General features: G+C 39.3%; 3 protein-coding genes across 18 annotated transcripts in view; all 3 read left to right on the top strand.

The window, feature by feature from the left end:
* Positions 1-6848, top strand: part of enox2 (ecto-NOX disulfide-thiol exchanger 2) — a 247092-nt gene extending 240244 nt beyond the window's left edge. For all 9 annotated transcript variants that reach the window (XM_060887123.1, XM_060887126.1, XM_060887130.1 and 6 more), the window contains 2 exons: positions 2026-2111; positions 6188-6848. In XM_060887123.1, coding sequence (XP_060743106.1) covers positions 2026-2111; positions 6188-6319 — 218 coding nt within the window. In that variant the 3' untranslated portion in view covers positions 6320-6848. The remainder of the gene's footprint in view (positions 1-2025; positions 2112-6187) is intronic.
* Positions 6849-27289: 20441 nt separating this feature from the next.
* wu:fb13g09 (ATP-binding cassette sub-family C member 5) lies at positions 27290-62374 on the top strand. 3 transcript variants are annotated; one of them, XM_060886148.1, is made up of 30 exons: positions 27290-27590; positions 28133-28165; positions 28981-29156; positions 29455-29610; positions 33347-33494; positions 36501-36734; positions 37520-37693; positions 38081-38228; positions 40424-40572; positions 40689-40796; positions 41237-41593; positions 42187-42258; positions 42497-42621; positions 42732-42804; positions 42963-43166; positions 46477-46602; positions 46853-46970; positions 47085-47269; positions 47620-47766; positions 50399-50528; positions 50614-50767; positions 52399-52527; positions 53131-53317; positions 53928-54017; positions 54804-54996; positions 55247-55406; positions 55511-55589; positions 58678-58791; positions 59556-59720; positions 60800-62374. In XM_060886148.1, the coding sequence occupies exons 3-30, from the start codon at positions 28990-28992 to the stop codon at positions 60902-60904; spliced, it is 4197 nt and encodes a 1398-aa protein (XP_060742131.1). In that variant the 5' UTR covers positions 27290-27590; positions 28133-28165; positions 28981-28989; the 3' UTR covers positions 60905-62374. The 3 variants fall into 3 exon arrangements, with proteins under 3 accessions (XP_060742131.1, XP_060742129.1, XP_060742130.1); XM_060886146.1 differs by having other exon boundaries at positions 59556-59726; XM_060886147.1 differs by lacking the exon at positions 28133-28165 and having other exon boundaries at positions 59556-59726.
* A 2622-nt stretch (positions 62375-64996) lies between these two features.
* Positions 64997-72089, top strand: part of med12 (mediator complex subunit 12) — a 38127-nt gene continuing 31034 nt past the window's right edge. For all 6 annotated transcript variants that reach the window (XM_060886986.1, XM_060886990.1, XM_060886988.1 and 3 more), the window contains exons 1-2: positions 64997-65184; positions 69041-69145. In XM_060886986.1, coding sequence (XP_060742969.1) covers positions 65086-65184; positions 69041-69145 — 204 coding nt within the window. In that variant the 5' untranslated portion in view covers positions 64997-65085. The remainder of the gene's footprint in view (positions 65185-69040; positions 69146-72089) is intronic.

Here is a 72089-nt window from a genome sequence, read left to right as displayed (position 1 = left end):
AGCTCGTATCCCAGGTCCGTTAAGCTTGCAAATGCTGGGCCCCTGAGCAAGGCCCCTAACTCTCAATTGCTCTTTTTTTAAATAAAAATTAGATAAAATTGTCAGTCGCTCTGGATTAGGACATCTGCCAAATGCCGTAAATATAAATTGCACTTTGTGACCATATAGTACACCATTATAGAAGGGGTAAAAAGGAAAATTTAAAATCACTCCGTCACCCAGATTGTCACCAATCAGACTCCTCAACAACCAGAACTGAACTGTACAGAACACACACACACTCCTGCTCAACTGGGTGAACTGTACCAAACTGTACCAAACTCAAAAGCACACCCAAACACTCATTCTATATACATCCATGTCTACAGCACCACCATATTAAACTGTTTGCATGCCTCATCCAACTGCTGCTTGTGTATATATGTTTACTTGAACTTTCTTTGTTCAGATTCCTATACTTTTGCACATTCTACTGTATAATATGGTTGGTGCTGTTTTGTATTTTGTGTATCTTTCCTGTAGTGTTTTGTATTGTCTGTCTGCACTGTCTTTTTCCTTGCACTGTTTAGACTGCACACAACGCACTATAGGTGATCAACTTCCTTTAAGTCTTAAAGCTCTGTGTTGTTTTATGTAGCACTGTGGTCCTGGAGAAACGTTGTTTTATTTCACTATGTACTGCGTCAGCTATATATGGTTAAAATGATAATATAAAGCTTCTTGACTTGACTTTACTTGAGAGGACGATGAGGTTCCCTTTTAAACTTGGATCCTCTCAAGCTTTTCCCCTCACATCGTTTCAGGACGTTTCCTTCCCATCGTCACCTCTGGCTTGCTCATTAGGGATCAATTCAAATTTAAAATGAAATACAAATTAATTCTTCTTGGGTAAATGTACAGGTACATTTGTACTGATATAATTGCACATGCACATGAACAACCTTGCTTTGGTTGTTCATATGCAATATCAATGTTCATATATATACAGTTAATACCCGATTTATATATTGTATGTCAAAATATATGTTTTCTTGAAGCTATTATCTATTTAGCTATTTAATTTTGTCACATCACCATTAGACACAAACTATAATTCAAAGCAAACGATCATGACTACCCCATACTACACTCCCCAAAACACACACACAACATACACACAAACACACACACACTCCCTGTTCGGTCACCCCGTTTCTGATTGAACACACCAGGGCCACATACACGGACTGTTTAAAATGACTTTGTGAAGTATTTGTTCAGTTTACACTGTGTATCTGACAACACCAAGCCTTTGTTCACTGTATTGATTGCCCAGTTTTGACCGTTGTTTTAGCCTCTCAGGCATTGCCTGTTGTACAGTTTACACATCCCCCCGACACTGTTTGACTTTGTCTTTTATAACACATTCTTTAAAATGGTTTTGTGATGGAAAACAAAAAATAGTTTTTAAATATATTTCTTTTCCATATGAGAACTGCTTGTAAATAGGGTCTTGTTTTTATCTGCAGGACAGGAAAAGAGATTAACTGCATTAAAAAAAAACAAAAAAAAACAAAAAAAAAACTGAAAATCTGTTTCATCGTTGCTCGGCTTCTCTTGTCTTACTCGTCTTCCTATAATTTCTGATATTCAAATAATCTCTTGAATAAGCCGGCTTTCGTTTTTCACTCTGTCCTTTTGGCAGCCATGTTGCGCCCCTTTATATAGTGTTAAACAACACGACATCAAACACCACCGCAGCTCAAATTTCACACATAGCTGCATTTTATTGCTCCAGCTTTGGATGTGACCCAGATGCTCGTTGTGTAGCGCGCTGCACGGCCTGTTGAATAAAGTGTTGTGTTCTCCCATGGTGGAGAAGTTCTCTGTGCTGTTCGAATGAATCACAGCGTGACACAACGACCAGATATTCGACATGGTTACTCATCTTTTCATTCGTATTCTTTTCAGTGAGATATATTCTGTGCATGAATGTCACAATGCATCGTTTTATCTGAGCTCAGCATGTTTGGTTTCTTTCTGCAGGAATCATCTCGACGTTCCTCCACGTGCATCCGTTCGGGGCCAGCATCGAGTACATCTGCTCCTATTTACAGCGTCTGGACACCAAGGTACTGCAATTAGCATCAACTGGTGGCTTTTGTTTTTAATCTTGTAAAAGAACACAAGACACAAGGAACACAAGACACTGGAGGATTTGTATTGGAGGCATCGATTTAAAAGGCAACTGTAAAAATGAATCAAGGCAACAATCATTAACTGATTTGATTCCTATTGATTAGGATTATTATTATTTTTTACATCATGACTGCACAACCTGTACACACAGCCACTTTAATTATGATTTTAATTATAATCACAGTACATTTATCTTACGCACACACACGCACTCGTTTCTCACATGCAGCCGATCTATAATATTTTACCTACAGTGAATCTATACAGAAATTTGTTTCACTTACATTTATGTAAATATATATTCATTACTTCTTACTTGTTGTATATTTGTGAGTCGTACCTGTTGCTCTCGTGTCGTGGCTGTTGTGACACCAAATTTCCCCTTGGGTGGAAATTTGAAAAAGGTGTGTAAAAAAATAATAATAATAAATCAGATTCTTTTTTTACCTGTTGTGTAAACAGGCTAGCAAGGTGATCTGCTCTGGTGATAAGCGTGATGCTTAAAATGATCCTTCTCTATATCATCATCATCATCATCATCAACAACCATTCATGATTAAACAGTAGGTTTAGGCAAGTTGTTACAAACCTAATCATAGAATTAAGAATTAAAATCATATCGTATTCTGTTTACACCACTACACATTGCATCGCTTTCCTTTTACACCAATCTTTAGCTGAATAAAGTGTTTTAACGGTTGTGTGACGGAGCTAAACAGCTGGATCTCATCATACATGGTGGTGTTTAAGTCGGTAACACAGTGATTTGTCAGGGTTGATGTTCAAATCATTAAAAGCTACTTGAAAGGTCAGAAGCTATGAGCAGATCCAGATTTCTGGTATTAGAAGGTAGATTTAGCTGGATGTGAATTGAATTAACATTAGATCGTAGTTTGTTATGGTTATGCTGAAATCGTCACTTGACTAAATTACCCATCAACCCCTGCATTACTCCACTTTCATTAATAAATCATTATCAAACATTATATAAAGCTCAACAGATCCTGAGGTAATACTGTATATACTCCAATAGCTAGAAATGAGATAAGGTTCTTGTTCACGTTTAATGAATTGACTGAAATTTAGAACGATTAACAGATTAATTCATTCATTCGCAAATTTATTAGTAAACATTAAAGCACTTTATCTTTGGGTTTGTGTTTCGGTTTCACTGTGTGTTTGTTCTGTTTACACTTTACACACTAAACTAAAGTCTGCACTTACAAACGCTGCTTCTGTGTTTAAGTGACGGAATACTTCACCGTAATATAGCTGCTTCACAATACACTCTCCAGAACACACACACATACACAAGCATGCACATATAAACACACACACACTCACACTGCACTGTTTTCAGTCACCAGGATTCACACACGCACACACACACACAAGCACACACACTCCACTGCTTTCAGTCACCAAGCTCTCTCAGACACACACACTGACACACACACACTTATACACACACACACTCCACTGCCTTCAGTCACCAAGTTCTCTCAAACACACACAAACACACACACTGACACATACACTGACACACACACACAAGCACACAAACTCCACTGCTTTCAGTCACCAAGTTCTCTCAAACACACACACACACACTTCACTGCTTTCAGTCACTAAGATTCTCTCAAACACACACACAAACACACACAAACACACACACTTCATTGCTTTCAGTCACTAAGATTCTCTCAAACAAACACACTGACACACACTCCACTGCTTTCAGTCACTAAAATTCTTTCAAACACACACACACACACACACACGTGCACACTATTGCTTTCAGTCATCAAGGTTCATTTCTTACAAAGCTTCCTCTCAGTATTGCGTTATAAGTCTGCTATCTTTGTGTGTTATCCTGCTGTGACCCTGCTGCTAGTTGACTGTTCACTTGTAGCCCTGACTCAGTCTGACTCATCGTCTGACTTTAGCCTGTTTGTGACTTTGAACTTCTCGTATTGGATTTATTTACCTTTGTCTCTGTAAAGCCTGTTTACCTGCAACTGCATCAGTCTTCACCCCCGTTACACGAGACGGTTTCTATAGTAACAACTAATTCACAGGGACTTGTATGGCAGATGCTCCACATAATCATTAAAAAAAACCTTTTTAAAATGATGTCGTTAGAAACATTGTTATTGTTTGTGTTCATGTTTCAGTGCTTGGTGAGGGTCAGTACTTTTTTTAACTGAACAGAAAGCTTTGTGAATTATTTTTTTTTTTTTGTGATATTTTGGTTATTTTTGTCTTATATAGTTATTTGAAATATATAGTTATTTGAAATATCTGTGGATTTGTGAAATACGCTCAGGAGGATTTAGCCATAGCGTACACACAGTATACCAGTGAAAGCCCGAGTCGTCCTTCAGGGTTTGGTTTTTGACTTGTACAGTGCCGGTGTTGAGTGAGCGTGCTGATTGCTGTACTGTCTGAGAGATGACTAAGAGACGGCAAGAAGCAGGAGATGTGAGTTTAAGCCAATGAGCTAGCCACTTCAAGAACCAATAAGATATCTCTCTACTCAGCACCTCAGTTACATTATATTCAAACTCCTTTTCAGAGCTCCAAGTGAGCGGAGTCGACACTATATACCTGCTTTCCACTCTTCCTACACACACTCTACACAGAGTGAATTGTTTATTGCTCATCTCCACTGCATCCTAATGCTCTGCAGCGTAAATAAGCGACCCACTAGACATATGGAGCACCTGGAGTGGGCAGAGCAATCATGCTGTGCTACACACACACACACACACACACACACACACACACACACACACAATTACATGAGATTTTTTTCTGCCTTTGTCTCTTTTCAGTTCTTCTCCTTTTTCAGTCAATGGCTGTCCTACTTATCGTAATGGAAGCAAAAGCTTTACAGAGTGTAGTGTCACTGTGGCTGTTGTCAAATCTCCCTGTCCCTTCTTCAACCTCTTTCACAGTTTTTCTCTCTCTCTCTCTCTCTCTCTCTCTCTCTCTCTCTCTCTCTCTCTCTCTCTCTCTCTCTCTCTCTCTCTCTATCCTGCTCTCTTTCTCTATTTTGCTCTCTCTCTCTCTCTCTCTCTCTCTCTCTCTCTCACACACACACACTCGCACGCACACACGCACACACACACGCACACACACACACACGCACACACACACACACACACGGCTATGTATCTTTACATCTATGTATCTATGAACATGTTTTGAGCAGAAACAGCTGCACTACTCCAGCAGGACATACACCAGTGATTTTTTGACCCTGCCCCCCAACCACCCCCTTTTATATTTACTGCATCTGTAGTGTACGTGAGACAGAAAGGCAAAATTCCATATGGCTTCATGTACTATAATAATAATATTAATAATAATAATAATAATTATTATTATTATTATTATTATTATAATACCACTAATAATAATAATAATAATAATAATAATAATAATAATAATAATAATAATAATAATAATAATATGTTTACTTGAAATGCAGTTTTAAGGGATGTTTGGCGCAGTTGTTGATTTCTTGATCTCAAAGTCAAGACAATGTGTGTTGTTAAAAGCATGATACAAAACACACTGAATTGAAAGGAATATCAAGGAAGTCATGCACACATGGATATGCTGTTTATACATATAAACGTTACGCGAGAGACGATCCATCCGTCTTTTACTCAAATCTGACTAATCCGTATTTTTGGTTTGCGACATCAATCTGTCGCAGATTTTCCCTCCGAAAAATGGGTCAAATCTCAGGATCCTTGTTTTAGAGCTCAATTTAAGCAAGCAACTGAAGAATACCTGAAAATATTTTGCAGTAATAGGACTTTTATTTGGCATGAATGAACACGTGCCCCAAGATCTGCATCATAACCACCTTTCTGCTCTTTACTCACTACTCAGAGAGTTTCATGTCTCTACAGTTTCTATAAGAGTCTGAGGTAAAAAAAAAACAACAAACTCTTTAATGCTTTAAGCTCTAAATATATGTTTGTTTTTTTAATTCCAGATCAGCACGACGGAGGTTGAGACGCTGCTGGGCCGACTTCCCTACACCTTTAAGCAGGAGCTGACGGGTGTGGGTGCCAGTCTGGAGAAGCGCTGGAAGTTCTGCGGATTTGAAGGCATCAAGACGGCGTAGAGTCTTGCTTCCTGCCTCCTGCCTCTGAACGTTTAAACCCCAAAGACTGGCACACCCAGGGCTTTTTTATTATTTATTTTTTTAAGGCCCACAGATAGGAGTGAGTCCTTCTGATTAGCTGCCATCGGGTCACTGAGGCTTGGACACTTTGATTCAGTTGGGACAGGAAGTGTGGAGTCCTGGGCTCTGGTGTGTGAATGTTCTACAGTGTTCAAGCACAGACTTGTTTGTGTGTGTGTGTGTGTGTGTTGCTAACATTCTGAAGGACTGGAGTGAGACACAGAGATAAAACAGCACCGACCTGCTGAGGGTTTATCGACAAGATGGACAAAATGATTTACATCAACTTTGTTTTTTTTCTTTTTGTTCGTTTTTTAAAGAAAAAGAGACATAGAGCAAATATCTTTCTTTCTTTCTTTCCTTCTTTTTTTTTCCTTCTGTATAGGTTGCTGACAGCAGTTTTTGTTCACATATCCTGTAAATGTTTGAATAACTTACTATTTTTAAATAAAAAAGAAGAACACAACAACTCAGAAGAATCCTCCAAGCTCTTTATGCAGATGAGGAGCGTTTCCTACTTTCTTGCTTTAAGGAGCGAGAAAGTTACACGCCTTCGCCCGTTTATTTGCCCTGCTTCATTTTCCTTGGCATATTAGGGCAGTTGTTATCTTTTCTAGCTCACACAGACTCACTGGTTGCAGAAGGTGTTATGTAATGTTGTGTGTTTTAATAAGCAGGCCACTATGAAGGCCAATTAACAATTCTGTAGTGCCTCTGTGTGTGTGTGTGTGTGTGTGTGTGTGTGTGTGTGTGTGTGTGTGTGTGTGTGTGTGTGTGTGTGTGTGTGTGTGTGTGCGCGCTTGTTAACAGGATCTGGTGTGAGCTGGGTCTTAAACCACCAGTGCCAGAATTCACCTGCAATGTGCAATTTATTTTTTTCCCTCCTCTCCTGAGGAAAGCGAGGCTGATTTGTCCTCATCAACCCCCTCCATCTGCTCAGGCCATGTGTACGGAGCAAACGCCTCTCCACTGTGAATTAATAAAAGGTAATGAGGTAACACACAAACACACACACACACACGCACACACCTCAAAACCTTTCCGTAGAAGATGCCACCACAAATAGTTTTTAACATACAGACTCTTTCCATGAAGGATGGAATATATACATAAGGCAGGAGAGCAGAAGACACTGAGAAACCCCTCAGGATAAAAGTCCTCCCCTCACCACCACCACCACCACAAGCAGCTTCCCCCTCCCTGGTGTTTTTGTTAAAGCGCTGGGATGGTGGGAGCTGCAGAGTTTGCAGCTTAACAGCGATGTGAGTCAGCCTTTGAGCAGTGCTTTGTTATCAGGGTAAGCTTTTCAGAGCACGTCCTAATCAGCACTTTCTGGAGCTGTGAAAGCTTGTGCTTATAGTATTGCTATTAACTAAACCTCCACATTGCACGGATCCTGATTCTTGAAGGATTCTGAAAAACGTTGATTGATGAAGAGAAGCGATGGCACTATACGTAAACTGACAGAGGTGAGGCTTTATTTTGGCTGATGTTCAGGAGAGAAAGAAGGACGTGGTTAGAATCTGTAAAGAAGATGCTTTATGGTCTGAAGTGACTTTCTGGAATGACTCCATGTTCTTTCAGTAAGAGGAACCCCCTTCTTTTTTTTCTTCTTTTTTTTTTTTTTTTGGTCCAGCTTCACTAGTCTTTTCGAACTCGCTCTGAGAGCTGGCGTTTAATAATAACTCTTCTGTCCTTGGCATCACACAAAGATATAAACACGGGACTAATTAGACCAAGCTTCTATCCCCTGGAGACAGAGTTTCCCATGTCTCCCATTTGGTGTTGAACGCTCAGTTCAGCAACACTGAGGCTCCCTCATTAATTCAGCTCAAAGTTCTGAACTAGCCGAGGACGTGTTAGCCATAGCGCTGAGTTTTGACATTGCAAGACCAGAAAAGCTTGCTCTTTGTTTCTCCTGAAATGTCTCAGAGGGATCCAGAGTGGGAGTAAAGAAAATGAATTAAATGTACCTGTGTCATGTCAGTAACACCTACAAACTTCTCCACGTCAATTTGGAGTTGCGTCGTGTTAAATAATTGTGTATGACAATAGAAATCGGGCTGTTTTTTGAATGTGTGTGACATTTCTAATTATTCCACCATTATGAAGAGCGGCTCGGTTGAGTGAATATGATCTGGTGCACTGATCGGTTACAGCTTTGTGTGTGTGTGTGTGTGTGTGTCACTCTTTCCCCTTTGAGCTAAAACATCCTCATTTTTGCTCAGACCCCGTGATGAAGAATACCTTTTTAAAGCCGAACCCACAGAGACTGAAGTCAGTCACCACTTCCATAATAATGCATCTTGCACAAAACACAAAGCGCTCAAATCTCTGCAGTGATTCAATAGCACCCCCTTTCTGAAGGAGACAGAAGTGCCAGTGCTGGAGCATCATATTCCTCTTCCCTTTCCTCTCGCAAACCTGACCGGCGGTGTTTCATCCTGGCAGTGCTTCTCTGTTGTGACTCTGATATTAAAAGCTTGCCTTGCTTTGCCCACAGGCTCATTCATTTATGGATGTGCAAAGATGTGTGAAATGCAGATTTAGTTTTGCACCTGGTGGCTAGCGCTGAGTAAGACTCCTGAAGGAAAGCCAGCTTTCACATCCCTGCAGTCAAACTCTGTGTTGGAGAAACCAAAAGCCCGTACCGAGCTGTGCAGGCCAGGTGCTTTTTATACAGCCTGGATCTTTCTAAATCGGTGGACCTGGAGAGCCACTTGAGACGTTTTCGGTTTGTTTTAAAGGTCAGGACCACATGGCGTGATCTCTAATAGTGTTGGATCCCACAGTCAGGACCCAGCGGAGACACTTTCTTTTATAAAGTGTGGCAATGCTGGTGTAAGACATAGATCAGTGCAAAGGTCCTTTCACTAATAATGACATCCCAAGTGGTGCAACATTTCTTTCAGTGGTTGTATGACTATTATTTTTCTTTTTATTTATTTATTTTTTTTTCTACAAATCGACCAGTGATTTTTTTATTTATTTTTTGGCAAGTTTTAATAGATTTAAGTCCATTTTAAGATTAGAAAAAGTTTCGGGAGAAAGTTTTGCTGATTTCAGGCTGTTTTATTTTAGAACAAATCAAACTGCACTTCAATTAACAGCCATAGACAGGCTGCAAATTACATTTCTAGCTTCAGTGCTTTTTAGTTTGCACTGTTAAATCTGAACATAAATAAAGCGGTCCAAAATAACAAACCTGTGTGTTATTACACTACTCGAGGACGTGTATATATATATTGAGCAGTGTAATATATATTTGTATATATACTGTAGACATTCTTACATATATTGTGTAATATATATTTGTATATATACATATTCATACACATACATGTGCTCGTGTGGACGAACTGGCAGTTAGGATGAAACCAAGAGCAAGAGAGAAAAATTCTTATAGCTCTAGACTAAAGCGGCGTCTGGGACGTTTTTCAGCTCCATCGACTTCAGAAGTGTCAGAAAAGGAATTTTGATCAGGCTCTTTTACACACTTCTACACACTTCTGATTTGACTCTTTTTTGATAGTGATGTGCAATCCGTGTCTCTGAGAGAACTCTTTGCCACAGTGATGTTCACACCAGAACTCACTTTGCAGCGATGCAGTGAATTTACTTACATTTTATTTCTCTTTATAGGACAAGCAACATAACTGCCAGAGGATTTCCTTCAGGAGTGGACGTGAGTGGGAGTGAAGAACCTTTTCACTTCATGAAATTAGCACCAAAGAGTCTTATTGATACCAATAGATTTAATAAAACAAATGACAATTTGAAAAAAAAAATGCTAGTTATTGGCTCCACCATCCATCCATCCATCCATCCATCCTCACAAGGTCATGAGGAACGTGCAGTCTATCCCAGGGGATTTAGGACAAGTTGGCGGACACACTAAACGGAGTGCCAACACATCATCACACTCATTAACAACTACTGACAACCTACAGTGCATTTCTTTGAACAATTTTCTTTTGAAACAAATCTCAGTAAGACTTATCCTTAAGACTCAAAGAGAACAACGTGTAAAGCGCGTTTGCTGTCTGGGGGGTGAGTCAAACATTCTTAACAAGACAATAAAAAAAAAAATACCAGAGTCATCAAACTGTCACACATGCAAAAGTGGAAAAGTCCCAAGATTTGGGTTAGAGGCCGGGATCAGTGTTTCACTCATATGAAAACACGTCACTCACACACTCACTCTGTCAGTTTGTTCCACTTTCTCACTTTCTGAGATCACTTATGAGATCAGGTTGAGACAGCAGTTGAGGTTGTTCCTCAGTAAGCTCGGCTGCACTGCGATTACACAAGCTGCATTTTGAAAGAGTGCGTTTGATTCACAGGGTTTTTCCAACCAGACTGGTATCTGTTGTGTAATAGAGGAAAATTACTGACTGAATAGAAACTGAGACTGAACAGTGATTCAAACGGAGAAAAGAAAGAGTCATAGATAGATACATAGATACATAGATAGATAGGACCTCCACTGAGATGAGGCCGACTCTGAGAATCCTGAGGCATCTAGAGAGCTACCAGCTCCAGCTGGACTCTGCAATACTATTGCGGTGATGTGAACTTCATGTGATCTTTTGCATCCCCCATATGAGGATGAGGTTCCCCTTTGAGTCTGGTTCCTCTCAAGGTTTCTTCCTTTAACAAATTAAGGGAGTTTTTCCTCACCACTGCTGCCTGTGTCACCTCAGACTTGCTCATTGGGGATAAATACATATACTTTTAAATATATCTAATATTAATCTTGAATTTTATTTCTATTAATTTTTATATTATTCTTTATATTAACCTTTTGTTCTATATTTTTGTTCTGTAAAGCTGTTTTGAGACAATGTCGACTATAAAAAGTGCTATACAAATAAACTTGAATTGGATAGATAGATAGATAGATAGATAGATAGATAGATAGATAGATAGATAGATAGATAGATAGATACTGTAGATAGATAGACATGTGAGCGAGAGAGAGAGAGAGAGAGAGAGATTAGATTAGATTAGATTATCTCTGGTACCTCTTCTGAAAACCTGCACTCAGCCTCTCTGTGATTCAGCACACAAGCTGCAATGCCTCATGGGTAAGAGAGCGTATCACCAGTCATTAAGGACTGTTGGCATGTCAGGTGCAGAAGAGTTTCTCGTCACATCCAGAATGTGTTGTTTTCTTGGTTGATTGGATGTAAGTCCTAAAAGCTCAAAAACAAACCTAAATGATCCCTCTGGTCATTGCTAACCAAGATGATGGACAAAAAATAATTTATGTAGCAAGAGATGTAGCAGAGAGCGAGACAGATGACTGTTGAGTGTTTTTTTTTTTTCAGTCACCAATCATCTGTCTTGTCGTGAGTGTCTCAATGGCACAACTGACACTGAAAGATATTGTGTGTGTGTATACGTGTGTATGCTTGTGTTTGTGTGTGTGTGTGCGCGTGTGTGCTTGTGTGTGTGCGTGTGTGTGCTTGTGTTTGCATGTGTGTGGGTGCGCATGTGTGTGCTTGTGTTTGTATGTGTGTGGGTGCGTGTGTGTGTGTGTGCCTGTGTGTGCACATGTGTGTGTGTGCGAGTGTGTGTGCGCGTGTGTGCGCACTGATAAACAACAATGTTAGGTCCTTGTGCAGGAATTAAAGAACAACACAATACCATGTTCTCCTCTTAGACTGGGTTATTTTCAGACAAAGGTTGCGACAACAGTCGTCTCTTTTATGCATCACTAGATTTTATTTTTTTTCTTTTCTTTTTTCAAAGAACTCGTTCTAAAGGACGGCTCTTCAAAGCACTGTTAGAGATGCATCAACAGTAAAAAGGTCTCTTTTTTCCGCTACTATCTCCGGTTGTGTGCTTGATGATGCAAGGATGTTTTTTTTTTATCTGGGTTACTACAAAGTGTAATCAGAGCTCCTGATTGGATTGAATCTGAAATGCCAGAGCTCCTGATGCCTATAGCTGCTTCTAATGAGTGACACTTGAACCATCTCGCAGCATTCATCATCTCCTTGACCTTTCCTGAGTGTGCTGAAGTATCAATCTTCATGCTGACGTTGATTATATCTGAATTGTCAAGAACTGTATTTTTAGAAAAGATGCTCGTGCTCATTTATGGCTTTGGAGTAGAGGTGTGTTTGAAATTAACTGCAGAATAAAGACATGTAAGGAAGTGAAAATATCTTGAATTCAGTCAAATGTATTTACTAAACCTGATTATACAATTACAACAAACCAAAGTGCGATAATCAACTAGATCATTGTACTCGCTTAAAATAATCCTGCTGTTCTCTAATGTTAAACATTTATTTCTGGAAAGAAACCAAAGTATCTTACAAAGGTAATGCTAAATGTGTAAAAAAAAAACAGCAACAACAACTTGTGAATAATCCTATTTCATTTGTAATAATCTCACAATTAATTAATTAATTAATTATTAGATAAACCTCAGATAAATTCATGCTTAAGATTTACAAAGATTTCAGATTTTGCACTGAGCTCTCTCTCTCTCTCTCTCTCTCTCTCTCTCTCTCTCTCTCTCTCTTTGTTTGTCTCTATCTCTCTATCTCTTTGTTTGTCTCTCTCTTTATCTCTTTTCTCTCTCTCTCTCTCTCTCTCTCTCTCTCTCTCTCTCTCTCTCTCTCTCTTTGTTTGTCTCTCTCTATCTCTTTTCTCTCTCTCTCTCTCTCTTTGTTTGTCTCTCTCTCTTTCTCTTTTCTCTCTCTCTCTCTCTCTCTCTCTCTCTCTCTCTCTCTCTCTCTCTCTCTCTCTCTCTCTTTGTTTGTCTCTCTCTATCTCTTTTCTCTCTCTCTCTCTCTCTCTCTCTCTCTCTCTCTCTCTCTCTCTCTCTCTCTCTCTCTCTCTCTCTCTCTCTTTTTGTCTCTCTCTATCTCTTTTCTCTCTCTCTCTCTCTCTCTCTCTTTGTGTGTCTCTCTCTATCTCTTTTCTCTCTCTCTCTCTCTCTCTCTCTCTCTCTCTCTCTCTCTCTTTGCTTGTCTCTCTCTCTGTCTCTGTTTTCTCTCTCTCTCTCTCTCTCTCTCTCTCTCTCTCTCTCTCTCTCTCTCTCTCTCTCTCTCTCTCTCTCTCTCTGTTTGTCTCTCTCTCCCTCTCTCTCTCTCTCTCTCTCTCTCTTTTTATGTTGAACTTTGCAGCTAAATCAGGCTTTTACTTCACATTTCAATGAATAAATGCATATTTTGTGTTTCAAAAATGAAGGTTTTAGACGCTCGAGCGTTTTTGACGAAGCAGACAAACGGATGCGAGTGTACATTATAAATTCTGTAAAGCGACTGCGCTCAGAGTCGTCCTTGTACACCAACTTGTGCCTGAACGGAGCTAAGCAGAGAGATGATGAGCGCGGGTGTGTTTCCCTTAATTCAGGTTCATTAAGCCTGCTGCTTTATCACAGCCTGTCTTTAATGAGTTGTGATCTATGACTGTGCCACCTAATAAAGATCTCCAGGATATGTGGAGACAGAATGCTACGTGACAGTGTGAAAGCTCTCGCCGCTCGCTCCACTGACCCCTCATTAAAACTGACTGATGGGCTCTCCGTCTGTCTGTCCTCACACTTTTTCTTTTCTGATGATGATCTGGATCTTCATGGCGAGTGAATCTCTATCAGAGTGAGACGATACTCCTGGGCATAAAGGACAGAGAATGAGACCCCTGGGCATAAAGGACAGAGAATGAGACCCCTGGGCAGAAAGGACAGAGAACGAGACGCCTGGGCAGAAAGGACAGAGAAGGCCAAGTCTACCTCTCTGTGTTCCTCTTGATTTTATGCCCCTCGAACTAATCTTCAGGAGAAATCTATTTGATATATGGTGTGCACCAGGGTTTATTGTGGCTTTCAGTGTGAATAACTGGATTAGCCGGGAACCTGAAGTGTGGAAGGGCACATAAGGGTGTGTGTCAGTGTGCACAGCTGGAACAGCTGGACCCATATGGATAGTGTTCTTTCTCTCTGATGGATGAGACAAACAGAGCAGATCCATCTTTCCCTCTTTCAGTCTCTCTTTCAGACAATTCAGATCAACCTTCTCGTTTCAGCTGACCTTTTTAATTGATACAGCTGAGCAGTGAAGGATAAAGTGTTAACCTAACAGTGGTGAAGGTTTAATGATGCTGGGACTTAAAGTGAAGGTTTTATGCAAACAAGACCAAATTTAAACCGTGAAATTTTTGCAACATAGCTTTGATGACTCAGCATTTTCGGTCATTTAAAATTTTCCTTGCACAGATTCAGCCTGAAGGTATTCAGCCTGAAGGATTGCTGTGGATAGTATCACTTAGAAACCAGAAAGATGGCTTTGGACTGCAACCGTTTTGCACTCGTGTCTCCATCCGTGAACAGTTGATAACTTCAACAAGACAGACTTCATGTTATAACTTGTATGAATTTCCTGCTTACACAATTGTACATTTTGTCCATACAGTACACGGTTCTAGAAGAGAAATGATACACACTCTTCAGTGTCTCCCATATGAGGATGGCTTCCCTTTCTGAGTCTTGTTCCTCTCAAACTTTCTTCCTCATATTGTCTCAGATAGATTTTCCTTCACACCCTCACCTCTGCCTTACTCACTAGGATTAAATTTACATTTTAAATTTATATTTTATATTCTGAATTTATATACTTACTTAAAGATCATTTGTGTCAATGTCTATATGTTAAAAGTGTTATACAAAAAAGTGAATTCAGTTGAATTTAACAGTTAATTTATTTAGATTAAGGAAATCATCTCCATTCATGCATCATATTTACCCATGGCTACATTACTGTTATTGGGAAAAAAGCACAATTGGGCAACATAATTAGTGTATTTCGACATATCCGTATCGTGAAATACATGAATCACAGAAAACATCAAGAAACACATGAAACCCGCGAAACAACATGGACATGTGAAACTCCATGAAACACAGTAAAACAGCAGAAAGACGCATTCTCCATGTTAATTACAGCATGCAACACACATACACGCAAGTCTCCTTCACTTTGCAATTCATAATAGCACCAAAATGTTGTTGTCCTTCAGCTGCTACCTGTTCAGGGTCATCCCACAGATCATCTGATCCGCATATTTGATTTGGCACAGGTTTAATGCTAGATGCCCTTCCTGACACAACCCTCCCATTTTATCCTGGACTGGCACTGAGAGTTAACCCCTCAGTGACTGGGTCGGTTCCCTGCCCAGGAATAGAGCCGGTGAGACGCAAGATCCTGCCACTGAACCAAAAGGATCTCAAAATAGCACCAAAATGTACAATGAGTTGTGTTGTCCAGTATTTTGGTGATGATGTAATATGAACACAAATGCAGCAGGGTTTAATAGAATCAAGTAAGTCTGTCACCAGATCAACACTGCAGGGATGCTGGGAATAAACACACTTCACAGAAAATATTGCCTTATACATCTCAGATAAAAAGTGTAGTTACAGTACTGTTACTAGCCTGAAGTGAAACAACAGCACGGTTCATCTTGTCATGGTGTTTGTAAACAAAGAGACATGGTTATAGCTAACCATAGGCTAGCACCCTGATGCTTCTTGTTAATAATGGTAATAATGTGACTAAAGATAAATTAGGAATCAGATTAACTTTACCTTAAAGTGAGGGCAACACACATGCAGTACTGAATGTAATCCGGTACATACTGTAGGCTCGAGTCAGCCAAGCTGGTGGCAGCTCGGTTGCTTTCTGTCTGATTCATTTCCAGGCCTTCTTGCCTCCCTTTCTATTTCTTCATCCCTCACCCCTCACCATGGTAACCCAACAGCATAGACATGATGGATCTTTGCAGCCCAATCATGGGACAGCGCACATCATGAATCTGCCCAGAAATTGATAGGGGAAATTTGGATGCAGTTCATCGATCGCCTACATTCAGCGAATTTCCCAGCTCAGTAAAGTGAGACCGCTTAAATGACTTCTCGGCGGTTTTTGCGTACCGCCCGAAGTAGCACTCCAGCATACCGTCAAAACCTTGAAAATATGCTCCCTCTACCAGATAAGACACACTGTGAGCTTTTTTGTTATCGAGCTGGAACCACTTTTCTTCCAGATGATGGTTTTAGTATTGCTTGTGCATGCAGTGCGTCTTTATAACACGTCAAAACCCTTCCTTGTGCGACTAATCATTCAAGTCGCTGAATTTTAGTTTGTGGGCCAATAAATGGTCAGTTGTGCAGAAAGAATAGCCTATAACAACACTAATGAAGAAATTTTCTGCCTCATAACAGCCACCAGCCTCTTTCTTGCTGGCAGTGTAATGTAGCGTTTAATCACTCGAGAGGCATTTATTAAGCGTCCTGTTCAACTCTGTCAGCCTGAAGTCTCTTTCATCACTGTTTTAATGGGGAGGATTATCAGAGTCACTCTTTTCAGTTTTTGGCTTCTGAATCTGAAACTAAGGCTCTTAGTATTGTACCTGTACATCATTGGAGCGACGTCTGAACTCGTTTAACCTCTGTGAATTTGAATAAATGTATTAACTTCACTGTTATAGAAACATCTCACAAGGGTCATCGCTGTTTAGTATTTTGTACATTCTCTCAGCTGCCTGGACACAAATCCCAACTCTGTGTGTGCATGTGTATGTGTGTGTGTGTGTGTGTGTGTGTGTGTGTGTATGTGAGCCATGTAGCTCAAGGGGTAAACAATGTAATGGAATATATAAGTATATTAATAACAGGAAGTTGGGCTGTCTGCTCCTTAGTGCTTTTAGGAGTTCATGTACAGAATCACAGAGCTGAAGGACTCTATTAATGATCAATGCAATTAGTTTAATAAATAATACATATATTATTAATATTTTATCGTATTAATATTTAATAATATTAAATAATGACTAAAGAAAATATTTGCAGCAATAAAAAAATCCACAATGGATGCCACCTTATTATTATTATTTTTTTTTTGTCAGTTTGTCAGTCTATCACAGCGCACCACAAACACTCACTTATTCACACTCATTCACTTACTGGTAATTTAGTATAGTCACCTGAACAGGAATAAATGGACAGATTGATGGACGATTAAATGGGTGGATGTTTGTATGGACATTTGGAAGGATGGCTGGATGGATGGACAGTTGGAGGAATAAAAGGATGACACTACCACTTCCTATACATTTCTAACATGGTATGTATAATGTTAGAGAGGTCAGTTTTCTTAATGAGCTATAGTGCCTTCTATAATTATTGGCACCCTTCATAAAAATGAGCAAACATTAATATATGAAAAGCATAACATATTCTAAAGCACTTAAGTCAGTAGTAATCAATACAAAATGTTACTGGGCACCAATGCAGTGTAGATAAGGAGTGATATGAATTTAGTTTGTTTATGCTACTGAATTTTGCTTGTTTATGCACCTACTGGAACATTCAGAGAGTAAGGAATTACAGTAATCCATCCTAGAGGTAAATAAAAAAACAGCATCATCTACTACTTCTCTCTCATTTAGTGACCTCATATTTCTTATCTTATCAATATTTCTGAGATAAAAGTACACTATCGTAAGAAATATTATCTGCATGAGCTTCAAATGAAAGACTGGAGTCAATAATCACATCAAGGTCTTTTAGTGCTGCACAAAAAGAAACAGGAAGGTCATCTGGAGTTACTGTATAATCAGAAAGCTTACTTCTGGCTGCTTGTGGTCTTAGTATGAGCACTTCTGTCTTGTAAGTATAAAGAAGTATGTAAGCCTCCACTCTCTGATGTTCTTTATACATTATTTAATCTTAATAAGCTGGTGCCTCTCGTTTGGATTTGATGAAACATATAGCAGTGTGTCATCAGTGTAACAGTGAAAGCTAATCCAAATGAGAGGCACCAGATTATTAAGATTAAATAATGTGTAAACATCAGACAGTGGATGCTTATACTGTAGAAACAGTGGTGTGAAAAAGTGTTTGCGTCCTTTCTGATTTTTAATTTTTTGCATGTTTGTCACACTGTAATATTTCTTATCATCAAACAGATTTAAATATTAGTCAAAGATAACAAAAGTAAACACAACATGCAGTTTTTAAATGAAGGTTTTTATTATTAAGAGAAAAACAAATCCAAACCTACATGGCCTTGTGTGAAAAAGTGTTTGCCCCTTAAACCTACTAACTGATTGGGCCACCTTTAACAGCAAGAACTGCAATCAAGCGTTTGCAATAACTTGCAATGAGTCTGTTACAGCGCTGTGGAGGAATTTTGGTCCACTCATCTTTTTGAATTGTTGTAATTCAGTCACACTGGAGGGTTTTTGAGCGTGAACCACCTTTTTAAGGTCATGCCACAGCATCTCAGTAGGATTCAGGAGAGGACTTTGACTAGGCCACGAGTGCAAAGTCTTCATTTTGTTTTTATTCAGCCATTCAGAAGTGGACTTGCTGGTGTGTGTTTTACACCACTGTATAGATGTGTGTCATTAGTGTAAGAGTGAAAGCTAATACTATGTTTACAAATAATTGTAACAAGAGGTAGCATATATGAGGAGAAAAGTAGTGGGCTTAAAAGAGAACCTTGTGGAACACCGAACATAACCATAGTATTAATGGAGAAGTCACCATTTAGATCTACAAACTAATAACAATCAGACAAATAAAACCTGAGCCAGAAGGAGGCTTTCCCTTTAACACCAACAACATTTTCCAGTCTAACTAGTAGAATAGATTGAGATCGTGCAACACAAGCAAGGAGACACAACTCTGATCAAGGGTCAGTAGTGGGTCTTTTACCACTTTAACCTTTGCTTTGTCTGTGCTATGATGAGGTCTAAATCTTTAATTATTGTGAAACTGTTGTGCTCTAACTATTTCTAGGAACTTGGGGATAAAGGGGAGGGTTATATTGGCCTATAGTTGGAAAGCTGACAGGGTTCAAAGTCAGGTTTGGTAATCAGGAGGTAACTGTTATTAATGAAGTCCCTGCCTCGTCTCCCGACCGCCACCATAGGGATCCTTCACCCGAGTTCTAGTGACTCCCGAACTACATCTCCCACAAACCACCGCTCCTGTCATTATTACACCACCAGCTGCTTTCAATCACCGGCATCCTATAAAGCAGGAACTTGAACTTCCTTTCTCTGCGAAGTCTCGATTTGCCTCTGCTATCGGTCTGAGCGTTTGTCTGTTTGTGTATTCTGATATTGTGATTTTGACCTACACCTGTTGTACCTCAAGCTTGTATTAAAAAGCGTGCACATGGATCCTCCGTCTCACGACCTGTCATTACAGAAGACTTCGCCACCATATGATCCAGCCGCTGCCTCACAGCTCGTTTCCCAGGTTCAGCCAGTCAGCGACCACTCCCGACAGCTGGCTCACCTCGCATCACTCACGGGAGAATTTGTCACAGCCCTGCAATGCTTGCAAAGTATCCCCACAGCCTCCAGCATGATCCCCACGACCGCTAATCCACGGCTCTCCTTCCCAGAGAAATTCGATGGAGACCCAGCGAGATGCAGGGGTTTCCTTATGCAGTGTTCGCTGTTTGTGACACAACAACCGGCCCTCTATCCCACTGACGCCAGCCGTATAGCCCTGGTTTGCACCTTGCTTACCGGAAGGGCTCTAGAGTGGGCCACCGCAGCGCAGCGGAGTATGTTTTAACGTTCCACACCCTCGCAGCTCAGGCAGGTTGGGAGGAGAGACCCCTCAAGCTCCTTTTCCGGAAAGGTCTGAGCCATGAACTGCAAGCCGAGCTCGCTTGTCATGATGAAGGGAGAAATCTAGCTGACTTTATGGATCTGTCCATCCGACTCGACAATCTGATCCGAGCCCGGCAATCATCCACACACTCCCCGTCTTCTGAATGTATTCAATCCACACACCATGCTTCCGCTCATCTCACTCCTGAGGAGAGAGCATGTCGCATACATCACCGGCTCTGTCTATACTGCGGTGCGACCGGACATCGTCTGCCCTCCTGTCCCGTCAGACCACACAACGAGCGGAGTAAGTTAGTGAGTGTGGCTAGTTTCATCTCGCGTACTCAGACTTGTGCCCGATTTGCCGTGCGCCTGAACATACCTGGCGGAAGTATTGAATTGGAGGCTCTCATTGATTCCGGCGCCGCTGGGAACTTCATTTCAGAGGAGTGTGTCAAAGCCAACGCCATCCCATTGACAGAGTGTGAGGCCCCCGCAGCAGTCAAAGCGATAGATGGTCAACCTGTCGGAGAGGGACGGATAAGATTCATCACCGAAGAGATCGAACTACTGGTAGGCCCACATAACAGCGAAATGATCCGGTTTCACGTCATTACCTCTCCTCGTCATCCTCTGATCCTGGGGTTACCCTGGCTAAAGCGCCACAATCCGATCATCTCCTGGAGAGAACCACGGATTATAGCCTGGGATAAGACCTGCGCTCCACATAACCAGCCCGCCGAAGCCCTGCTTCCGCTATACTTTGCGACCACCGCGCCGGCCATTCCCATCAACCCCGACCTCCCGGCTGAATATCACAACCTCATAGAGGCTTTTAGCAAGGTCAAGGCCACCAAGCTTCCTCCTCACCATTCCGGCGACTGCAGCATCGAGCTTCTTCCCAACGCCACGCCCCCAAAAGGCAGAATCTTCCCGCTGTCACAGCCGGAGACCAAGGCTATGAATGCTTATATCGAGGAGGAATTAAAGAAGAGGTTTATTCAGCATTCCGTGTCACCAGCATCATCCAGCTTCTTCTTCGTAAAGAAGAAAGACGGGGGGCTCCGCCCCTGCATAGACTATCAAGCTCTGAACGAGGTAACTGTCAAATTTCGCTACCCTCTTCCCCTGGTCCCCTCAGCCCTGGAACAGCTGTGCAGAGCCAGTTTCTTCACTAAACTGGATTTACGCAGTGCTTATAACCTGATCCACATCAGAGAGGGGGACGAATGGAAGACCGCCTTCTCCACACAGTCCGGCCATTACGAATACTTGGTCATGCCGTTCGGCCTAGCTAACAGTCCAGCTGTGTTCCAATCATTTATCAATGGCGTGTTCCGAGACATGCTGGATCGTTGGGTAATCATGTACATCGACGACATACTAATATATTCTGAAACCATGGAGGCTCATGTCCAGCACGTACAGATGCCTGTACTGGATGCGTCCACCTCTACTACAAACGGCCGAGTCGGATCAGGGTGGTGCAGGATGGGAGCAGTTGTGAAGCACTCCTTCAGCAAATGAAAAGCGCTGATAGCTTCAGGTGACCATGACAGACGGGACGAGGCTTTCTTCGTCATTGACGTGAGTGGCCCCGCGACCGTGCTGAACCCACGAAAGAAGCGGCAATAGAAATTCGCGAAGCCGAGAAAGTGTTGTAATTCCTTGACAGTCTGGGGCTGGGGCCACTTTAACACTGCCTCTACCTTGGACTCGTCCATGGCGACCCCTCCAGCGGAGATGACGTAACCCAGGAATGACATAGAGGTTCTGTGGAACTCACATTTCTCGGCTTTTGCATAGAGCTGATGTTGTATCAGTCTTTTCAGCACTGCACGTGCTGCATGAACTACATCTCCCACAAACCACCGCTCCTGTCATTATTACACCACCACCATCATCATCATCATCATCATCATGGATCGCAATCCAACTGGAGATGGTACAATTTCTAGGATCCTCACAGGTTTGGCCTCTTCTCACTGTATAAGAAAGAACCCTTTACTTAAGGTCAGTGTTCATAGGGTTACATAACACCTGCAGGATACCTTCATTCATTCATTCATCTTCTACCGCTTATCCGAACTTCCTCGGGTCACGGGGAGCCTGTGCCTATCTCAGGCGTCATTGGGCATCAAGGCAGGATACACCCTGGACGGAGTGCCAACCCATCGCAGGCAGGATACCTTAAGAAAGCTTATAGACATATATGCTTATAAATATGCAAACCCTTGCCAAGATGGCAGCATGATATTTACCACAAACACACAGAAACAGCATATAACAAAAATGTGAGTAATTAATAACAGGAACATTCATACAGTACTATTCAAGTTACAGATGTTTCTGTACACCATTTCATTGCCGTTTGTTTTTAAAACCTGACATCATTACCAGTCTTCTTGGAAAGAATCATAACGCAAGTTTATGTTTATAAAAACCCATGTCACATCTGTGTCTCAGGAATTAGATCACCATCACCAGGATACGTCTTTAAAAACCTTTGTGTTTTATTTGTTCTGAAGGGTTTGTGGGATGGGAATGTCATGCAATCTCATGAACACCATTTTTAATTAAAATTGTTTCATAACATCTCCTGAATGGCTCCTATTTTAAGTGTGGACATGTGGAAAAGTCACTGCTTTTCGTAACGTTAACATGTTTTATCGCTGCAAGTCTTTAGGCACTGTGCTATACAGTCACAACTAGACCTTCCGACTCCTTGTTGCCATAGCAATAACATTTCCCACTGGGAGGCACAGCTAGCATTCCAGTCGACAACAAATCAGATTTCTTGCCGCTAAAATCAAACGATATGGAAGGAGATTTGATGTGTGTGTATAAAACTCAGCAGTGTATATCTGATATCTGATAATTATAATCTGTGATGTTTGTCACAGATTATGTCGCTCTACTGTCTTCATTCCCATTGGTAGTAGTGCAGCAAGTTGCTCTTTATTTGCATACAGTTTTCTCAGAGTGTCTCCGGACACATCCACATCTTGTCTCCAATGCTTGCTGTCTATCATGTCACTGGAAGTCTCCAGCCCTCATTTATCACTAAATAAACTCCACTTGCTTTGTCACTGTACAGTAAGTTGTTGTATGCGTGAACACATTAGATATGACATACCAGGAACAAGGTTGTTTTTTTCCCCCTCACTGGAGTTTTATGTCTATTACACTCTTACAATATTAATTGGTCTTTTTAACATGTGCCCTGTTTTTCATGATGTAAATCTTTAAAGTGGTAACATGTGTTCATCACTTGTTAGAAGGAGTTTGTGTATCTGCCAGTGCACCATGTGGTTTAACTACACCTCTAAATGATTCATCACTTCAGCTTTCCAGCAAGTTTACATCTAACAAGCAGCACTTATAAAATACGACTGTTTTTGCATACGGTTTTGGCTCGGCACCTTTGTTGATCTTCCAGCTCTTATCCAAATATAGAGATCTGAAACCTCAGCTGTCTGCCCTTCTAAAGAGTGTGTCAAAGTATAGCACATAGCACTGGATTGTATTTCCTTTTATTTCTACATATTGACTTACAATGCAAATCAAAGTCAATTAGATGTCATTAAGTCAGATTTCATTAAGCGAACGAAAGTAGATGGACAAAAATGTATACATAAATGAAATCAAATAAAAAAATTAAATTCAATATTCAGTACTTCAATATATTCAGTACTTCAGTACTTCAGCTTCAATATTTTATACATATACAATCAACTCCTGAATCTTTCAAGCAAGATTTTTCCAAACTTGAAATTTAATTCTCATCTTTAAGGTCTAATTTTACTTTTAAAGAATTTGTGAATTATAGCAAGATTATGTTGATTTAAATTTGAACACAGAAGTATTTATTTAATCATTGTAGGTGTTAGTATTTTTGAACAAATTTTTTCAGTATCAGGATCTACAGAATGCAGATTTCAGCTGTGTAGAAATGATAATATAATACAACATAACATTCAGCTAATGATTAGAATCTTGTCTTGTGCATAAGTGTTTCTGCTCTTAGAGTTCCCTCAGTGTCGATCATACCGTATGAACTAATGAAATGATTCGTATATTAATTATGAAGTAAATCAGTTAGTATTATGAGAGACATAGAGCAATATACAATGAATGACAAGTCTATTCCAACTGCAATCAGTGTCATACAGCAAGCTCCATAAATCTGAGACGATTCTGAAAATCTGTTTTGTTTTGTTAATTAATTAATTAATTAATTAATTAATTAATTACTTTTGTTCGAATGGGAAATAAACAGCAGGTTTTAGTATTCTTAAATATTTAAAAGATCGAAATTTATCCAACAGTTCCTCCATGCTGTAATAAGTGTAAAATGTCATTAGGCACTCTGTTTCATTGTTTATGGTCATGTAGTAAAATTCAGCTGTTCTGGGAATGTACATTCAGATTTCTTATTAGGTTTCTCAGAACCTTATGTTGGACTTCTGGGAGCAGAAGATGCTCTCTGTAATGGATATCAAACACAGACCATCTTATTTTGTATGATACTTGCAAAAAGACTTATTATAAAGATGTGGAAAGCAGATGCCGTCCCACACACTGGAAGTGAAGTATTGAGATTTATATTAAAGGATAAATTACCCAAGATTTGGGAACAGATAAGGTTTTTTTTACAGAAAGAATGAAATGCTTGGAGGTCATTACACTTTTTTTTGCCTCTCCTTAAACAGGTTTTTATAATTATCTGCCTCAGATGTCTCTCTTTATTATATTGTCTGGTTGGACCTTTTTTAATTCCCATTGTTGCCGTACACCTCAATTTCAATTTCATGCAAAGATATCTGCTCTTGGGCTTTTTTGGCATCTGTAGCCTCCAGTCAGGTTCGTTGTGTTTCTGATTTCTGTGTGAATTGATAAGTTGTATAAACATTGCTCTGGAACACTGCAACCTTTGTAGGGACACTTTATTTTCTGATTTACACACTAATGTCTACTTTGGAAGTGATTTAAAAAAAATCTGCTTCTATACATGCTTCAGAAATTTCACCCTGCTGACAATTAAAGGTAAGTGGTGCTATTTTCCTATTTCTCTTTCGCATGGATTATTTTTGACAAAAGCACTTTTAAACTACTAATGGAGATAAATGTGTAGTGACGATCAGGGTGTTGAGATGGAAAAGATGCAGCTTTTTTGTCTCCTGTCTTGTCTATTGTCTTTGACTTAAAAAATACATACTTGTCCTCGTTTTCTTGTCTCATATCACTTGTAATATAAAACTATTGATGCCTAAGTCTGTACCCTAGTGAACCAGTGTTAATGTATCATTCGATAGAGACTTAAAAAGCCCTCTTGTACGTCACCCTGGATAAGGGCTTCTGCCAAATGCTGTAAATGTAAATGTATTAAAATTAAATATTAAATAATAAGTTAGAAATAACATGATAATGAAAATATAGTAATCTTATAATAATTCAAATGGTAACAATAGTCTTAACTTGGAAAAAAAAAGCTTATTGACTTGAAAATAGATCAAAACCAAAAAATAAAGGTTTCTGGCTTCACTTGAAAATACAAACATGCTGGAAGGTAGCTGAATGAGATCTAGCTCTCTCTGTAGCATGTTAATGCTAAAGAGCCAAGGTGGAAAAGTTCACATCACTAATTGGTCTTAGACAACGCTGCAATGGTCTTTCTCAATTAATCTCAATCATAACCTCACAAAATCATCTTGAACATAAGCCTTAATTTATGCCTATGTGGGTAAAGTTAAACCAGGAAACTCCAGTAATTAGTGTCACACTGTCTAAGATATTATTTATTAAAGAAACCGACCATTAAGATTTAAACAAACATTTTTCTGAAAAATATTTTGAATGTGAAAATCACATAATAATAATAATAATAATAATAATAATAATAATAATAATAATAATAATAATAATAATAATAGTAAATCAGAATTAAATAAAAACAATGGAATAGAAATGCGTTTTCAACCGGTTTTAAAATAAGGTAACAGGGGTTGCCTGTCTGATATACAGAGCTAAGTTGTTCCATAGCCTAGGAGCAGCAACAGAGAAAGCTCTCTGTCTCCTCTAAGCATCCTCTTTGACCTTTTGGTGTCCAGAAGCAATTGAACACTACGCAAACACTTACTTTCGGACTGTAGGGGTGAAGCAGTTCAGTAAGTTATGTCGGGGTCTGACCATTTAAAGATTTAAAAACAAATAAAAGCACTTTAAACTGAACCCTATAATACACCGGCAGCCAGTGAAGTGAAGCCAAAATTGGTGTTATATGATCATATTTCCCTGAACCAAAAAATAAGTTGCTTTACACATAAGAATTTTACTTAGCAATTTTAAAATTGTATAAGGGGGCCATGGTGGATTAGTGGTTTCAGGAGGGTATTGATTCCTGCATCCAACGTGCTTTCCCAGTCCAAATACAAGCACTGTAACTGATTGGCATCTCTAAATTGTCCATTGTGTGTATGTGTGTTTGTGTGTGTTTGTGTGTGTGTGTGTGTGTGTGTGTGTGTGTGTGTGTGTGAGAGAGAGAGAGAGAGAGAGCATGAGAGAGAGAGGGAGAGAGTGAGAGGGAGAGAGAGTGAGAGAGTGTGTGTGTGTGTGTGAGAGAGAGAGAGAGAGAGAGAGAGAGAGAGAGAGTGTGTGTGTGTGCGTGTGTGTGTGAGAGAGAGACAGAGAGAGAGAGAGAGATAGACAGACAGACAGTGTGTGTGTGTGTGTGTGTGTGTGTGTGTGTGTGAGAGAGAGAGAGAGAGAGAGAGAGAGAGAGAGAGAGAGAGAGAGGTGTGTGTGTGAGAGAGAGAGAGAGAGAGAGAGAGAGAGAGAGAGAGAGAGAGAGAGGTGTGTGAGAGAGAGAGAGAGAGAGAGAGAGAGAGAGAGAGAGAGAGAGAGAGAGATTGCCCTGTAATAAGATTACTCCCTGTCCCTGTCCATGGTGTCCCCTAACTTTGCCCTGAGATACAGCACTGTGGGGTAGTTTTATACTGTGGGGTAGTTGTATTAAAGGTACATATGAAAATAAATGAATTAATCTCAATCACACAGTAACATTGTACGGTCTCATTGAAACCTATCCTCATTTTGTTCCATATTAGTCCCTCGGTATCTATAAAGCTGAACACGTGACTGTTTTAATCACGACGAACAGCCCGTGCTGTTCTGCCCCTCTCGTTATCAAGGCGACGAAAGCAAAGCAACGCTGTGATTGGTCGACTCCGAATGACGTCACGCTGATATAGGGAATTCCGCCGGGCGCGTGTGTGAAAGGTCCCACAGCTGAAAGTGCGACTCTGCTGCTGGGAACTTTTCTGTGTCTCCTTGTGCTTTTGTTTTATTTCATTTATTTCTGTACTCACTCTATAGGGTTGTGTTTGTTTTCTGTAAGGAGATGTGACATGTTGAGGCAAGAGGCTGAAAACTGCAGCACAGATTGTAATAATAATAATAATAATAATAATAATAATAATAATAATAATAATAACTGAAATAGAAAGAAGAAGAAATAATGTTGTAAAGACAAGTGGGTGAAAATCCTGAGCTTGGAGCAGTCTGAGATGTAAGTTATTTCCCTTTCCAACATCTTTTTCAGCTCTTTGTTATTGATTTGTTGTTCATATACATTCACCAATCTAATTATTCTACTATAATTAAATGTTTTTTTTATTGAATTAAGAAAATATAATTGTAATTATATAATTATAAAAACTTTCTGAAGCTTTGGAAACATAAAAAAAGATTATACTTTATTTATGCATAACTATAACTATATATATATAGTTACAGAAACAGAGAAACAGTGATTGTTTAACAGCTAGGTGTAGTTTGTTTACATTTGCTCAAGAAATGGGGAAGTGCACAAACTTTATCCAAACCCTGTGTTAATTGTTAATCATATTTCTAAACCAAACACGTCATTTAACAGGTAAATAAGATAAGAACTGAAAAATGTAATGCGTACAATAAGTGTTTATTTCGCCTCCATTTTCTTAGCTACATCCTGCAATTTACATTCATTTCCTTTGTGTACAAAAAAATAGAGTCATTAATGAGTCATTAAAACAGTCATGAATGAGTATGCAAATTTTGTTTTACTTCCAGCAGCCCTCAAAGGAGAATGTAAATTTCCTTAAGGTGTGTTTTGTATTTTTTTTTTCTTGTAGTGTTGGGTAAGAGGAGCCCTTAATAATTCTTTAAGTTTTACACTCCAAAGAAAAAATGACACATATTATTATTATCATAGCAAATGTTTTGTAATCTCAGAGGAAATACATAGCTTGTTGCAGGAAATTTGAAGACTGCTTTAATACAGAGTATCATTCAACTCCTTAAACTCCCAGGACTCACTAACTAACATTTTTAACTTTTGTAACTGTGAACCTTTTTCTATTAACCTTACTGTTATTACTGAATCGGTGACAGTAGCTACTGCAGTGAAACTGATGGAGCATGGGCCAAAACTGGGAACTATCTTTTTACTGACACCCCATTCCCCATGCCACTTAGATCCTAATCTTATATCAATAATTACACAATAGGTGCATTGTTAATAAAATAAAAAGTCTGAATTCATAATCAGAGCGCTTGTTTTTATTTTTGCTGCTGATACTTTTAGCTGAATTGACGTCATCACAGATTACGCCACAGACAGATCAGTGACAGGCTCGTGTGTTGGGCTTACTGTCCATGAGTCCTTGAGGACACCAACTGCTCTCTTTAAATAGATAAGCACTTTAAATATATACCCTCCTCACCGTGCAAGGTACATTCAGTCGTCTGCAGTTAGCATATGCAGACAAACAGCTCCTCTCTCTCTCTCTCTCTCTCTCTCTCTCTCTCTCTCTCTCTCTCTCTCTCTCGCGCTCTCTGGCATGGAGCTTTACACTAATCCATGACAAAGGTTGCAGAAGTCACATTGTAAGGGTTCAGTGTCTGTATGTCTTTGTTAGAAAGCAGAAATGCACCCAGATGCCTTGCAGGCTGCTCTCCGGGTTGAGGCTTTGCCCCTGTCCTGCCCGGAGACCCAGGCAGACCTAGAGGAGGACGATCTGGACTACAAGACAAAAAGACAAGGGAGATACCATCAGAGTTTGCAGTTACTGAAGCCTTTCAGGATCACACACAAGTAAGATGACTCTGCTACAGCTATCAGTGCGTATTAAGACTGAGTTTTCTGTAGACGAAAGCTTAAAGTGGTGCGAGCTAAATGAGGCCTTGATAAGGAGGCCCTTATCCTCCACTCACAGCCTGCTCCATGTTTGAACACGCGAGCTGATAAAAGCTCAGCGGAACTTTTTCCTGCACAGCAACAGTTTTGTGAGGAAACTGAAAAGTGCTGTTCAAACCCTCTTTTACATGCAGCCACACTAGCTCTCCTCAGCTGCACGGTGTGTGTCTGAACTTATGTTGTTATTGTGTCACAGGCATCAGCACCCTGTGGATAATGCTGGCCTTTTCTCCTTCATGACCCTGCACTGGCTCTCTCCACTGGCATGGAAAGCACACAAAGCGTCGTGCCTCTTGATGGAGGATGTGTGGGGCCTGTCCTGCCACGAAGCCTCCGAATCCAATTTTCACAGGTGAGCAGCCATCACAGGCTATTAGAATGTCTTAATTGTCACAAGTACAGCAACGCCTCAGTCATATGTCCTATAACAACAACAGGATCATGTGACTAACATTAATAGCTGCCAAATAATCTGTCTTTCATTAAAATACATTAACTACAACATATTACACAGCAAAACATCCTGTGAATCCAGTATTCATAATGCATTATAAGCACAGTTAGAATGTCTTATATATATTATATATATGCTACTTTTTAATGCCTGGAGTAAGTTGTTGCATGCATAACTTTTTAAATGCATAAATTTTTAGCACACGGGTATATCAGGTTATATAATGCATTATTATTTTGTTTACTGCATTGTTGAAATCTAAAATCAGATTGTTAATAAGCTTTTTGATTCATTTTCTCTTCTTAATTTTCTAGTTCCAGCTATAATTCCAGTTTTAGGTTCATTTTAATACTCTTGTTCTAATGTGGTATGTTTCTATGGTAACTACTCATTCACTGGGACTTGTGTGATGGATGATTCAAAGAATTAATAAAATAACAACAACAACAACAACAACAGCAATAATAATAATAATAATAATAATAATAATAATAATAATAATAATAATAATAATAATAATAATAATAATAGCTTTTCTTCTATATTATCTCCATGGGTTGTATTTACCTCTCTCTAAAATCCCTTTAAAAACCAAACCAAAGTGTTATGTAACCTGACAATGTCATCATGTTGTAAGCATTTATTATTATTATTATTATTATTATTATTATTATTATTATTATTATTATTATTATTATTGTTGTTGTTGTTGTTGTTGTTATTTTATTTTATTTTATTTTATTTTATTTTATTTTATTTTATTTTTAACATGACTGGACATGAGAAAAAACACTAACAACAACAGTTTGGTGTGATTCAGCCTGACTTACTGTCACTTGTGGCTGTCACTCAGAAATGGTAGCTCAGTGCTTAAAGCGTTGGACTACTGATGAGAAGGTTGTGAGGTCAAATCCCATGTACAACCTCCCTGCCACCACTGGGCCCTTGATCAAGGCCCTAAAAGGCCCTCATCTGTATAAATAAAATTAACGTAAGTCGCTCTGGATGAGAACATCTGCCAAATGTAACTGTTTTAATTTCATTAGTATCCTGTATGAGAACATCCTGTCATGGTGCAGGCTTGGAGCAAGAACAAAAAAAAGATGAATTTAGAATATCCCTTCCAGCTCCACTCGCATTAGTGCAAAAGTTCATTACTGATCAAAGTTGCATTACTGAAAGCTCCAGCTTATGATTAACAAATATGCTGGTGTTAACCAGAAATTCCCAGCTTCTCCAGGTTGAAAAGAGCTTCCCACACCAGTCACCGTGACAACACGACATGTTTATGACTCAATCATATCAGTGTTACTGTATGATACAGGAGTCAGGTTTTACTGGTTCTATTTTTGAGAACCATGAATATATTTGTTCAAATAGAAGGATTGGAGGTTAGGTGTGGTTGGGAATTCCTGTCATGTTTGCCAGAGTGCAGTATTTGCCAGAGTGCAGAGTGTGAATAAACATAGAATGTGAAAAAAACAGCACCTGGATAAAAGTTGAAAGCACTGGCTTGAGTGTGTGTCTGGGAAAAGAGGTAGGGTTAATGTGGGATTCCCTGGAGAATCATGGATATATCATCTCATAGCTCTCTCTCTCTCACGGTGTAGGCAGATCTGGCGTGTGGGTGTTATTAATAGCAAGGTTTAGAGATTAGACAGAGATGGAGTGTTCTCCTCATGATACATCCTGCTAAGTAGTTATGTCATTGCTACTTCAGTCTCAAAGCTGATTGTTGACACGTTCATTTGCAGCAAGGATCGGCTACCTTATGGAAACTGGACTGGTTTACATTCTGTCTTGAGTTCAGTTCGGGATGTCGGCTGGCAGCCGGCGTAGAGCTAAGCTACCAAGAAGTGTGGCCTGTGATCAAAGGGCAGATAATGTTCTGACAGCAAGGTTCGAGAAACTCTCATCCGCCACCGGAGAGGGGACAGGTGTTACTTTTCACTGTGTCATGCCTCAAGGTCTCACTCTCTAGTTACTGGCAGTGGGCCAAACTTAGACAGGCTATGTTAAGAATGCTTGTGTGTGTGTGTGTGTGTGTGTGTGTGTGTGTGTGTGTGTGTGTGTGTGTGTGTTTGTGTGTGTGTGTTTGAAAGAGAGGAAGAGAGCGAGACTGAGAGAGAGAGAGAGAGAGAGAGAGAGAGAGAGAGAGATTGTGTTTGTATGGAGGTATAAATGCCTTATATTAAACAGAAGGATAAGAGCCGTCTCCTCAGCCCTAGACTGGAAATTCCTTCACAGTTTTCTTTTAAGATTTAAGTTTTTCAAAGTAAAGATCTACAGTACAAACTAAAAGTTAAGCTCTAACTGACCAGAGACAAATCCTTGTTTTGGTGCCTGCACTGCATCTATATAGTGTTTTTAGTTGTATTCATTCATTCATCTTCTACCGCTTATCCGAACTACCTCGGGTCACGGGGAGCCTGTGCCTATCTCAGGCGTCATCGGGCATCAAGGCAGGATACACCCTGGACGGAGTGCCAACCCATCGCAGGGCACACACACACTCTCATTCACTCACGCAATCACACACTACGGACAATTTTCCAGAGATGCCAATCAACCTACCATGCATGTCTTTGGACCGGGGGAGGAAACCGGAGTACCCGGAGGAAACCCCCGAGGCACGGGGAGAACATGCAAACTCCACACACACAAGGTGGAGGCGGGAATCGAACCCCGACCCTGGAGGTGTGAGGCGAACGTGCTAACCACTAAGCCACCGTGCCCCCCGTTTTTAGTTGTATCATTATTGTAAATATTTCCCATGCTAGTTACCTAAAATGAAAAAAGATGCTAGATTATTTTCTGTTGGAAAATTATACCAGTCTTGATTCCTGATTGATTTGTCGTTCATTCAGAAGGCATGTGTCCATGACTGAATGTGTTTATTACAAGATGACCACTGCTTTCTCAGCTGGGATGCAATTGAATTGTGGGAAATTGCTTCCTAATAAAATTCTGTGGAGATGGAATTAAAAAAAAACTGCAACTGCTGTTCAGGTGGTTTCAATCATTTTGCCTCATTAGTTATTTGTCCTTCGTAATAATCAGGCCTTCCAGGAATTTAAGACGAATCAAGCCTTTTTCTGAGAAACAGTGAAAAGCAACACCATTATCTTTCCTCTCTCCATAAAGGAGGAGAGTAGGGTTCGACCTCATGTTGTCTTGGGTATTTTTTTTTTTTTACCTCTGTCTCCTCTGGCTTGGTCATTAGGGATCTAAATCTATGTCACGATTTCTGTAAAGCAGCTTTAATGACAGAGTCTATTGTTCTAAGTGTGACACAAATAAAATCGATTTGAATTGAATAATGATTCAGCTCACCTCCCGTACTGCCGCGGTCTGTGTGTAATCTTTACCTACATTGTTATATTTTAGTTATAAAGACAAGTAACCAGTAGATAAAGAGCTCAGCAGAGACGGTGATGAGATTTGACATGATAACCTTTGAATTTCTAGCAGAAATGTTCAAATATTTATGTTTTATTCCATAAAAGGATATAAAAGCTACAAACTAGGATTGCTGGGAAAATTGCTCCTTGTGATTGTCGTTCATATCGTTCATTTTTATTTCATTTCATACAAGCACTGATGCTCAATTCTGTGTCTGTGTGTCATGTTTCAGGCTACAGGCTCTGTGGCATGCCGAGCTGAAGAAAAAAGGCAGAGATGGAGCGTCTCTCTCCAGAGTTTTCTGGAGGTTCTGTAAAACACGCTTTCTGATGGCTTTGCTCTTTCTCCTTATATACACGGTGATCACCTTCATAGGTCCTGTGAGTAGCAGCCATCTTTATTCTCTTACAGCAGTGTTTTGTAGCAATGTATAAGGATCAACATATACAGTACTTACCTACCTACTGTACCCCACACACACACTAACACACACACACACACACACACACACACACACACACACACACACACACACACTCAACAAAGATTTCAGAATTCTTGAGTTTAAAAGTGTGCTCAGATTTGAAATCACTTACTAATACACAGAACCAGTACTGAACGGAGTGCATAATAAATCAACAGTTTCTGGACTTTTGACCAGGCCATTTTATTCTCTCCTATTTGATTAATAGGTTGTGTTTTTTCAGAATCTAACAGCATTAATCTTTGCGTAATGCCAAATGAATTTCTCACTGCCAGCTAAATTCAGTTACAAAGGTCAGGTCCTGGCTTATGTACAACATGACTGCTGCAAAATTATAAACACATAAATATTAGAACTGTACAATTAATCATGTATAAATGGTGCTACAAATTTTAAAGATTTTGGGTTATATTCTGTAAGGAGATGGAAGGAGTCTCCAGTTTCAATTTTTCAGAAAAGTCATATAAAGTCATAGACTTTTAGTCTTACAGTATAAACTTCAATATAAAGTGAAGGAATGACTGCGGATACATGTTTTAACATAATATGATAACATGAGATATCTAGTTGCAGGGATGTTCTATAGCATCAAAAATCCATAACTATATATGCAGTTGTAGAAAGGAAATAATTTATAATCACTCTCTCTGGTGTCACCCAGATAAGGTTCCCTTTTGACTCAAGGTTCCTTCCTTATGCCGTCTCAGGGAGTTTTTCCTAACCACTATTTCCTTGCTCATTAGTGATGAACAGAAATGTAATTTTGTAATTTTTATTATGATTTTTTAGATTCCTTTAAAGCTGCTTTGCGATAATGTCCATTGTTAAATGCTCCCTACGATTAAAGTTGAATTGAACCGAATTAAATGTTCAATTCTCACAACAATCACATTTTCAATCAATTTATAAATTTGTAATTGTCAGGGATACAACAATAAACTTCGGTTACGATTTGATTCGATTCACATTACTATGAATAATAATGTTCATTATTTCAAACAAAAATTTAATGTGGAAAAATTCTGACTGAAAAAGCACTGAAAAAAAGTTTATTTCTGAATCTACAATGCAACAAAATTAGAGTTAGATTGCTACATACATCCAAAATATTTGATTGGATAAACAAGTGTAAAGAGCTGATAAAGTCTAATAAAGTCTCTGAGCCAGAGGAAATGATTGAAGGAAATATAATGAGCTCTCCAGCAGTCCCTGAGGCATCATTTTAATGAATAAAGAGCTCCAAAGTCGGCTAAAATGCCCAACTTCCACAGCCTAACTGATTTTCATCAGTGCGCTTGGCACTAACAATGCAATCAGGAGACCAGTGTGTCCTGCGTAATTTTCTTCATTCTTAAATTTCTTTTAAAGATTTGAACTCTTTGGATTCCACAGGCCAGGATCTGATCTGTCCTGATGTTTAAACAGTGCTAAACTTAAGTAGTTCTCATTGACTCAGTAATGTTTTATAGAATTAAAACTAGTTTTTTGATGCAGTAACTTTCATATGTTTTGTCTGTCTGTTTGTCTGTCTGTGATTGAGATTCAACTGTTTAGCATAATAATGTTCACATTTAAGATTTGAGAAAGGCACAGTTTTATTTTGAGTATAAGCTTTATATTTTCTCTGAAAAAGGTCATTTGTTTTTAATATGGTATAATAACAGATAATAGTGGATAAATAATAATAACTATATAACTAAATAAATAATAACGACCTTGAACCAAATCACTGGATAGCTATTTAGCCATTATTTAATTTTTCAGCATGAGAATCATTTTGGAAAAGAGGTTAAAAATTCAGTTCTAGAGCTCTTTTTAAATCATGAAAATATCAGCTTGGTTGGAGAGGAGCTGCTGTGCTGTGAAATAAAGTGGTTTCAAAAACTAAATAACACATGAGACTGAAAGCTTCAACTAGAGTTCGATTTTTATGTATGAAGTCTGTTTTTATAAATGAACAGCGAGGTGCTCACAGTAGAGAGTTTTTTATTCAGTTATTCAAAGCCTACACAAAACAGTGCAGCTCTACAGCGTATTTATTCACATCTGACCTTGACTTTATTAGGTGATGTTCACAGCTATACAACAATAAAGCTCTCCTCACTGAGGAAATCTTTAATGTAACTGGTTTAGTAATCAAGTGATATAAATGCCATAAACCTGATATAATAGTAATGTTTGACCTGTGATTTTAGTATGAAGTAGCTGAGAAAACCTGTTAGGAAAACCATTCAGGAATGCGTGTTTGTGTTTGGATGTGCCTTCTGTCACCCATTTTTGGTTTTCCTTTAACCTTGGTTTGTTCTTTAATAATTTAATGTCATTTATTTACTTTAATTTCATACTTAATTACTTTAATATAATCATTTGCTCAATTCATTGCTTCAATTCATCATGAATAAATTAGTGGACAAAATCATCCATCTCAAACAGGTCGAAGTTTCCTGTCCCAGTTTTAAGCCATTTTATGTTAGAGTTAAAGGATAAATTTGGTTTGCATAATGTTCTTTTGTTTTTTATATATATATATATATATATATATATATATATATATATATATATATATATATATATATATATATATACTACCCATATATAGGGTGTGATTATTATGTCACTACTATTTCACTATTATTTAACTAATTAACACACGTTCGTGTGTGTGTGTGTGTGTGTGTGTGTGTGTGTGTGCGTATATATCATTATTATTAGTTTTTATCATATATTATCTTTAAATAATGTGCTACCCAACAGTCAATAATTAGTAATTATCAATTAATAGACTGGTTAAATGACCGGACTTTTTCCCAGGAATACCACATATCCAGTCACCTTAACACCTTAACACCTTCACGTCTCTGACCCATGCTCTCCTGTTCCCACTGTGCCGTGTCTCATGCAGGCTCTGCTGGTCCGAGCGTTGCTGGAGTATGCTCAGAGTTCAGAGGTGTGGCTTCCATATGGCCTGGCTTTGGTTGGAGGTATATTTCTCACTGAGTTGTTTCGCTCTTGGACTATCGCTTTTGTGTGGGCTACTAATTATCGCACAGCTGCACGCCTGCGGGGGGCAGCTCTCACGTTTGCCTTTGAGAAAATCCTTCGTCTGCGCAGCACTAAAGAAATCAGCACAGGAGAGGTGAGAAAACGTCCTCGCCTTCTATCCTGTGCTACACAATGCTTTGTTTATGACTGATATATACATATATTGTATGCATCATCAGTGGTGCATGCTGCTTCATTTGTCTGCATACTGCAAGCAAGGTGAATTGCAGTCAAAATGGAAATCAATGGCACTACATGTGTCAGACATCTTATTCATCTTGAATTTTTGTATTATATTAATCTTTGTATAATATTAATTTATTTGTATTGTGTTTATATTCTGTAAAGCTGCTTTGAGACAATGTCCATTGTTAAAAGTGCTATACAAATACATTTGAATTGAATTGAATTGAATTGAGATGTCTGTACAACACTGTAAAAAGCAGAAGCCCAAGATAAAGAAACTAGCTAAATCTATGGAATGGAATGCATATTTGAGTATTGCAGGTCTTAAAATACATTTAACCATTGCATAAATCTTCCTACAACTAGATCTAATTAAGTGACAGCCATATAAGCATTCTTAAATACAGTATTTCACCTAATTTTTGTTTGCATTTATTGTTCTGTCCACTTTATGTATCAATTGCATTGCCTAATGTGCACTGCCACTTTGTCTCCCTTAATCTCTGCATTACATGTAGTCAATTGTGTAAACTGATAATGTGCATTTTGGTGAATAGCTAAATAATAAGCAGAGTGTATAAGAGTTTATCTCGCTAAATATGCATTTAGACCTAGAATTTAAGATAATGCTAATACCCATCTGACCTGATCACAGTTTGAGTCGAGCTAACATCCAGACTTCTGTTTATTTAGCTGATAAACATTTGCTCCAGTGACGGCCAACGGCTATATGATGCTGTATCACTGGGTTGCCTGCTGGGTGGAGGACCTGTGATGGGGCTTCTCGCCCTGAGCTACAACATCTCCTTCCTGGGACCAACTGCAGTTGTTGGCTCTATCATATTTATTATCTTCTATCCATTAATGGTGAGTAATTAAGCAATACACATAAGGCTTTATGTGCTAGATTGCAATAGCAATTAAAGCTTTAGTAATGTATTTCATAATGTCAGTATTAAGGAAGTTTATTTTAATATATATTAAAGTGATGTTGCATGATGTTCCTCACCTCATATAGTCAACCTATGCATAAATTATTATGCTTCTGCCTAATAAGGAGGTCCAATTTCACATCAAGCAGGAGAGCTCAACTAAGCAATATGTAATGTGGAGAACTTTCCACCACAGTAGTATTGACAGAAATACTAAAATGAATTTGCCAACTCTCAATGACCCAAATGATCTGAGTCGAAAATATCTGTTCTGTTCAAACACAGATTCACTCCATATTATCCTACTCTCCATTTCATGCAGATGCTGGCCTCGCGGCTGACAGCCCACTTCCGTACGAAATGTGTGGTAGTCACGGACCGGCGCGTCAGGCTGATGAATGAGATCCTCAGCAGCATCAAGTTCATTAAGTTGTACTGCTGGGAAACAGCTTTCACCAGAAATGTCCAGAGTAAGCCATGAGTCCCTTTTGAGACTCCACCATCTCAGATTCTAAGAAAGGCATCTACAGTACAGCATTTCTCTCATACCTCTGGTTCTTAAAGTATTTCTGAGATATCTTCTTCTTTGTGAGGCTTTTCTGCATTGAATATTCCATCAATCAGGGCTTTCTAAAGTCCCAGAGCTACAGGGCTAATTTAAAAAGCATTTAACACTCTTTGGTGCTTAATGTCTGAGGAGAGATTTCACTTAGCTGGCAGCTTAGTGGAGAAGGTGGCTGTAATATATGAGTGATAGGCAGGGCTTTTCAGTAATCACTATGAAAGTTCAAAGCTGAAGATTACAGGCAGACTCTTAAAGCCAAATACACACTTATACAGCAGGTAAAAGGCCAGGAACAGGACCAGAAAGTGCAGACCTAAGGACAAAAGGTGGAACTGCATCTTACTGACATCTTACTTATGGCTAAAATGATCTCAAATACAGTCAAAATAAGCTGGGATTTCCTATAAAAATATTTCTATATTTCATATTTCTACATGTATTTCAATATTATTTTCTTAACTATAGTTTTTTTGTGCTATTGTACGAATATTTTACAAATTTTCATTATTCGTTTATAGAAAGAAGCTAAATTATCTGCCACAGAATAATTAAAGAAAATCTTAAGCTTAGAAATAGATTAGATTTGGTTTATTGTAATCTATCTGTATACATCTATCTAGAAAGACAGACAAACAGACAGACAGACAGACAGACAGACAGACAGACAGACAGACAGACAGACAGACAGACAGATAGATAGATAGATAGATAGATAGATAGATAGATAGATAGATAGATAGATAGATAGATTCATGATATTGCATGCAAAGAGAGAATTGCACACACACCACAAACACAAACATATATACATAACATATACATATACAGAGAGAGAGAGAGAGAGAGAGAGAGAGAGAGAGAGAGAGAGAGAGAGAGAGAGAGAGAGAGAGAGACTATTTTACAAATTTGCTCATACAAGGATTGAAGGAGATATACCAGGTGAATAAGTGAATCTAACCCAACAAAAAGATTTAACAAAAAGTCCAAACCCATTATCCAGTATGGAAGCTAGAAATTGAACAGATGGGCTTCAAATAGTGGGAAGCCATAGGGCTCAGAGTCTCCGTGGTGATATTTGATATTATCAATTTTTCCCATTTAGCACATGCACCCATTACCTGGTAATGTATTTGACACTAAATCTACAGGTTCAGACCCAGAGTCTAAATAAACAAAATAGTCTAGCATAGTTCCTACTGAATTACTGAAAGCACTCAAAGAAGGAGAAGTCAGTATATGACTTAGAAAAATGATAATGAGTTGATTACTATTTATATTTATATATGAAGTCTGAAGGCTGACAACAACTCATATTCATTATAGACTCACTTGATTAGCTAATTACCAATTTCAGGAACAGAGTAGGAACTGCAGACATGTGAGTTTGGAAATAGTCTCGGAGTGAAATGGGATCTGGCAGAGTTTAGTGATTTGCCTGCTCTACCATACCTACTAAACCCACTTATTAACTGGTGCACTGAATGAAGTAAATCACTGAAGTATGCTTGCTGCTGGCCCTCCAGGACTTGAATTGGGCACCTTTGATTTAAGGCGTAATTAGCCTCTTTAATATTTTAGTGTAATTTCAGTGATCAATAAAGCCCGGTCATGAGCAATGCTATTGTCTTCAATTACCTTTCTCACACCATATGGACTATCATTCTAAGCACATATTTACGTTTTATTTCACAGTGCCTTGTGTTTGAGTTAAAGGAACACATCAGTGATGCACTGAGGCTTTGTAGAGGTTATGGCCATGGCTCTGGGTTGTTTTTGGATGGATGAAGAAGAAATTGGCCGTCATCCAACCAATTGGTTTGTTCGTAGCTATTTAGAAGGCAAACACTACAATAGTGCTGGAAGGCTGCTGCAGGGTGCTTCATTCCAAACTCACAACAGTCATCAGGCACTTCATTCTAGTTTAGGGCTTAGAGGCATGAAGATCAGTCTTCCGTCCTGGTTCTCTGTCTGTTTTATGTTCTGGAGGAACAACGTCTGGCCATTATAAACGAACATCTCATAGCACTCTGGGCACTACAAATAAAAGTAGGTTTGTCTCTATTCTGACTCTTCTTGACTCTTGACTTTTGTTTTTTTTAGAGGTTCGAGCAGAGGAGAGGAAAATATTGGAAAAAGGCAGTTTAGTTCACAGTCTCACCACTGGCGTAGCTCCAATCATTGCTGTGATTGCCAGTGTGTGTACGTTCACTGTACACATGGCCCTGGGCAATGATCTCACTGCAGCACAGGTATGCTTTCTTTCCAAATTATATACTCCGTACGTAACAAAAAAAGCAACTAACTAGCTGTTGTTTGCTGCTCTTGTTGTAAATGGCTCTTTCTGTGTATCTCTTTGTGTCTGTAGGCCTTCACTGTTGTAGCTGTCTTCAACTCTATGACTTTTGTCCTAAAGATTACACCCTTGGCAGTGCGTAGTTTATCAGAGGCCGCTGTTGCTGTTAAGAGATTTCAGGTGAACAACAAAAACATTTTTGTTTTGTTGGCCAGACAGCATTTTAGGCAGAGCAACTGTCCACCAAATCCCATTTAAATCAGATTATTTTAGTCATCATGTCTGTTTTCTTACACGGTTTAATAAGCATGACTGTAATATTACTTGGCTGGTTATTTACCTTATCCACCAGTGCCATGTGTTACCTGCATTTTCAGGTGAATGGGTATTCATTTTAAGATCTGCCACCAATATATATGCCATAAGGTTATGGCATGAATTTATTTACTCTTGATAACAGAGATCACATTTAGACTTTAACTAGATTAACAGAAATAAAACCCACATAACTACATTTTGTGTAAGTTTCTAATTAATTATTTTTAGTTTTATCCTGAAGGAATACAAACTTTTGCACTTATCTCTATATTTTCTGCTATTGTTTCCTCCTTCCTTTAAAGGAACTCTTTATGATGGAGGATCAGGAGGTCATATTAGGTAAAATGGAGGATCCTGAGAATGCTGTGGAGTTCAGAGACGCCACACTAGCATGGAATAAAGCTCAGCCCACGCCAACAAAAAGTGTAAAGCAACAGCCAGGCCAGAAAAGACGAGGCATGCGTCGAGTGCTCCGGAGGGAGAAGCTGAGTCTTTATATTAACTCAGAGAATGAGAAAGCGAAAGGCCAGGAACCCAATGCCGAGCGCCTCCTCACAACCATGGAGCAGGAGAGCCCACAGAGCACCATCTCCTCCACCCAGAGTGTGCGTCCACCGCTACACAAAACCCTGCACCGCGTCCAACTTTCAGTCCGCAAGGTAACACATACATCTCACACAGTGTCTGTCAATTTTCACCGTATTTCATATACTGATGTCTATAACTATGAGACGCCTGTGTTTCAGGGTAGACAGGTGTTAGTTTATAAATTAAAAATATTTGGATAATTCAGCAAATTCATTTAACAATGAAAGTGACATTCGTTTTTTGTGCAGCAAATAGACCATAATAAAGACCTTGGTGCCATAAATCTAGAACAAACTGAAACAAAAAATTCAATTGATCAAATAGTTGATGACCGACAATAAAATCATGAGAAACAAAAGATTATTGCAGCCACTGGCTCTGAAAAACCGCCTATAAAAATTGCAAATGTGGATGATTGCAAATGTGGATTTAAAATTCAAAAATGGGCCAATTTAACCCGATCACCACAGAAGGGTTCAATATACTGTGGATCAAAGGGATTTTAAAACACCACAGTACAATGTGAACTAATATGATTTAGTAGTTAGTAGTTTTTGATAGGCAGCTGAACCTGTGCTAGTCTTAAGGACGTTTTGAGAACGCTAACGCGGGGTGTTTTATCAGTCCTCAGTTGAGTGGCATTGACTGATCTGTGTGTCCTCAGGGTTCACTGCTAGGAGTGTGTGGAGCTGTGGGCAGTGGGAAGAGCTCGATGCTGTCTGCTCTCCTGGGACAGGTGAAAGATCACAATGCACATCAGAGCTTTTTTCTCTCTGTGGTCTCTTGTGTGAAATGCCCCTTTATCTCTGTGACCTTTCTGGAAGACTGAGCTGTGCACTCAAGACAAGTGATCAAGTCAAAAAAAGTGTACTGTGCACTGACTTGCAGGACACGGCCCTCGAGACCAGAATGGGTCAAGCTTTGTGAGATACAAAGGGCATCTTCAGCACAACCTGTTTCTCGTTTCTGTACAGATGACCTTACTTGGAGGATCGGTCGCTGCAAACGGGGGCTTTGCTTACGCCGCTCAACAGGCCTGGATCCTCAACAGTTCCCTGAGGGAGAACATTTTGTTTGGGAAAGATTATGTGGAGGAAAAGTAAGACCTGCTATTCTGGAATCAGCACTGCCTGATGTTCACAAATTGAGACATGTTTTAAGTAAGACTGTAAATCTAAATTGGCTCTGACTTCCTTAATCTCCCTTCAGGTATAATGCTGTACTCGAGGCCTGCTGTTTAATTCCTGATATCAGTGAGCTACCTCACGGCGATATGACTGAGGTAATGAGGCTCAGTGCTCAGTCTCTGGTCTTGTCAAAATGACTTTCATTGAAATTCATTGCCATTTTATTGTTATTCTCTGCCGTTACCTTGTCAACCAATGTGAATAGAAAAGATCTACTGTTAGTGAAACCTCCACTTGTACATTGTTTATCTAGATTGGAGAAAGAGGAGCCAATCTGAGCGGTGGTCAAAGGCAGAGAGTGAGTCTTGCCCGGGCACTTTACAGCGACAGACCCATCCTGCTGCTAGACGATCCTCTCAGTGCCGTGGACGCCCATGTTGCTTACCATCTCTTCCACAATGCCATTCGCAGTGCAGCTGGGGAAAAGACTGTCATATTTGTTACACACCAACTGCAGGTACGTTCGTTTAAAGAGAGTAAGTGAAACAGTGCGTGAAAGTAAACCTAAACCCTCACAAGGGGATTTTATCTGGAACGGTTGCTGTCCTACTCAGCTCCTTAAGGACCATAAGTAATTATGCTCACTTGTTTTCTCGCCAGCCGTATGCTCTTGCATCATTAGTTCATGTAAAAATAAAAAGCTTTTAAAGACTGAGAATCAAACAAGTGTCAAATCCTGAATTTCAGTCAGAAAGAAAAACGTTAATTAACTCAAATCACTGCCAAGTCACATAACAAATACATGGAAATATCATCCAATATCACATCTCATCGGTATATTTATTTTTTAATATACATTAAAAACATTACATTAATACATCCATTTTATATATAAATCAGTATATTGATTTTTGAACTATTTTTTCTCTAATCTTTAATGTTAGACTGCTGTTCATATTAGAATCTTTTGTGTAATTTATAGATATTTTACATGTTATTTTAAGAAGAATATATGCCTCATAGTTTCCAGCAGTTTTATATATTCCCCACATATTATGAATTATATTAGTTATATTATAAAAGATGACAGTGTGTGTTTTGCGAATGAAAAGTGTGTGTGTATATGTGTGTGCGTGTGTGTAAATGAGTGAGTGAGTGTGTGCATGCGCGTGTGTGTATGTGTGTGCGTGTGTGTGTGTGTATGAGTGTGCGTGTTTGCACGTATGTGTGTGTATGCGTGTGTGTGAGTGTGTACACAAGTCTGCGTGTGTGTGTGTGTGTGTGTGTGTAAATGAGTGAGTGAGAGTGTGCATGCGTGTGTGTGTACTGTATGTGTGTGTGTGTGTACTGTATGTGTGTGCGTGTGTGCATGCGTGTGCACGCGTGTATGTGTGCATGCGTGTGTGTGAGTGTGTATTTGTGTATATGTGTGTGCGTGCGTGTGCACGTGATTGTGTGTGTGCATGCTTGTATGTTTGTGAGTGTGTATGTGTGTGAGTGTGTATTTGTGTGTGCATGTGTGCCTGTGTGTGTAAATGAGCAAGTGAGTGAGTGAGTGAGTGAGTGAGTGGGTGTGTGCATGTGTGCATGTGTGTGTATGTGTGTGTTCTTAGTAGTCTTTTTATTAGGAGCAGGTAAATGCTGTTGTGTTGTGTTCTGGGGAGAAATTTACTTTGTGAACTGCATGAACCTGCAGCCTGACACAAAACTGAAATGGTTACCATTATAACCATAATGTTGATTATCTTCCATTAACTGCATGTTTCAATTATTTATCTTTATTTATTAAAGAACAACATATCAAACTCGTCACTGTTTCATGAAACAGGATTCTGTTTTCACTTGCATTTTAACAGCTGTAACAGCTCTCGCTCCCTCACCAACCTGTCTGTAGACTTTTATGAAGACTTTCAGCTATGGCTTAATACTAAACCTTTACTTCTGTCTGTTACAAAGTGCTGACTTTGACCATTCCTGTGGACTGGCGTTAAATAAAACACCTCCTCACAGAAAACTTCATCATATCAAGAATTACACACATTTTTAAATCTGTTCATGTGGAAAGTCCATCATACAAATCCCTGAGTAAGCTGTTACTATAGCAACAGTCTGAGAAAGTTTGATAATTCTATAATAGAGTATTGCATTCATATATTAATAACGTGCATTATTAATAAAAAAAAAAATATATACACATACAGTATATTATCAAAAAATTAAGTTTACTGGCAAATCTGTTGTGTATTTCACTACAGTCCGAATGTATATCCATTGTTTAAGGTTCCAGAGAAAAGAAAGTGCAACTTCGGGTTTCACTGAAGAATTCTGGGAAGAAAATAGATCTTAAAGACAGGGCAAAGGCAAGATTAACCTATAGCAGAGAAAAAGATAGAGGAAGTGTAGAGAGAAAAAAAGGAACTCCTTGTAATACAAAGCGTTAACGCTTCATCTGTAATACACGGAGCAGGGATTTTCATGGCTTGGCTGAATACAACTGCCACTGGAACTGGATCACTCGTCTTTACTGGGGATGTGACTTCAGACTACTTAGGGTCAATAATACCAGAACAACAGAGAAAAAACAGTATGGTGACTCTGTTGATTAGATTCAGACACTGAATGCGCTACTAATAGGTTTTTTATTTTTTATATGATACAATGTTTGCCTGAAAAATCAACATAAGACATTAGTATATATAACTATATTAGTATAGAAAAATGCGGTATATATACGACAACGATGATGAGATGAGACGAGACGAGTGTCAAATAAACAAGATACAAGATAATTAGAACTAATAAACATAGCAATAAATTAATATATAATAAATTGATCTTTACCGTTTAAATTTCAAACATTGTATCACTGTCTACTTATGTATGAACTTCACCATAGGACTATTTATTAACATTAATAAGATCTCCACTGTTTTTAAATCTAATCTTGAATAAAGAATGTATAATAGAATTTAGGATACGTTGGTACAGACTAGAAAAACCTAATCAAATACTCTAAAATCTCTCCACTGCCAATTATAGCAGTATTGTGTTTGTGGGAATAGAGTAGTCAGCACTTACTTGTATGTGTTACACTGCCCTGTGATTCAGCATGTGTACACTGTGGCTATAGAAATTGTAACGTACTGAAACAAAATATGAATCATTAACATTTAATGACAATATCTGCACTTTCACATTCACACGTACAGTTGTTTCATCTTTGCAAATCGCTAGTTACTGTACTATGAAGTCATTAGTAGGTGTTCCTACTCCTGCTTGCTATAGCGATGACGTTTCTCAAGTGGGTGGCACAGCTAGCGTTCCACTTGACAAAGAATCGGTTTTATTGTTTCTAAAATGAAACATTCTGAAGGAGACACAGTGTGTGATCTTCACCCAAATGACTTCACTCGAATTGGTAGCCACTTCACCAAATCTTTTCATATTTGCATAAAGTTTTGCATAAAATTTTTCACTGGACACTTCCACAATTAGATATTAATGCTTGCTCTCATTCATGTCCCCAGAAGTCACGATGATTCAGTAAAGATTAATGAACACAACTCCAGTCGCTGGATAGAGGTAAAGGGAAATGCAGATACAGACGCATTAAATAGATAGTTGGTTGAAAAGTATTTCTTTAAAGCCTTAAGTGGTTGTTAAATTATGCATCGACTTTCTTTTGATATGTTTCTCCTGTAGAGATATCTTTTGTGGAACAGTATACTGTAGCGTGTTATGAATCTTTATCAATGCAAGCATTCTCATATCTGCCCAGTTATCCTTATATTTATCAATCAGTTTGCTTTAAATCTCTTCTCTTTCAGTACCTGGTGGAGTGTGATGAGGTTGTGTTGATGAAGGACGGGCAGATTGCGGAGCAAGGCACTCATGGGCAGCTGATGGCCCGAGGTCGTGACTACGCCATGCTTATCACCAGTGTACAGCAGGAGGTACAGCTTGCTACCACGCTTGGGGAAAAACACCAGGGTCACTTGCTCATGGAGAGGTTCACATTGCCTTTTGCACAATTCATGAAGCATGGCCTACAAGGCTGCTGTTTTAGAAATGTTAATTCATTCCTGGCGTTTAAATTTTATGAGTACATTGATCTATGGGTGTAGTGCCATCATATTTAATGACCGAACATTCATTGTTCTACCTGTCATAATTTATAACTCAGACTTTGATGCTCTTTCTCAGAACCTGGTGAGGAAAAACTTGAAAAACCAGCAGGGGGGAGAGGAGAAGGACTCGAATGTGCTGTGCGCTTCTGTCATCAGTATGGCAGCAAAGCAGCCCACTGAGAGTACGAGAGGCGGTAAGAGCTGTGGACTCTGACAATTACGCACTATGCTTAGCTGACTTTTCAGGCTAGAAATGAGTCACAGTACTCTGATCTTTTCTCCATAATCTTTGATACGCTATCAAATAGACCAGCTCATGCAGGTTGAGGAGAAAGGCCATGGGGCGGTCACCTGGGCCGTCTACTCCGCTTACATCAAGGCTGCTGGAGGACCCCTGGCCTTCATTATCAATATCCTGTTCTTCCTCTTCACCACAGGCAGCATAGCCTTCAGTGACTGGTGGCTCAGTCACTGGATCAAGCAGGGCAGTGGGGTGAGTGAGCCTCAGCTGGAACACTAATGCTGATAAAAACCGAATGATGTAGAATCCATTATAAGGCCATAATCCGTTCCTCACCCATAGCTGTTAGCAGTGTTTGTGTTTCAGTGTGAAAAATTCCTTTAGTGCCTCTTTATAATGCTAAACAAATCTGTGTTTTGCTGCTCTGCAAAAACGAACATCAGTCCCAGCGCTAATTAGAAATGCCACAATGAACATAGAACATAATTTTCTCTGAGGAAAAATGACAGCCCAGATGCTGGTGTTGCATCTATTTTTGTTGCTGTTTTCTGTAAACATGTCTGAGTTTGGGATTTTTTGTATGTATTTGTGTGTTTGTTTAGAATTTAACAGTATTACATGGGAACGAGAGTGTGGTGAGCAGTAGCATGAGACTCAACCCTCACATTCAGTATTACTCCAGCATCTATGCCCTGTCCATGGGAATGGCACTCTTCTTCAAGAGCATGCGAGGCGTCGTGTTCGTCAAGGTAACACTTCATCTCTTCCTATAATGTCTGGATTTTTTTTCTGACATCTAACCTTAAAGACATCAGAAAAATTCATTACTTTGATTTAAGCTGGGGCTTTTAAACACCATTCATAACTTTATGAGCAGAAAGCACATGCTCAGATATCCTGTAAAATTAGCTGACATTATCCGGCTAGCAGTAAAGGTTATGAAGAGTGCTAAATCTCACTAAGACACTCAGAAAGTCTGTCAGGTTAGCTCATTCTAGCTAACTGTCTAACTTTATTTTAAACATTTATGCATTTGACTTTAAAGTTCTGTCAGGCTAGCTTGTTCATGTTCATGAAGCTATGTTCGTTTAAATTTAAAAACCCTGTCAGGTTAGCTCATGAATTGGCTAGTAATAATTGTGAACGTTGTGTACACGACAGATAGGTTACCATTTGTTTGCTACATGTTTTACAAAGTCTGTAGATTCTGTACATACTGTACATACACTATGTCTATATAAATACCAGTGACATTTTTCTTTGAAAAAAAACAAACTCTTCTATACAGTATATCGACATTGCCTCTGTGGTCTATGTTCTTACAGATAGAAATGTTTCAGTAACTAATTGATCACACATGTCACAGCTTTAGTAGCCTCACACAGATGTTCTCAACACACATCTGAGATTGTGGGCCGCTTCCCAAATCTGCCCTGTGTGTGGAGTTTGGAAAACATCATGTAATTCAGTGGTCTCCTTCAGACTTCCTCCCCAGCTCAAACACATGCATTGTAGTCTGATTGGCATTTCTAAACTGTTCATAGACATTTACATTTACAGCATTTAGCAGACGCCCTTATCCAGAGCGACTTACATTTTATCTCATTTTTTTATACGACTAACAATTCAAGGTTAAGGGCCTTTCTCAGGGGCCCAGCAGTGGCAGGACGTAGGAATCGAACTCACAACCTTCCGATTGGTAGTACAACACCTTAACCACTAGGCTACCACGTCTCATAGAGTGTGAATGAGTGTATCAATGTGCACTGTAATAGGTTGGCACCCGTCTATGGTATCTCCTGCCTTGTGTCCCAAGTCCCCTGAGATAGAATCCAGTTTCCTCACAACCCAGGACAGAAAATGGATGGATGGTTGGATGGATAGACGGATGGATAGATGGATGGATGGGGGATGGATGGATGGATGGATGGATGGATGGATGGATGGATGGATGGAAATGTATCTTAATAAACCAGGATATCTTAAAGGATGACAAAAAAAAGTGTCATAGATTTTTTAATTTTTGTGAAAACAGTAAAGTCAGTTTTGATGACTAATCCTGTACTTTGAGCATACACCCAGGCTATGCTTATCACAAGATTTCCATGTAACATTGCTAGCGTTTTCATTCAGGCTTCTATTTACGTTTCTTTAGCCTGAAAATGAGCTTCACCCGTACATCACTTTTCTTTGAAAAGCAACATGTGAGGTGTATACAGTTTTATCAGTAGAGGTGAGGTTGGTCGGGTTAAAGAAGAAGAATAAAGGGAAGAAAATGTAATTGTAACTACACTTAATGATGAACTGCTACACAATTATAAACTCAATAATCATGTTATAAATGACATAACATTACATTTCACTATATGACGTTCAATAATTTCTTTAATATTACACATCATTGCTATGGAGACTTTTGTTTATATAAAAAGTCTCCCAAACTCTCAGTCCAACACTTCAGTCTCCAGCACAGGTTGATTTGTTCTGTTCAAATGTGTCTTGTCCACCGATATCACACTGACTCTTTGGTTGTGTCACAGTTGTGTCAATAAACTTTCAAACACAAACATATATTCCCAATACAAAGAAAATCATTACCAGAGGTCATGTGTCCTATTTTCTTTTGCTGTTTAATAAGGGTTCATTGCTCCACTGACTTGGCCGTTGCTAATTGTCTAGCTTTTTCATTTTATCTGCTGCGTGTCTTCTAAGGTTTTATTTTCTCTGCTCTGTTATTGAAATTGCCTGCAGGCTAAATCCATTTATCTGTCCACTTCTATGGCTCTCAGCAAGAAAAGGCTTGTGTTTGCTATGTCTCTCTGGATCACTCACAATCTTCTTGCCCATTAAACAGGCCTGACAGTGCATTAGAGAACTTAGGGACAGCTGATTTTCTTTTGTGTCCATGTGTCACTAATGTTCGTTAATTTTTCAGTTGTGGGAATGGGAATATTTAGGTCTTTAATATTATAGTTGGAAAAAAATCTTTAAATTATAAAAATACAGTTTTTTAACGGAAACAACGTTATTTACGAGATTTTTTATATAGAAAAGCTTAAGCTGGGTTGCATGACACCTACAAAATAATATTTCATCTCTGCATATAGTATAATAAATTAAAAAAAACCAATGACTTTCAAGAAATGTTAGTGTGACATGTGTGTTAGGTAGTGTGTGTACATAGCTGGAGCAGTCTGGGATATTTCTCAGCCCCTGCTGGGCCTCTGTTTCTTTGTGCTCTGGTGCTTTTCTCTCTTTAATGCATTTATGTTTTGTTTGTTTGTTTGTTTGTTTGTTTTCTTGTTTGCATTGTGGAATTGTTAACATTTGCATTATGAAAGGTTGCGTTTTAATAATTAATGCATGTTTTTTGTGCCGCAGTGTACCTTACGGGCAGCCTCGGCGCTACACGATAAGCTGTTTAAGACTCTCCTCCTCAGCCCAATGCGTTTCTTTGATACGACTCCCCTAGGACGCATCCTGAATCGCTTCTCCAAAGACATGGATGAAGGTTAGCGTGAGATTTCCCTGCCTAACATTTCTCTCCTGTCAGCTAGATTGAAACATTTTCACTGATTTTCTTTCTCTCATTGCAGTGGATGTACGCCTGGCCATTCATGTGGAGCTACTGCTACAGAACATGACATCGGTGCTCTTCTGTATAGGAGTGGTGTGCGCCGTTTTCCCTTGGTTCCTGTTCTCCATCATCCCTCTTGCAGCCTTCTTCTACATCATCAGTCGGATCTCCAGGTTAGGCGTCAATGATTTTTATGTAATTTAAGGTCAGGCCTTGAACTTGGAGCTAGAACGTCCTTGTTAAAGAAGTGTTTGGAGGTCAGACTTCAACTAGGTGCTCAGGAGAGTCGACTGGAATATATAACTGAAAGATTATGGAACTGTAATAGACTGAAACGCTTTGAGAACCCGAGCAATGTGTGGGTTGCATCCCAATACTCTAAGTCATGCATTCTTGATTCCTTCATCCCACATCTCTCAAGACATGACCCATACCCATACCTGAAGACTGCTGTCTTTAAGAACATATCAATTCATTACACATGCTTTGAGAAATCAAGGCTAGTGGATGAAGGATACACAGGAGCTTCGAACATAGAAGTTTTTTTATTGTACCTTGTGGCATAAGCAAACTGAATAAATGCTCCACATCAAGTGAATCATTTGATGAAAAGCACAAATACAGAATTAGTGTGTGTAATAATGTTTTCAGTGATGTGTATTCACTGAGTTATGTTCTGTATCATGATTGTATATGATTTTTCCTGTGCTTTTTCCCCCCTCACATTTTCAGTCAGAGGTGGTGAGATATAAGGAAAGGAATTAAAGAAATTTATAAGGGAATTAGGACACTTTCCAAATTTCCGTTCAGCAACTCAATTTATTCACCTAAAAATGGTTGAAAAGTCACCTTGGGCATATTATGCATGGAAGTAAAGGGTTATTGTGTCATAAAATGTAAGTACCAATCAGATTCCATTATGCAAATTAGCAGGGTGTAGTGTTAGGGACATTTCTTATTTCTAGGTTCTTTGTTTTTGTGGAAAAGCTTTTTTAACTCAAAAAAAGAACCCAAACTAAATTTCTGTGTGAAAAGGAAAAGAAATCTCACAATCTGCACATCATTTATTTTAAAAGCATTATTGTGACCTCCTTTGGGAGTATTTTTATTTTATTAACAGTTTTAGTATTTATTTTGGTGCTGAGGAAAATATAGGTTGACGAACGGAAGATTATGAAAAATTGGCAGAAGTAAGCTCAGCTGAACTTAACTATTTTCTCTCTTATAATGGATTTTCTAACAAAGCACCAAACATGCACCTCCTTTTATTAGCCGAATGAACATCATTTGTAAACAGCCCCTGTTTCTAGAAGCAGGGTATTTTTTTTTTTCATGCTTTGTCCATTTTCTCCCTCATTCTCATCCCAATCCCTATAATGAGAAAAGGGTGATTCATAGCAGTACCTTTATTTGCAGCCTTTTCCCATTTCATTTTGTGTCTAAAAGTAGAAATCAGCCCACCTTTAGCCAGTAAAGGCCCATCTCTCACATGGCTGCCGGCTGAGGTTGTGCTGTCCTGCTGGTTTTAGCGCTGAAGTGGCAGGGCTTATAAAAGGTCCTATAAATTAGAACTGAGGCTTCAGCAGTGACACAGCCTCTTCCTTGAAGCCTTCAGCAGCACACTTATTGTCCCCTGTGGGTGTCCATCTTATAAGTTACTAACCTGTCACATGGAAGGTGTGATCAGCTGGACGGCTATGATCGGTCACCCTTCAGCCCTGCTTCACTGAGAATATAATGGGACTTATAAGTTGGCTGAGGTGTGAGATTTTTTCAGAGTTTTTTTTTCTTTCTTTCTCAAAAGTGTGCTGATTCGTGAGCTGAAAAGGCTGGAGAACATCAGCCAATCGCCTTTTATCTCTCACTTCACCAGCAGTCTGCAGGGTCTGTCCACTATCCATGCCTATAGCAGGGGACCAGACTTCTTTCGCAGGTAAGATTCCATGCCTGTCTGCACTAACGCCCTGCTTGTACAGCTTTTTTATTAAAAGTATGCACACACTAATATTAAATCTATAAAAATCTATATATTTATTTGATGATATGTTTTTCTATGAAACCTTACAGTAAATACTACATGCATTTGCCTTGTACCTACGTATATACAAATGTATTTACTTTTTGTGTATTCTCATTTTTGCTCTCTTCTTTCTAAATAAAAAATAAATATTTATTTTGTTTGTTTTGTTTTGTTTTGTTTTTTAAATAAATAAATTATGCTTGATCGCATAATCGGTTGTAGTTATACATATAAATGATTACGGTTATATTAGACTCACATGCATGGATTCATTGACTTAAAACAAGATCTAATGGATTCTAATAGATGCAGTAAATAAATATCATCTAACATAATATATACATACAGTATATTATTTGTATAATGTGGTTAATATTGAAATAGTTATAAAACAATACGTTTACGAAAATTAATATTTTTAAAAGCAGAGTGGGAATCTTTTTTAAGAATAATGAGAGAAATGTAGATACATAGAAAACAAACCAATGTTTTAAATCACTTTGTGTGTTTCTCCAGATATCAAGAGCTGTTAGACACTAACCAAGCTGCCTACTACCTGTTCAGCTGTGCCTTGCGCTGGCTTGTGGTGCGTTTGGACCTCATTAGCATTATTCTCACTACCGTTGTGGCGCTGCTGATTGTTATCATGCATGGACATATCTCTCCGGCGTATTCCGGTCTGGCCATCTCCTATGCTGTGCAGGTGCTCATCCCTCAAAGCTTTAACACACACTTACATTAAAGTTCATGGAGGATCTTCACCTTGACAATACTGATTACTTTGTATTAACACAGCACAATATGTTAATTATTGTCATTGTTACTAGCCGTTTTTACTAGCCGTTTTTACTAGTGTGTAATCTTTACCTAAAATTCTAATGCTGTTACATGTTAACCCTTGTATGATGTTCGTATTTTTGTTACTCAGCCGGTGTTCGTGGGTCTGGTCGACCCGCTGCATTTTTGGGTTTTTAATTCAACATGATCAAAAATTTTATGTAAAAATACTCTACAGATGTTTAATTCATCCCAATTACAAGCAATATAAACAGCATATATGGTTAATATTTGTCCTTTACCTTTATTACATCACATTTTTTAATTAAAGTGCTACTCTTTTTTTGTTGTTTTTTTAATAAAATGAAATAAATAAATAAACAAGTTATGAGTGGGAAAAAATCAACAAATTTACAAGGAAGCAAAGTTTTTCAAAACTATTGATGTTTATGAATATGGGTCCCACAGACCTGAACAACATACAAGGGTTAAGCAAGGATGTGTTTCTGACCCACTTTGTCCTGTCTTTATTCCAGCTAACAGGCATGTTTCAGTTCACCATTAGACTTCTATCTGAAGTTGAGGCTCGATTTACATCAGTGGAGAGGATCAATCATTACATCAAGGTGATTGTACAAACATACAGAAACACTGGAACAGAACGTTCAGTACTGGAATAGAACATTTAGTATTAGACGAAGGATGTTCAATAATAGAATTCAGCGCTATGTATTGGAACGAATCTTTCGGTATTGGAACAACATTTTCAGTATTGGTAGAGAAGACTCAGAATTAGAATAGTGTGTTCAGTATTGGAATTCAGCATTCAGTATTGGAGCAGAACACTCGGTACAGGAACAGCGCAGCACTCAGAAGCCATCAGCTCATTACACTCCAAGGGCACTGTGGGGAAACATCCCTGCTGAGTTTACATTTTTGTCCACATTCTCATATAAGCAGAACAGGAATACATCTCCTGTTAGTAAAATGCGCTACCTCCAACATATTCAGCTAAAATTAGATTTAGTTACATAAAATAGCTCGCTGGAGAAGCACAATGAATTATAATGCTTACAACCAAAGTAGTAATTCAGACTATTATGCACTAAGACAATTAAGTTTTGTTTCATTAACAAGTTTTTACTCTTGTCATGGTCAGTGAAAAGATGAGAAACAACAAGTTTTTGGCACAGGGATTAAATAACTACATATGTAAAAGCGATTATAGAAATTCAAACACTTTTGATGGAATAAGTAAAGTAACTTTGTAGAATATTACATAAGTGTATTATTTGAGACACAGTACTAGATCTTTTTTTCTTTTTTTCTTTTTTTTGCAGAACCCCATCTTGTGTATGCATTGTTAAAAGCAAGTACAGTATAAATTAAATGTGTAACCTTTGCATATTTAGAATCTGGAGACAGAAGCAACTCAGCAGATCAAAGATGCTTCTGCTCCTGCATCCGATTGGCCACAGAAAGGTAGAATCAGATTCCAGGATGTGGAGATGCGTTATCGACCCGAATTACCCCTGGTGCTAAAGAACATCACTTTCGACATTCTCCCAGAGGAGAAAGTGGGTGTTGTCGGCCGGACTGGCTCAGGTGTGTATGCCCTTCCAAGGTGGCTCAGAGAGGGCATTTGAACTACTTATTTGTAGCAAATAAGTATCACAAGTCAGTCTCAAAGATGTTTTTCAACTAATCCAAGTGACTCCACTTCCCTCCCTGTTACATCATTCAGAGGAAGTTGGATATTTCTTACTGATATCACTAATGCATGAGATCTTAGTACTGTAAGTTTTGATTTGCAATGATAGAAATAAGTACAGACTTTGCCCTCTGGTATCCTCAGGTAAATCTTCACTTGGCGTAGCACTCTTCAGACTGGTGGAGCTCAGCGGGGGATCCATCATCATCGATGGTGTCAACATCGCTCACATAGGCTTGGAAGCCTTGAGAAGCAAGCTGTCAGTCATCCCCCAAGAGCCTGTTCTCTTCCTTGGTACTGTCAGGTACTGTTTACATCACAGCCACAGCTCGAAACAGCTCACGCACATGTCCAGACCTGGAATTGCAGACTAGTACAACATGTTCCTGTTTTTTTTTCTGTGCTCAGGTCAAATCTAGACCCTTGGGGCCAGTACACGGACGTGCAGGTCTGGGACGCACTGGAGAGAACACACATCAAAGAGATGGTGAGTGAGGAGAGCTCATGTGCAAAGGTCAACAAATTGCATTCGGGTTTGTTTCTCGATGACGCCACAGCCGTGTAATTGGGCAAGAGCTAACCTGGAACTCCTAAATTAAAAACATCAGAAGAGGAAACCTTTTAAAGTCAGTTTGGCTTGTAAGTGTTTCTAAACTTGGAATAATTATATCAAAACCATTTCAAAGGTATCTCAGAATTATTTATAGTTATACAGGGTATATATTGTGATATAATATATAGTATTTATAGTGTTGTTATAATTTAAAGGATGTGGCTGGTTTCGATATTTCATTTCTGGCCCTGAAATTTAGCTCAGAGCTGCTCTGCCTTGTTAGATTTCCTTAAAGGCTAACTGAAGACTTATACATAGTTTGAACAAAAGGGGTGAAGACAAATTAAAGGCTTATCAGTGTATTCACTGTTCTTTATGTTTTTCTTTAGGCAGCTGTGGGCTCAAATATTACAAACAATAAGCCAGGTTTGATTGTTTAGCATCAGGGATCTTTTCTATGAGCATTCTATTTGTGCTAAAGTTTTACTGAATTAATACTTCCTCTCAGTAAACTAATGAATGTACTGCAGGAGTTAAGTTCTTAAAAAAATATATAAATATAAAAAGAATATAATTTGCTGTGCACTCATTGGGTAAAGTTGGAAATCTCTATTACCATCAAAATCAAACCAAAGCAGATTGCGAATTATTATTATTATTATTATTATTATTATTATTATTATTATTATTATTATTATCAAATTGACCTGCTAAATCCATACTTACTCTTAGATGCCACACAAATGAGTGTACAAGAAAAAAAATGGTTTAATTCCTCTAACTAGTGTCTGTTATGTCACGTAAACAAAATGAAAAGTTAGCATTTGGGTACATGGAATCATTAATATAAATAAATAAATGAATAGAGTGTGAGGAGAAGAAGAAAAATATCACCAATGCAATTTGAATACGTTGAATCCAATGGTTCCTGTTGATCTTATCAGTAGATCACTGATTTAATCTCCTGAAGGTATTATAGATTGCTAATGTTGGGTCATCTTTGCTTTTGGCATCCTAATGAACCCAGTCATACTGAATCCATACTCTCTCTCTCTCAGATGACTAATGAATGTGGGAGTTCAGAGCTCCAAGGACCAAAACTGATCACACCATTAGTCATGCGTGAGGACGGTTTCGTTCCTCTTTCTCTGCTGATATCTGTGGTGGGGTTTTGTGAGGTCATATAAGCAAAAATTGTGCAGTCAGCGAATGGGAATTTGCACTCACTGCTGTTAAATAAACAATCAGCAGTAGAGGAAATCTTTTTTAAAGACCATTTAAATGAATAATATCTAGAAACTGCATAGCTTAATTAAATCTCCCAAACATATATTGCTTATTTCACTAAATCTGCACTTACCCTCAAATTACTGATGATTTTAAAGATTCAGAAAAAAACATGAACCAAATTTGCCATGCTCCTATAGAATCCTCTTATAATTTCTTTTTGGTAATCTATGTGTCTGTTAAATCACACCATCAACAAAGGTATACTTTAGCAAATTAGGAGCGTAATTAATTCTAAAATAGCGTTAACGCATATGTTGGGTCTTCTGTTTAATTAAAAACAGAAAAAGGAAACGCTAGCAGAACTTCAATCAGGTGTGATTTTCACATCTAAATAAAACAAAGTTGAAGTTTCTCTCAGATCAGATCTGATGAATGTGGGAGTTTTACACAAAGGTTAGGTTGCATAAACAATTGCAGCTGTTGAGTGGAAACTAGTGTTTATTAATATCAGAAGAAAATAATTCAAAGAAAGTTTTTGACTGCATATCACCTCAGAAAATGATTATTACTACTCTGAAGCTGATTATTTGTTAAACACAGTACTTCCCAAACATGTACCACAGCAAATGACACAATTTCTTCAGTTTTTTTTTTAAAAAAACAACAATGTCAAAATTTCTCTGCAGTTAAGCTTAATGTTGTCGGAACATTCATGGAACAAGTTAGCTCCTATTTTACTTACATTATAGCAGCTATAAACAGTTGTTCTCTCACCGGGATCTCATTATTCTTTCTCTTGATTAAAGTGAAGACGCTTTTATTGTCATTTCAACCACATATAGCTGGTGCAGTGCACAACAAAACAACGTTCCTCCAGGATCATGGTGCTAAAGACACACAGCTACATAACATAACAACACAGAACTAAAGACTAATTAATAAAGACGTTTCATGTTACTTTAGAAGCAATGACATATTAGCATATGTATATTTGTCAGATGGATGCCGTAATGTCAGTACTGCTAAATAAACACTGAAGGTTCAGTAGTGAGAGCCCTGATATTGGAACATGACGTTGCATTTTGCATGCTAATGAATTAAAATGATTTGAATTTGGGAAGGGGCACGGTGGCTTAGTGGTTAGCACGTTCGCCTCACACCTCCAGGGTTGGGGTTCGATTCCCGCCTCCACCTTGTGTGTGTGGAGTTTGCATGTTCTCCCCGTGCCTCGGGGGTTTCCTCCGGGTACTCCGGTTTCCTCCCCCAGTCCAAAGACATGCATGGTAGGTTGATTGGCATCTCTGGAAAATTGTCCCTAGTGTGTGATTGCGTGAGTGAATGAGTGTGTGTGTGTGTGTGCCCTGCGATGGGTTGGCACTCCGTCCAGGGTGTATCCTGCCTTGATGCCCAATGACGCCTGAGATAGGCACAGGCTCCCCGTGACCCGAGGTAGTTCGGATAAGCGGTAGAAGATGAATGAATGAATGAATGAATTTGGGAATTTAGAGGAAAATTGGTCATGTACTCATTGACTGAGGAGAGTTTGGCTGCTCTTTGATTTGAAATCCTTAACATTGATGTCTTTAAGGATTAGTGCGCTGTAGTAATCATCAATTCACTTGATAAATCTTGGCTCTTGGGCCTTCTTTTTTGTATTCTAACAAATCCTGTGTACAATTTTGCATCCTGTCCTTCTGACTCTCAGATGACTCATGAATACAAGTTGTTGGATTTCATTTTCTGCTTTCTCATGCTGAATTTAAAAGGTCACGCATGTTTGGATTGCTTGCAGGTAAGCCAGTTACCTCGCGGTTTTGACTCTGAGGTAACTGAGAACGGAGAGAACTTCTCAGTGGGGGAGAGGCAGCTACTGTGTGTGGCAAGAGCCCTGCTGAGACACAGCAAGGTACCAAAACACACCTTCACACACGCTGTTTATGCAAACTCAGGCTCACTCCGACGGTCCAGTGAGTGCATTTATGCAAGAGTCATAACCAACTGTAGATTTCCTCCCTTCCCACGTGAACCACCGAGTCATTCCTAATAGAATATGTGCAATTCAGAACACATGCACTCAGCTGCTAGACAACAGGAAGTTAGATTGGCAGGATATTATTACATTATAACTGCATACAGACTTATAGAGAACTACACAGAAGGGTTTGGATGTGTTGTTTGTTTTTTTTTCCCCAATATGGCTGTCCGAAATTGTTACTGCATTTTGTAGCATTACCTATAGATTTATTTGCTGTCATCATGCGATGATGGAACTTATGGGCGGTTTATCATTTTTACACACACACATTTGGAGTTTTTTGATAAATCTCAGCACCTACAAAATGGAGAAACATTGCCACCATATGGCTGAATCTAAATTTCTGTCATGCAGTATTTGTGACTAGTTACTTCATTTCTGGCCCAGAAATTAGCTCCGCCTCCACCTGGAACATCTGCTTAATTTTCTTATATGGCAACTCAGAAGTCATACTCAATAGCAGGAGTAGACTCGAGTTTTTCAAGATGCTGTAGACTTTAAGTTAATTCTTTCCTGCGGTTCACCTCTTCACCTCGGTTCACAGCGAGATCTAAACATTTCTAATTTATTTCTAAATGAATATGTGTATCATACTGTATGCATGCAACTGCATAACACAAACCTGTTTCTGTTAGATTTTGGTTTTAGATGAAGCAACAGCAGCCATCGACACAGAGACAGACCGGCTGATTCAGGAGACAATCCGAACCTCTTTCATAGGCTGTACCACAATGGTCATCGCTCACCGCCTCAATACTGTCCTCACCTGTGACAGAGTTCTTGTACTAGACCAGGGTCAGGTCAGTGTGCGTTATATCAATTACTGTTTTCTTGACTAATTTTTATGAAGATTTGGTTAATGATTGTAGCTTCAACCTTAAAACTTTGCTGAAAGAGAAACCACATTATGGATTGGGTGATACATAGAACCTTTAAACTTTCTTTAAAGCGATAAACCAACGACCATCAGCTGCTAGATGATCCACATTAATCACATTTACAGAATATTGTAGTATTTAGATTTAAGTATTAACAGTTTGCCAGAATAACAATTACATTTGGTAAACATTGTGGAAATTATGGTGGAAATTGTTAAATCAGATATCTACCGATAGCAGATTTTATTGGTCAAGTTAGCTTACTTCGTGGTAACTATGGCAACTGAAAGGTTTTGTTTTTTTTTGGCTGGTTCATGAGCTTCACATTAAACACGCTATACACATTAGGTACACAGTCAGGGCAGAAAAATAATCTCGTGCATCTTATTATTCTATTGTTATCTTAAGTCATGTGAACTAGAAAGCTAGTAACTAACACAGGTAACAAAACTTAGGTTGACCCAAAGTTTGGTGGCCATATTGGGCTAATGTTGGGCCACCATTTGCAAAAGGAGCACTTTTTGTATGAATTTAAGTTCATAACAATCCTGTCAGTGTTACTGTAACTCAACTTTGGCAACCGATCCTTAAACCAAATGGATGTCTGGTCACTGTTGATTGAATGATTTAAAGGATGATTTAAAGGTGTCTGAAAGCCCAACATTGGCCTCAGTTTGTTATATATGAGAGTGAGAAATGTATATCTGGATCCAATGATGGCTTCTGGAAGTTTAAAATGTTCATTACAAGAAACATTATGTACAAAAAGTCTTTCACTGGAAACTATTGTAAAGTAGTTTTCTCTAGTCACCACTTTACTGTGTAAGTGCTGTGGAGAGAACATGCAATCAGCCAAAAAAAGCCTTTCATTGCTGGTCTTATGGTTGTCCATTTCCAAAAACAGCCTATAGACAGAGTGGGCTGTATATCTACAATGTACAGAACATAACGTCTAACTAACCTCCTTGTGCCTCTGCATGCTTGTCCCTTGTGTGAGCCAGGTCTTGGAGTTTGACAGCCCATCAAATCTGCTGGCAAACGAGAGCTCATATTTCCATGCCTTGGTGGAGGCGAACAGGACTGTCGGCCAGTCAGAGAGAATCTGAGCAGATGCTGGACACGCTGCTGGGCACAAGACTGAGTTCTCTGCCAAACCTCACCTCATAGCATGAAGTCGATGGACAAGAGGATTGTCTGGTGGTTAGATCAGTGGGCATGTTATTGTTCAGTGTTGCCCAGTGTTGTCCTGCATTGAGCAGTGCATTTTCAGCTTAAATTATGGCTCAGAAAATGATTGATTATTGTTATTAGCGTGCTGTAACGGAAGCTTGTCTGAAAAATACCAGCCTATTCTTAATGAACATAGTAATGGTTTGAGATGTTCACATTGTCATATCTAAAATCAGCTCAATAATAACTTAGAGTTGCAGTAAGTGGGATTAATGTTTTTTTTTTTTTTTTTTGAGAGAAGTTCAATTTTTGAAATGTGTGAGAAATGAGAACAATTTTAATTCTGAACATTTCTACTGCATACATAATAGCAAACTTTTTCAAATAAGGTGCTTAGAATGCAGGCAGAAGCAAATTTTGCACGAGTACAAACAATTTATTTTTTCAGTATTAACGAGCAACGGCCTTTTAAGTACTTGGGAGATTTGCAATAGCACAAAAGCTGCAAAAATGCACAAGATGACACGCAGAATGTGAAGTAACCAAAGAAAAAAAGGACAAAAACAAAACACGGGTCAGTCATTCCATTGAAGTCAAGACTACAAAGCAGAAACAGGTCTCTGATGGTTTAGTTCTGCTCATAATCTGCTTCATGTTGTGCCTAATGCATTGTGCGGTCAGGGTCTGTGTTTCGGAGATGGAACGCTGCAGCTGGTATTTTAGTTATAGCTTTCTCGAGTGTTTTGAGATTCTTAGTGCTGTCCTCGTTTTCAGCTCTGTTCTATCGTTGTTCTCAAATGCGGTTGCTAAATCGGGACGTTTAAATGAGTCAGTTCTCTCAGGATGAACGGAGTCTGAAGGGGCTTTCATGGGAAGCTCTAATGAATCCTGGATAAAAAAATAAATAAAAAATACAAATCCATCTGACATCTGCAAAGTGCACAAAAAAACATAATTAGAAAACATGTTTTGTATACGAAATCTCAATAGCCCCATTAGAGTCGTTCTATAAAAACGCAGTTTATAAAGCAAAAACATTGCACGTGTTTATCGGCTGGTGGCTAAAATCACACACCAATAAATAGAATAGATGCAAGAGGCCATTTTTCTCTTTGCTGTGCTCCGATATTCAGATATTCCTATGGGAGAGACTGACTGATTAATTACACTGAGAACAAAAGCTATTTGTATAATGGTTGTTTATATCTAAATTAGACACATGAAGTTGCTGTCTGTTGAACTGAAATGTTTTTGTTGGGTTTTTTTACACATTTGCCATAAAAATGCTATTTTGATTAAATGTGTTTTCCTACAATAAATCACCCTATTTTTATTACACGCATATACCTGTATACTAATGTGGCATAAGAGTTTTTAAGATGAAATAAAGAAATTGTAATTGGAAATTGTAATCTCTGTACAGAACAGTTCATAATCCAGTCTGTAAGGAATGAAACAGGACACATCATGCTGAGATAGAAAACTAATTAACAGTGTGGTGGTGTGATGTAGATTAATGTGACGTTACATTAAATAAGTCCTAAAGTGTCTTATTTTTATTATGCCACGGAGATTTATTCATTTATTAAAAAAAACAATGGCATATTTAACCATTTAAAGTTATATTTCATGCTGTGTCTTTAAAACAAGTCCAAAAGACTTCTGAAAGCTTAAAGTTTAATTGGTTAGATTTATGTTCTTGTCAATTATGTTACAACTGACACTGGAGGCTTCTTCCAAATATGATGGTGGGAAAGACAATTAGACTAAACAATATCTACAATTACATGATTTACAACAATCTAAGATTTTTTTAAATGTGTTCACCAGAAACATTTTTAGAGTAAATTCTATTTATTTTATAATAATAATATTTTATAATAAATGCATTAATATTAACACTGTGGCTTGAGCTATTGTCAGAGCTGCTGTCATGGAAAATTAATCAGCACCTTCTGAGATCAACAACACTGTGGCCTAAAACTTTTATAGCACACACTATACTTTAGAGAACTGAATTAGGATTTAAGGGTTCAAACAACTGTTACTGGGTTATTGCCCTCTAAGGTACATATATCGTTAGAAAAGCAGAATTACACAGAAACATCATTAAGGAACACACCTGCACCATAAAGACCAGTGCTGTGCATGTCACATATTATGTAAAAAGTACCTTTAATATAGTTTAATATTTATTTGTTACGATAAGAGTGAAAAAAACATGATAGGCCATCTGTTCAGCTGCTTCAGGCCTCAATAGCATCATGCAACACAGTAATGAACCAAAGCATGGCAGTAATTTGTCATCTGATTGGCTAAAAAGAAAGAAAAAACAAAATGCTGGAATAGCCAAGTCAAAGTCCAGACCTCCACCCCAGTGAGATGCTATGATGGGATCTTAAGAGAACTGTGCATAAATAAATGTTCTCAAACATCAGTGAACTAAAGCAATGTTGCAAAGAAGAGAGGCTCAAAATTTCCCTAAATCGCTCTGGAAAGATATGGTTTGAGAAGGTTGGAGTGGAAGAACTCAAATGTGCTGCACCGAGACCTGAATCTGTCTCAACCCCACAGAAACAACTTTTGGGATGAACTGGAACACTGCCTGAATGCTTGTTCACCCAACATGTGTCTGAACACAAATCCCAACAGTCAAGCGCCACAGTCTAGAGTAAAACCTTCCCAGAGATTATTATAGCTGCAAAGGGGACTAAATCTGGAATGGTAGGTTCATCAAATCAAATCACTACAAAGATTGATAAAAACCGCCCAACGCATCACTGGCACACAACTTCCTGCTATTGAGTCTCTTCACCACAGTTCGACAGAGCACACAAAATCATCACAGGCTGCTTCTACCCTAGTCACAATCTGTTCAACCTCCTTTCCAGGAAGACATACAGGACCAAAGAAAAGATCCCATACCAGAACCAGCAGGTTCAGGGCCAGTTTTTCCCAAATAACCATAAACTCACTGAACTCTACACTAGACAGCTAAGACCCTGATGTCTCATTAATACCGATACTTCACTAACACATTGCAGTTCTGCTCCACCCTTTAAACTCTCTTACCTCTTTTTCTACAATTATAATTGTATGTAACTGTACAGTCATTTACCCTAGATTACATATGTTTATGTACATTACCTGTACATACACTGTATATTTCTTGGTTACTCTTGTACATACAGTACAGAGTACATAGTGCACACATTAGCACAATATATAATTATATTTTTTACACATATTGGATTACTGGCATATATTCTTATTTTGCACATACTATTCTTATGCACATAACACATGCCATAAATATCTATCTATCTATCTATCTATCTATCTATCTATCTATCTATCTATCTATCTATCTATCTATCTGTCTGTCTGTCTGTCTGTATATCTATCTGTCTGTCAGTCTATCTGTCTGTCTGTCTGTATATCTGTATATCTGTCTATCTATCTATCTGTCTGTCAGTCTATCTGTCTGTCTGTCTGTCTGTATATCTGTATATCTGTCTATCTATCTGTCTGTCTGTCTGTCTATCTGTCTGAATATCACCATTTAAACAAACAAACTTGCTGAAGTGTTTAGAATATTACATAAATGTAAGTAATCCATATTTAAATAATATGCTGAGTTTGTAATAGTTTGTAGTAGTGAGTTTGTAATAGTTTGTAACAGTAAATCATCATTACGTGATGTATGTTAATTTGTTTATTGATTGATTTATTTGTGTAAACATGTCCATTCAGCAGTGACCCTGACAGAACCCCTTCTCCAGGCAACACATACGGGTCTTTTGGCTTGTCAACCGTCTTCCCACAATTCCATCGCACCGGAAATGATCTTTGTTCGTTTTTTTTTTCTTTCTTTTTCTACACCCGTATTCTTTAAAATCCCGCCTCCTGCGTTAGTATTGGTCAGTTACCGAAGGATTAGCCAATTGTACATTAGAATTGTAATTATCAGCCAATAATATTGAGGGGGACGGGGCTTGTGGGAAAACGGTTGGTAAAATAGTAACTCCGAGGGAATTGATCCGTATCGTGAAGCTGTTGTGAGGCTGAAGCGGAAAGGGGACAGGCAGCCTGGGGCAGCTGCTATGCCGCTGGGACGATGGCTGCGTTCGGTATGTTGAGTTACGAGCACCGGCCTTTGAAGCGGCCCAGACTCGGTCCTCCGGACGTTTATCCCCAAGACCCGAAGCAGAAAGAGGTGAGAAGCTGATTGGGTTCGTTCTTTGTCCAGTGGGGAGAGAATTAAAGTGTGCACTAAAATACGGTAGCGTTAGCGTTAGTAAGCGTTAGCTAGTTAGCGTTAATTAGCGTTAGCGTTAGCTAACTATAAAACAGCGGGGTTAAAAACAGAGCGAGAGAGACTGAGGCAGAGAAAGAGAGACTTTAGTGTGAACAAAAATACGGTAGCGTTAGTTAGCGTTAGCTAGCTCCTCAACAGCGGTGCTAAAAACAGAGAGTCAGAGGTAGAGAGAGAGTGAGACAGAAAGACAGACAGACAGACAGACAGAGAGAGAGAGACAGACAGACAGAGAGAGAGAGAGACAGACAGACACAGAGAGAGAGAGAAAGACAGAGATATAGAGAGACAGAGAGAGAAAGAGATAGTCAGGGACAGGCGCACAGGCCTATAGCCACATGCTAACTACTAAACATTACCCTTGTATTATAGTCACAGCTGCAGTCAGGTTTTTTGTTGCAGTAATAACCAGTTTGCTAAACTAGCAGCAGAATTGGATTAACGCTAATGCTAACACCGGTGTGTGTGTGTGTGTGTGTGTGTGTGTGTGTTTAGCCTGGCTAACAGGGTCTGGTTGTGTGTAGTTTCACTTTTAATCTGACCAAAGATTCATCAGGAATATCTTTATGTTCTGTGTGAAAATGTGTGAATTCATGGATTAAAATGTCCCAGTTCAGGAGTTAAAGGGACAGTGCAGTACAGATTTCTTTTAAAATTTACAGACCTCATCAATGTCTTTTACAAATAAACTATATAGCAATGCACTTTATTTAAATAGAGTGCAGTAGTATTTTTAATATTTATTTGATCCAGAGGGTTTTCTTTTAATTTAATATTTTTTTTATTATTGAATATTGCATATAAAAAAAGAATTGAATACAATTTACATGCCCTGTCATAAAAACAAACTTTGTTGAACCGTGTGCAATATTTATTTATGTATTTATTTATTTGTTTTTAACAGTTCTGAACTTTCCAAAATTAAAACAGGTTATCAGAATCAGGTTTATTGACCAAGTGTGTTGACACACACAAGGAATTTGGTTCCAGCTGTTTGTGACCCTCAAATAATAATATTATAATAATATTGTTAATAGTAGTGTAATGATATTTGTAATAATCTTTGTTTAAATATCGTGAAGGAATATAAGCGGTTGGTATAAAACAGATTATTTACTGAATAATTAAAGCACTTCAACAAAAGACTTTATGTTGTGGAAAATACAGTGATCTAAAGTAGAGAACATTAACCACTGTAGCATGAAAGAAGATTACAACTAAATAAAGTAAGTGTGCTTTAGCTCTTTATCCTGAATTTATTTATTCTCTTCTGTTAAGGTAGGATTTTGACTTTTGTGTACTGTATGCTTAACTTGGTTGTGTTGTTTGTTTGTTTATTTTTTTATTTTTGCTTTGGGTTATTTTTATGTATTAAAAAAAATTGAGTACTAGTGGTGGTTTTTGGTGGTATCCTGAGTCTGTAACCTAGTGAATCAGTGTTAATGTATTTGTTGATCGAGACTTCAAAGCACTTTTATACGTCACTCTGTCAAATGGCGTAAATGTAAAATTTTGAGGGTTACCGCTGTCACAAATGATTAGGCCGTATAGAGGCTCTTGCTTTGTGTGACTTGAGCACATCTGCGGCTGCAGGACCTCACCGGTTCCTCAAGTTGCTCAGGTGCGATCTCAATACGTTCTTCTTCCAGTCTCTTGCACAGGTTTGTGACAGTATAAGTAATAAGTTTTGGGATATTAGTTATACCAGTTCACACAACTTGCACATGCACCTGTTCACTGCCCTCATGCTGCTGCCATTCAGTTTGTGCTCTTATTATGTTTATATTTATAGTGATATCTGTACCTTTTCACACTAATGGTATTTCTAATCTGTTTATTTTTGCTTTCATTTCCCAATATTAACTCCGCCTCCACTCTCTAGACTCTGTAGTTGTACTGAGGCTCGATCATGTCTGAGTTACGCATCAGTTACAGCACTGTGACGGTGTTGTAAATATGATGATGATAACGAGCCTGATCATGTTTGGAATATTTTACAACAGCTAGTAAATGGTAAACTGACGTGGGTTGAAATGGTCCGAAATTTTATTTGTACTTCTGTTTGAAGTTTGAGTTTTCTAAACACCACTTGTCTTTGTAATCTCTCGCGTATATAAAATATTATTGCTTATATTTACAAGTTTAAGCTAGGTCATAGCTATGCCATGTTAGCTTGCAATATGTGCCTCTCAACAAGAAAGTAAATTTCCGTTCCTCCTGCATTCACACGTACAGTGGCACAGCTGTTTTATTTATTTATTTTTTTAACTCAGGAATTATAACACTTCTCTGACCCACTGTTTAAACGAAGGGGGAAATGACTGGAAGTGTCCAATTATTAGAATCAAGCGCCTTACTTAAAGTGAAGTAAAGGCAATGCAGTCCAATTCACTTCTTGACAGTGTTGTTTTCATGCACAATACTAAGGATAGCAGTTAAAGGATTTGTACATACATCTTTACAGAATGTTCTCGAATACGATTAAAAAAAAAAACAACAACAAACAGACAGAGTAGGACGTAGCCAAAAACATGTGGGCTAATGTAGCAGGGGACTGCTTACATCTCAGAATCTCTTATTTTTAACAGCACAAAAGCTGATTTGTTGGCAATTTGAATGCAGCGCCACACTCTCATTATCTTGTCACCATGGCAACCGGGAGTATAAACGCCTACTGGCAACTTGCAGCGATAAAATTCGGTGTGTGTCAACGTGGCTTAACATCTTTGGGGAAATACTCGCTGATTCTTCCAGTCGGCGTTATTCCGTCAGCCACACCACTTGTTAGTAATGCCGTTATATTATTTAAGTCATTTAAACAACTGAAAACTTTGAGCGTCCTCGTCTGCGTCTGTTGTGTTGAAGCAGCCGGAATCTGATTAAGAATAGAACTCTTTATGGTTGTGTCTGTTTCATAATGAGATTTCACTATCGAAGTCAAAGTCTCTATCACATCCACTGTATGAGGAAATCACACGTATTTTGCAAGTTTTTAGTCGCCTTTAGACAGACAGACTGTTTTCACTGCTGTGTGTTAAACCAGTTCTTTTGTGTGAGATGAATCTACCAGCAGAAAGCCAGGAAAGTGTCATATAAAAAACGTTTGTTTGTTTGTTTGTTTGTTTGTGTGAAGACACTTCAGTCTCCCCAAGCCCACACCTACAAGCTCTGTATCTCATTAAAACCTTCAGCTGTCTAAATGATTCCTGTCATGTGCTGGGTTTCTAAGTACAAACCTGTGCTGTACAGTATGTCTTTACTAATCTTGTGTCACAGATGAGTGTTGTATTGAGAACAGAACTTTCAGTAGCTTTATGAGGTTAAATGAATATAAACTCGCTGTAATGGGAAAACCGTTGTGTCGTATATGTGTGTAGTTTTGTTAGTTTGTTTAGTTAGATGTGGAGACAGTGTCACGTTGTGCTAAACTGGCTCCACTATTAGCGTTGGGATAGAAACACAGATGTTTAACGGTCTTTACTAACTGAGGACGCAGGTACAAGTGCCGGCCATCTTGCGTATGGTCACGTTCATGAGCCAGGTAAATCAGTATGACTTTGCGGGTGTCAAAGTACAACAACTCAAATCCTTCAGCGACATTCACATCTGATGGCTTTTTCCAGACTTCCACCCATTGTTCCTTCTCCACTTTATTAAAACGTATGATTTGTGCTTTAGTTAAACGTTAGTACCCTTACCACTAGCCTTTGCAGTTCTGTGCTTTGTCTCTGAAAGATTTCCTCTCATTGTTGTTTAGGATGAACTGACTGCCCTGAATGTCAAGCAGGGATTCAATAACCAGCCGGCCGTGTCAGGGGATGAGCATGGTAGTGCTAAAAATGTCAACTTCAACCCCTCTAAGGTAGGTTCCTTATAGCAACACTCATTGAACTTGTGTGTGTGTGTCACTGTGTGTGTGTGTGTGTGTCACTGTGTGTGTGTGTGTGTGTGTCACTGTGTGTGTGTGTGTGTGTGTCACTGTGTGTGTGTGTGTGTCACTGTGTGTGTGTGTGTCACTGTGTGTGTGTGTGTCACTGTGTGTGTGTGTGTGTGTGTCACTGTGTGTGTGTGTGTGTGTGTCACTGTGTGTGTGTGTGTGTGTCACTGTGTGTGTGTGTGTGTGTGTGTGTGTGTGTCACTGTGTGTGTGTGTCACTGTGTGTGTGTCACTGTGTGTGTGTGTCACTGTGTGTGTGTGTCACTGTGTGTGTGTGTGTGTCACTGTGTGTGTGTGTGTGTGTCACTGTGTGTGTGTGTGTGTGTCACTGTGTGTGTGTGTGTGTGTGTCACTGTGTGTGTGTGTGTGTGTGTCACTGTGTGTGTGTGTGTGTGTGTCACTGTGTGTGTGTGTGTGTGTGTCACTGTGTGTGTGTGTGTGTGTGTCACTGTGTGTGTGTGTGTGTGTGTCACTGTGTGTGTGTGTGTCACTGTGTGTGTGTGTGTGTGTCACTGTGTGTGTGTGTGTGTGTCACTGTGTGTGTGTGTGTGTGTCACTGTGTGTGTGTGTGTGTGTCACTGTGTGTGTGTGTGTGTCACTGTGTGTGTGTGTGTGTGTCACTGTGTGTGTGTCACTGTGTGTGTGTCACTGTGTGTGTGTCACTGTGTGTGTGTGTCACTGTGTGTGTGTGTGTGTCACTGTGTGTGTGTGTGTGTCACTGTGTGTGTGTGTGTGTGTGTCACTGTGTGTGTGTGTGTGTGTGTCACTGTGTGTGTGTGTGTGTGTGTGTCACTGTGTGTGTGTGTGTGTGTGTGTGTGTGTGTCACTGTGTGTGTGTGTCACTGTGTGTGTGTCACTGTGTGTGTGTGTCACTGTGTGTGTGTGTCACTGTGTGTGTGTGTGTGTCACTGTGTGTGTGTGTGTGTCACTGTGTGTGTGTGTGTGTGTGTCACTGTGTGTGTGTGTGTGTGTGTCACTGTGTGTGTGTGTGTGTGTCACTGTGTGTGTGTGTGTGTGTCACTGTGTGTGTGTGTGTGTGTGTCACTGTGTGTGTGTGTGTGTGTGTCACTGTGTGTGTGTGTGTGTGTCACTGTGTGTGTGTGTGTGTGTCACTGTGTGTGTGTGTGTGTGTCACTGTGTGTGTGTGTGTGTGTCACTGTGTGTGTGTGTGTGTGTCACTGTGTGTGTGTGTGTGTGTGTCACTGTGTGTGTGTGTGTGTGTCACTGTGTGTGTGTGTGTGTGTGTGTGTGTGTGTGTGTGTGTGTGTCACTGTGTGTGTGTGTCACTGTGTGTGTGTGTCACTGTGTGTGTGTGTCACTGTGTGTGTGTGTCACTGTGTGTGTGTGTGTCACTGTGTGTGTGTGTGTGTCACTGTGTGTGTGTGTCACTGTGTGTGTGTGTCACTGTGTGTGTGTGTCACTGTGTGTGTGTGTGTCACTGTGTGTGTGTCACTGTGTGTGTGTCACTGTGTGTGTGTCACTGTGTGTGTGTCACTGTGTGTGTGTGTCACTGTGTGTGTGTGTCACTGTGTGTGTGTGTGTGTGTCACTGTGTGTGTGTGTGTGTCACTGTGTGTGTGTGTGTGTCACTGTGTGTGTGTGTGTGTGTCACTGTGTGTGTGTGTGTGTGTCACTGTGTGTGTGTGTGTCACTGTGTGTGTGTGTGTCACTGTGTGTGTGTGTGTGTGTGTGTGTGTGTGTGTGTGTCACTGTGTGTGTGTGTGTGTCACTGTGTGTGTGTGTGTGTCACTGTGTGTGTGTGTGTGTCACTGTGTGTGTGTGTGTCACTGTGTGTGTGTGTGTGTCACTGTGTGTGTGTGTGTCACTGTGTGTGTGTGTGTGTCACTGTGTGTGTGTGTGTCACTGTGTGTGTGTGTGTGTGTGTCACTGTGTGTGTGTGTGTGTGTCACTGTGTGTGTGTGTCACTGTGTGTGTGTGTCACTGTGTGTGTGTGTCACTGTGTGTGTGTGTCACTGTGTGTGTGTGTCACTGTGTGTGTGTGTGTGTGTGTCACTGTGTGTGTGTGTCACTGTGTGTGTGTGTGTGTCACTGTGTGTGTGTGTGTGTCACTGTGTGTGTGTGTGTGTGTCACTGTGTGTGTGTGTGTGTGTCACTGTGTGTGTGTGTGTGTGTCACTGTGTGTGTGTGTGTGTCACTGTGTGTGTGTGTGTGTGTCACTGTGTGTGTGTGTGTCACTGTGTGTGTGTGTGTGTCACTGTGTGTGTGTGTGTGTGTCACTGTGTGTGTGTGTGTCACTGTGTGTGTGTGTGTGTCACTGTGTGTGTGTGTGTGTCACTGTGTGTGTGTGTGTGTGTCACTGTGTGTGTGTGTGTGTCACTGTGTGTGTGTGTGTGTCACTGTGTGTGTGTGTGTCACTGTGTGTGTGTGTGTGTGTCACTGTGTGTGTGTGTGTGTGTCACTGTGTGTGTGTGTGTGTCACTGTGTGTGTGTGTGTCACTGTGTGTGTGTGTGTGTCACTGTGTGTGTGTGTGTGTCACTGTGTGTGTGTGTGTGTCACTGTGTGTGTCACTGTGTGGGGGGTGGGGGGTGTCACTGAGTGGGTGGGTGGGTGGGTGGGGTGTCACTGTGTGGGGGGTGGGGGGTGTTACTGTGTGGGGGGGTGGGGGGGTGTCACTGTGTGGGGGGGTGTGGGGTGGGGGGGTGTGGGGTGGGGGGGTGGGGGGGTGTGGGGTGGGGGTGTCACTGTGTGGGGGGGTGTGGGTGGGGGGGTGTCACTGTGTGGGGGGGTGGGGGGTGTGGGGTGGGGGGTGTCACTGTGTGGGGGGGTGTGGGGTGGGGGGGTGTCACTGTGTGTGGGGGGGGTGTGTCACTGTGGGGGTGTGGGGGGTGGGTTAGCGTGTGTCACTGTGG

Source organism: Tachysurus vachellii, chromosome 14, assembly GCF_030014155.1.
Source record: "Tachysurus vachellii isolate PV-2020 chromosome 14, HZAU_Pvac_v1, whole genome shotgun sequence".
Taxonomy (NCBI): domain Eukaryota; kingdom Metazoa; phylum Chordata; class Actinopteri; order Siluriformes; family Bagridae; genus Tachysurus; species Tachysurus vachellii.
This window is presented reverse-complemented; position numbering and strand designations above follow the sequence as displayed.

Excerpts from the sequence above, each read along its gene's own strand:
- wu:fb13g09 (XM_060886147.1), top strand. The coding sequence starts at position 28,990 with ATGCACCCAGATGCCTTGCAGGCTGCTCTCCGGGTTGAGGCTTTGCCC. Across the intron at positions 37,694-38,080 it reads TTATCTTCTATCCATTAATG|ATGCTGGCCTCGCGGCTGAC; the intron begins GTGAGTAATTAA and ends CATTTCATGCAG. Across the intron at positions 52,528-53,130 it reads GGACCAGACTTCTTTCGCAG|ATATCAAGAGCTGTTAGACA; the intron begins GTAAGATTCCAT and ends GTGTTTCTCCAG.